The sequence below is a fragment of the Mytilus edulis genome, chromosome 14 (genome assembly GCF_963676685.1).
Source record: "Mytilus edulis chromosome 14, xbMytEdul2.2, whole genome shotgun sequence".
Lineage (NCBI taxonomy): Eukaryota > Metazoa > Mollusca > Bivalvia > Mytilida > Mytilidae > Mytilus > Mytilus edulis.
The window spans coordinates 38,964,748-39,036,836 of record NC_092357.1 but is presented as its reverse complement, the minus strand read 5'-3'; the positions used below and the strand labels follow the sequence as shown (position 1 = coordinate 39,036,836).

General features: G+C 31.5%; 3 protein-coding genes across 8 annotated transcripts; 1 reads left to right on the top strand and 2 right to left on the bottom strand.

Annotated features, from left to right (window-relative positions):
- Positions 1-18,858: 18,858 nt before the first annotated feature.
- Positions 18,859-24,381, top strand: LOC139503481 (histone-binding protein N1/N2-like). The gene is made up of 4 exons (XM_071293273.1): positions 18,859-18,986; positions 21,465-21,621; positions 21,980-22,114; positions 23,449-24,381. Exons 2-4 carry the CDS (start codon positions 21,475-21,477, stop codon positions 23,941-23,943), a joined length of 777 nt encoding a protein of 258 aa, XP_071149374.1. The 5' UTR covers positions 18,859-18,986; positions 21,465-21,474; the 3' UTR covers positions 23,944-24,381.
- Positions 24,382-25,386: 1,005 nt separating this feature from the next.
- On the bottom strand, positions 25,387-34,116 carry LOC139503479 (uncharacterized). The gene is made up of 6 exons (XM_071293271.1): positions 33,840-34,116; positions 30,224-30,388; positions 28,894-29,013; positions 27,504-27,636; positions 26,662-26,861; positions 25,387-25,766 (listed from the first exon to the last, which is right to left on the bottom strand). The coding sequence occupies exons 1-6, from the start codon at positions 33,942-33,944 to the stop codon at positions 25,503-25,505; spliced, it is 987 nt and encodes a 328-aa protein (XP_071149372.1). The 5' UTR covers positions 33,945-34,116; the 3' UTR covers positions 25,387-25,502.
- A 1,996-nt stretch (positions 34,117-36,112) lies between these two features.
- Positions 36,113-59,879, bottom strand: LOC139503478 (uncharacterized). Of its 6 annotated transcripts, XM_071293264.1 has the most exons (8): positions 59,787-59,879; positions 57,254-57,392; positions 48,476-48,640; positions 45,401-45,520; positions 44,239-44,268; positions 41,950-42,082; positions 40,425-40,624; positions 36,113-39,550 (listed from the first exon to the last, which is right to left on the bottom strand). In XM_071293264.1, exons 2-8 carry the CDS (start codon positions 57,374-57,376, stop codon positions 39,272-39,274), a joined length of 1,050 nt encoding a protein of 349 aa, XP_071149365.1. In that variant the 5' UTR covers positions 57,377-57,392; positions 59,787-59,879; the 3' UTR covers positions 36,113-39,271. The 6 variants fall into 6 exon arrangements, with proteins under 6 accessions (XP_071149365.1, XP_071149369.1, XP_071149368.1 ...); XM_071293268.1 differs by lacking the exon at positions 44,239-44,268 and having other exon boundaries at positions 59,787-59,870; XM_071293267.1 differs by lacking the exons at positions 57,254-57,392; positions 59,787-59,879 and adding an exon at positions 55,292-55,466.
- Positions 59,880-72,089: the final 12,210 nt, after the last annotated feature.

Sequence of the window (72,089 nt, the reverse complement as noted above, 5' to 3'; positions counted from 1 at the left end):
ATTCAAAAATGATACCTTAAAGGTAGGATTCAAGATAAAAATCAAATCAGAAATATAAAATCAAATTAAACCTTTTACTATGTACGAGAATTTTTTCTTGAATCAGTAAATTGTAGTCTTTTTTTTCTTGAATTATATATTTTATAAATATCTGACGTTTGCATAGAATATCAAACTCCAATTTGCACAACAATTCATGGACAGACCGAATTATATATAACACAAAATCTATACATGTATGGGTATTGAAAATAGTATTCGTAATTGCTGGTTTCCGTAGTACTTGAAACTTAATCAGGATATTGTCATTACCATTCAGGTTTCTCATACACTGATACACATAATGCACAACTATGTACAAAGTATCATATGAAATCAATTATTTACAAAAAACTCCTAGGTAAATTCGACAATGGGAAGTCCATCAAAACTGACGTAAACAGACTAAAAAAATACTGTCATATCACTTACTTGGTACAGGAATCAAATAAAAATATGGTTAGTTAAAAAAAACCTGGCTTTATAGGTAGCTAAAAGGACTAGTTTAAAAATGGTTCAAAATGTTTTGGTATACAATGTGTTTATCTTCACTTGAAACTTATTTTTTGCTATCTTCAGTAATTGTAATAAATATGTTCGTGTTTTGTCCATAATCCAGTTGATACTTCGACTGTGCCATTGCCCAATATTTAGTAACTACTGATGAAGTATTAGAACCCTCAACAATTATCATACGGTATTGGTATTGCTAATTGTACAAACCGTACGAAGACGGGGATAGTGGTGATTAATATCCTCGTGAATAGTTTTTAAGTGAAGTCATTGCATTCTTCATGACCGACAGATGGAGCATTTTTCACTAGTGGAATACTAAGAAATAACACTAGAGTTAACATGATAATAAATATTTTAAAGATATTAATCATCTATTATTTTAAGTTTTATGAGGTCCTTGCGAAGTCGTCAACTTTTCGTTCCTCTAGTGATAAGGAAACAAAATATAATATAAACTTATTGACTGTTAAATGTTGTCATTTTTATAGGTTTTTATTACATGTATTATATTATATTGCAATAACCAAATAACTTGCACTCAATATTATCAATTCATTACACTGAATATGAATAGCATGCTATATTCCTTTTTCAATTGATGTGAATTTTCAATTTATCGGGGTTTTTGTTAGATTTCGAGACGACTCAAGCCAGTTAATATGCATATTACGCATTTAATAACATGTTTTGTGATACATTTCAATCAGTTTACCTTTCATAAATTATAAAGGTTAAATTAAAGGATCATCAAATAACGTCTTGACTATTTTGATAAATGTTCAAAATACAAGTGATTTTGGTAAAACAAAATACAAATTTAGGTTCGAGTCGATATTTCAAAATATAAAAGAAATGAAGAATATAGTATATCACTGACGAAATATGCTCTAATATATTCATTGTTCTTAATACGTCAAAATTGGTATTAGCCATAAGTAAAATACACATTCGTTCAAACATGATTCGTCATGGATGCAACAAACCATCAACATCATGTATGTATTTTGATAAGTTAATTATCAATTTTTGTTGTATTTAAAATTGCTGTTTTCAGAAACTGGGTCATTGTTGTTTTAAAGGGAATAATTCAACTTTAACTTGATCATGCAGCTGATTAACTGTTTGTGTTCTCATACATTCTTGGCTTTTAAATATTCGGATTTTATATTTCCTGGTGAGATGAATTTAAAAATCCATTTTTCATATTACAGCAATGGGTTGATGCCGCTTTGATGAATTATAAGTCCCCAAAGGAGAAGGTCCGGTAAAGACTAATTTCGGCCTAAAATACGAAGTACATCTGTTTGAAGACTTTCGACATTTTTGAAACCGACTTAAAATTAGCAAAATATTTTACATTGTGAAGATATCAGTTATTTTGCACGCAATAATGAAGCAAGTACCTTAGCATGCCCATATTTATGCTTTTTTCCAATAAATAACTTAAAGTTAACAATTGAACAACTTTGTAAAACCCTATATGTTGGGTTCAAAAACGGGATTAACTACTCCTTTACAGTGCCAAAATCCGTCATTTTTTATGATGTTCCCTGCCGCTAGAAAGATAGTTCTACTGATTAAAAAACCTTAAAACTAGATAACGGGTTTGACATCAAAGGATGCATTTTATTTGAGAAAAAGTTAACTAACAATCTTTATCAACGGTCAATGGTTAAAAGTGAAAGATCTCATTTGAATCATGTTAGGTAGCACAATACAGAGATTAATTCACTCCCAATCAGACAACTTTAAACTGATGTAATTCATTTCATCCTTCTTTATATTTTATAAATAGATGAGTGGTATTACATCAGTTTAAAGATGTCTGATTGGGGATGAAAAATCTTTGTATTGTGCTACCTTAAGTGAAATTTAAGCTAGATATATGACATCTCGATTTTCAAACCTTGAGTAGAAAAAAAGATTATAGATTTCAAACGATAAAAAATTCAGCTTGTATTGGGAGGAACAATCCTTTCGGCGGTGCTTTGTTAACGTTTTAACATATTGTCTTGACCTGTGGTTGATAATTGTGTTCCATTGACAATCATACTACATCTCCTTATCTGCATATTCAGGATACTTATTGGAAGACAAACTGTTTTCCCTGATTATCGATTGAAAAATATGCTTTACTCTTCAAGCCTTTCCAAATGCTTCATTGAAAACGTACTTTGACTAAATTTAAGCAAATGCTGAGCTTACTTAAAAGTGTTAACTTCACCTAATTTGTCGAAAAGTCAGATAATCTTATCTACGAGTTGACCAAACACAATATGGGGGCATGGTTTTATTTTTATGTTGGAGATTACAATTTACTTTTTAAATAGTTAACAAGTTGATTTATCAAAGGTTACTTTAAAGGTCAAGCTGTACTCGAAATGAAATTTATGGCTATGGTATATAAATATGATAACTAGTTGATTTCACAATTTTGGTCCAAGAGTTACTACAATTAGGTGAGTGTGATAAATGGTGAAATTTTAAACAAAAATGAAGTTCGATCAGGGAGATGATTTTGACATACTGATCATTCTGATGAATTATTACTTAAAATATCTAGTTTTATATCTTTTACAATTTCTCGATAACACAATGCATTTACTTTTGCAATGTTTTTTAATCCGAGTACAGTGGGATCTTGATATTATTGGCGTTGCTGATGAAAGTGGATCCCGAATACTAGTAACGCATATCATATTTTAACGTGCTGTTTTAAATTTGTAAAAACACTGGGTCGCGATTGATATCTCTATTTGCTAATTGACTTTCAAGGTTATCATCAGATCAGTTATATTCGGGCCTGGCATGATTTATAATGAGCCTCACTAAACTTGTCCGTTTATAAAGTTTGTATTAATCTGAGGTCTCAACTCCCACAGACAAAATTAACCTTGAGTGGATTTTGATAATGTTTATGATCCTTTTCGGTTGGATAGCTCTTCAGCTGTTTCGATTCTTATATAACCTTAGCTTTCAGATTTTCAGTTTTTAACGTTTTTGACTTCCTCTATTAATATTTTGAATAGTATTAATAATAGACAATGTAATAATAACGGCATAATACAATGTTGCCAAGCACATCAACCAAAATCAACGAATTAAACATCTAATGAAACACACACGTTACGATATCCTAACTATATTCCAAACAAATGGCACGCATCAATTACTATGAACACTTGGTAAAATACAAATAAGTAAATTAAATGATATACGAAGTGTGACATTATCTTATATGTGCTGCCATTTTTATGAATCTACGAGTATGACTAAAGCGTTTTGTCAACACCTGTAATATTTAAATATAGGCTGTTTAATCGTACTGATCAACCCGAACCTCATAATCGGCATTTTCTGAAGATAAAATATTTTCTCTAATTCTTCGTCAATTTATCCCTTTCTGCACCCATTGTATAAAAAAAATCTAATCAACGTATTGTTCGTTTGATCTCAGTAATTTATTGGTCAAATTTTCTTGCTTTCCTCTAAAATTCCTATTGTGATGGCATGAGAAAAGGCGATCATGTCTGATGACGTCACATAGAAAGAACACATCTTAACTGTCATTAAAGTGAGAGGGTTAGCGCTATAGAACCAGGTTTAATCAACCATTTTCTACATTTGAAAATGCCTGTACCAAGTCAGGAATATGACAGTCCTTGTCCATTCGTTTTTGATGCGTTTTGTTATTTGATTTTGCCATGTGATTATGGACTTTCCGAATTGATTTTCCTATAAGTTCAGTATTTTTGTGATTTTACTTTTTGCAGATCATTCGAAAAGAAGGAATTAGTTTGCCTGCATAATGTTAGAAAATCATTAGAGAAACAGATTCCACCACCAAATCTCGTGTAATACGATATTTATCCACTCTTAAATTTAAAAAAACGCTCGGACAAGCTTCGCGTTTTAAATTTGAAAACTTACTGTCTCGAGTGGATAAATATCGTACTACACTCGAAGCAGTGGTAGAATCTTTTTATAACAGAGTTGTTGATTTTATCAACTTATTTAGTCGTGAGGTCCAGATATATATATGTTGTAAACAGAAAAAATCTCTGGGTTCTTATTCCAATAATTTATGACTATGATGAACAATTAATGTTGTAAGCATCCTGAAAATGATTTGGAAATAAGCCATAGTCTTCACAAAGGTCTATTTCTAGAATAAAACAAACAAACCGGAAATTTCTTCAAAAATGTGTTTGTAACGACGGACGAAGTTGCCAATACTATGAGAGTGGTATGGTGTGAATACTACTAGAAATGTATTCTTCTGAATGCATGTCCGTTCGACGTTATTCGGATAAGGACTGTATTTCTAAAGGTTCATTATTAACAACATGTATGTTAGCAAACATAGAGTAGACTCTTTATATTTTTAAAGGAAACAATATGGGAATCTGTTTCTGTTCGCACAGGAAAGTGTATCCTCCTTCAAGAGAAGATACACAAAATCCACCTCCTTCAAGAGAAGACTGTCATCCACAAAATCCACCTCCTTCAATAGAAGACTGTCATCCACAAAATCCACCTCCTTCAAGACTTAAAAAAGAAATATATTACGACTTGGTTACTCATCTTCGTGAAAGCTATGACAACGCTGACATCCTCCAGTTGAATTTCGTAAGTATGAATGGCTTTAAATTCTTACATCATTATTATGTAAAAACCAATATGTTTTCCTTTATTCATAGAACCCACTTTTATACGTTCCATACCGTATTTCTATTTTGATACTGAACAAAGATTTTATAACACATTGTCATCTTGCTAAAGTGTAAGATGTGTAAAGATATGCACTTTTTAACGGAATTTCATGCGACTGTCAACAAAGTGAAAGGTTTAGCGCTATTAAACCAGGTAAAATCCACATTTTCTACATTTGAAAACGCCTGTACCAAGTCAGGAATATGATAGTTATTTTTCATTTGGATTTTGCCATGTCATTATAAACTTTCCGATTAGATTTTCCTCCTCTTTTTTATTTTACCTTTTAGTATTCTTATTTAATCAGTTTTCAAAACTCTTGACGTTAAAACCCTTTAGATTGAGTTTAATGCATATGTCTCTTTCCATTATTACCATATACAAGTATTAATAGAGATCTGATACGAAACATTAATGGAAGAGTGTGTCAAACCTCTTCTTTAAAAAAAGTTGCGGATACCAAGGCGACATTGAAACCTCCTCAGTCGGAACACAACTGACAAGTCTTGTTGGAAATATATAAATAAAAAATACAAAAAGGCATAGACAATTACATTGGTATAAACGGAAGAAATATAATTATTCCCATATAAATAAATGTCTTACTATTGTTAACATTGGTATATATTATTAAGTTTACAATCTAGAAATTGATAAGAAAATTAATACACATTGTCTAAGATTAAAAACAGAATTTAAATACTCATAATACGTTAAATATTTGTTTTGCCGATAAGGCATTCTTCAATGTGTAATTACACGTCAGCACTACACGAAAGTCTTTTAAAGGGAAATTATACAATCATCTACAGGCAATGCCGTGCGCTCTATATAAAATCAAATAGTAAATCATATCGTCATAACCAAAGTTCAGTTTAAGTTTCCTCTGAAAATGAAAAAGTCCCTATAAGCCTTCTTCAAGTAAGGAATATGACAGTTGTTATCTATTTTTTTTTATTAGTTTGAGCTTTTGATTTTGCCATTTGACAAGGGACGTTCCCTTTTTTTCCTTTGAATTTTGATTTATATTGATTCTACTTTATACATGTATTATGTATCAGATTCCTAAACTACCTAGGTTCAAATATCGTAAAATCTTAGTTTCTAGTAAGTTTTCTACAACGAATTAATATGTGGTGTTTATTGATTCCATTACTTCTATTAAATATAAGTATTACATAAAATTTTGATTAACTGCTTATGACATGTTCGACTTGTGGACCACACAACAAAATCAAAAAGTCTAAAAAGACCAAATTTACCTGAGGTTGCAACAGTTTTTACTCGACATTATCTCTTTGATATATTTTTAGACATTTCTTGATAAAGTTGAGGTTGTCTCAAATAAGCCCTTGATTATTCTTGACAAGCATGTATTTCTTTACAAAATTAAAATTTCTCCACAGTTTCTTTATCATCTCATGTTTTGATAAGTCTCGATCAATTCTCGGCTGTATTGATTTTGCTCGATCAGTTTTGCATTTTTGACATATTCTTGATTGACATGCCCAACATTTTTTTTGTATTACGAGTATCAAAATTAAAATCCCAGTATATTATATGAATAAAAATAAAAATAAAGATATATTATGTTTTTTGGTCATGAATTGTTCAGCGCAGAATTGTCAAGTTAGATGAAGATACAACTCAAATTGGTCAGAATACATGTATGTCAAACATACTGAGAAAAAAGGAATGTCGAGACCATGTCGCGAAAGACAATATTAAAATGTAGGGAATTTGTCAAGAAATCTTAAGACCATATTCAGATCTATAATTTCGTGACTTTGTCAGGTATAGTTCATACAAATTTAATATTAATCAGAAATTGTCAAGAAAAATTAAGACACAAGTTTGAACTTTAGGAGAATGTCAAGTAATTATATGCAAATTGAGACAAACAGTTGTCTATTCAGATTTTTGGACATTCGTAATAATAGGTACTTTGAAGCATTTGAAGGTTTTATCAGCTTTGCAGCTGCATGATATTGCTAAAATCAATGGTTTTATAGAAATACTTTGGAGCGTATTCTTTAATATTTTTCTCTCAATATTTTCGTGTTTGTCTTTAAAATTTTATCATCATCGACAGTTGTTTCAATACTTTGGATTATGTTACTTGCTTTTAAAATAAATGTAAAAAGAACAGTTATACTCTCTTATCCGCATTTGTGGTTCAGATTACGTAGTGTTGCAAACATGTTTAAAATCATAATATGTAAACTTTTTTAGGCAACAGTCGTAATACAAACTCCATCTACTGTAGAAATAGCAAAATCAGAAGTTGATAAAAACCTAGGACAGACAGCTCTAACAAATAATGAGGTTGAGGAAATTGTCAATGATATACAACAGGTACGTCAGCGTTTAAGTCTCTTGTCAGTTTCTGATTAGATCGTATTTCGTTGATGCATTTAACTTTTTTATACACAATATAGATATGTTCTGCCTAAAGGGTAGCTTATTGAATGAAAACAAGTTAATATCGTCAATAAAAATATAAGCATGCAAATTATATCTAACATAAGAGTAAGCGTAAATTTGACAGTTCGAAATTTCTATGAATTCGAAAACTTAGCATTATATAGAACTAGTATATACATTTAATATTACATTTTAATACATTACAATAATTGCAAAAATAAAACAGGGTATGTCAATTGTATTTTATCATAAGCAAATAGAATGCCGTGTAGAAAATCTTGCTTCAAAATATTTATTTACCGGTTCGTTATGTTATATTCATAATGCAAAGTTTCCATTGAATAAATTCCAGCAAAGTTGTAAAATCAATATGTGAAACATCTATCAATTAAAATCCCACCACTATAAACAAAAATGTAAGATTAAGGTAGATCATAAGTAAATGTTTTTTGAGACAGAATTTTCTTATAATTTGCCAAAATGAAGATTTTACTATGCTTTTTTGAAAAATATAATAAAAAGTATGGGTCACCGTGCTATTTTTCAAGCTATGAGTCGTTGAAAATTGCCTAAATTTGGTTACTTTGTTCATGAAAAAACACATAAGAGTGCATAAAAAAAATTCTATGAGATAGAATTTTGAAATAAATTGTGAGAAGATAGGTTTCATAACATGCTTTAAGAAAATAAAAAGAAAACATGGTGTCACCGAACTTGTTTTCTTGCCACAAGTAAAAATAAAAAATTTCCCTATTAGCCCAGTATAAATTTTGTACTAAAAGAGTTATCTCCCCTTAAATGGCTCATTTGAAAAAAATGAATTTAAAAACCAAAAATGTTGATATTTGTTAAAATATTTTAAATAATACAATAAATCAACAAGTTTTCTTTATATAAATAAACAGTCTAACCTTTAAATTGCAATCTGTTTCCAAATTTGCTGATTTGGAAAAATAGCTAGACCGATTTTGTACTGTGATTGTACAATCCAAGATGGCGGTATACCATGAATCTACCTTAAAAACAAAACAAATCATACATGAACTTCAATTTATTAATTCAAATAATATTGTAAACTTTGGAAGAAACGAATATAGGAGATAGGAGTAAGTAGGCGATTTGTGAAAATTAGCCACAAATCTACGGATCAAAGCTCCGTAATTCTGGAATGAGGAAGACCTTATTTTCCACCGAAATGGAGCTTTCCTTAACCATATGGTCGTACATTTTGTATATCTACTATAACAAATATTTTATTGTCGATTACGTCGAAGAGTTGGTGAAATATTTATTTTTATAAAAATCAGTAATAATACCGTGTCAGTAACAATAATATTCAAGTTGTTTGCGATTTATCGCCTAGTTTGAAGTACAAAAATACAGAAAAAGTCTTCTTCATACTTTTTAGACGCAGAATTCATTCTAATTTTGGTATATTTTTCTTGTTTGATTACTATCGTTTTTAGGAAAACAATTGGCTGGATAAATCTAAGGAGAAAATCACTAATGAACTCAGCACCCTAAATGACGTCTATAGACAGGAACATTCGTTTCTAGATAAACAACCCTATCAAGTTTATTACAACAGACTTATTGACAAACTAAAAACAGACTTTCTAACGTTGCTTGATTATAGACTTAACCAAAATACAGAATATTCGAGTTGTGTATTGAAAGACGGTCAAAGTTCGGATGACAGCGACACAGACAGGCACAGTGAGAAAAGTGACAAGGAGTCGTGTAACAGTTTAGAACAAGTTAGTGATAATGAATCAAATTCTTGTGCGGAAAATGGTGACGATGGTGATATTCACGACGACCGGGTGCGCAATTTTAAGCTCCTTTATACATGCTCGTTACTATTGAAGACAATAGTAGCCGATTTTACAAAAATATATAATAAAATACCGAGTACACATGTATAATATCTATTGTAAAAATAATAAGTGTTGCCAATGAGAAAAACAAAGATTTGTTTCATGTATGTAATGGTGTCGAATTACTAGAAAGATTCTAAGCTTCCTTGGTCCGTATCTGCGAACTGTAAATGATAAGAGTAGATTAGAAATGTTCGCTACTGAGCAACAAATGCAACATTAAACATATCAGATTTGGCCCCCTTTTTATTGCTAGATTTATAGACTTTGCCTTAATAATATGAATAAATGCACATGACTTACAAGATCATGTACTAATTTCTGTTCATTAGAAAAAATAAATGTTTTTTCTCACCAACATCATGAACATAGTGTTTTAAACTATGCATTTTCTGTTTTGATTGTTGTAATGGATTGCATGTTATATTTTTTTTTTTAAACATACCGCTTGCTACACATTTGTATTAATAGATATAGGAAGATGTGGTATGAGTGCCAATGAGACAACTCTCCATTCAATTCACAATTGATAAAAGTTAACCATTATAAGTCAAGGTATGGCCTTTAACACGGAGCCTTGACTCACACCGAACATCAAGCTAGAAAGGTCCCCAAAAATTACTAGTGTAAAACCAGTAACTAGTGTCAAACCGTTTAACAAACGGTCTAATCTATATATAAAACCGAGAAACGAGAAAAACTTATGAACCACATAAACAGACGACAACCGCTGATCATCAGGTTCCTGACTTAGGATAATACCTGTTGTTTTTTTTTTTTTGGGGGGGGGGGGGTTATTTGCTTTAATCTTTAAAAAAAAAGAAGAACAATCCTTGCACTTCATTGACAAAACAACGACTGATCAAATATACAGTCATGCACATCTTATTGCGGATTCCCATACCAAACCATGAACATTTAAGTTTGCCATTTTTATTTTCCGAAGATGGAGGACATATGTTTTCCGTGAACGACTTCATCATTTGCAAAAAAGTTATTCTGGTTTACAAAATTTAGGTTGTATCAAAATTAGACCAGAATTTGCATAGAATATTGCTTGATACCGTGTCACTTAAAAAAAAACATAGGAGTAACGCGGCGGGCGACCAGGATACAGAGCATCTAAGACTTGCCTTCACTGATTTATTCTGGAATTCGTTTTTATCAGTCGGTTTGTATCTGATGTTTTGTAAATTCTTAATATTGCGAATGCATGGCTACTTTATGCTTTTGATTTGCATCACATGATTTCTTTTCTAATGAATGCGAGAACAGACTCAATATTCTTTTTTTATATATTGTTGTAATAACTTGCATTGAATTAGTAATGTATTATTGTGAATGTTATATATAAAACTATTGAAAGTCTTATGCTGAACAATATTTTGATTATGGGTAGTTATTTTTTTTCCAAACGTTGTTGTTGTTTGATTGATCAGGGTTTTTTTTATGAATTCGTCCCAGTAAATAATTGTGTCTCTTATATCAAGTTTAAATATTTACGTTTGGACTATGAAAAGTAAAATAAAAAAAAAATTACTTCGAGGAAAATTCCGTGCCTAATGAAATGGGAAAAATTAAACTCTCAAACACATCAAACAAGTGGGAATCAACTGTAGAAAATGGTGGATTAAACCTGGTTTTATAGCTAACTAAACCCCTCCTTTTAAGACAATTGCATAACATTCCAGTGTATTAACAACGATGTGTAAACAAAATCGACAGACATTACAGGTAAAATGTCAAAATTATGGGTTTACTCACAATGAACGCTCGACAGAAACACGTATAAATATAGCATTTAATGACAAAGGTTTAAAGCATTGATACTGATGAGTTTTAGACATGTAAAACATGTTTGAGTATACAAAAACACAGTTACAATCGAGACTAAAATATATATAGATGATATAACATCATTGATAAGTATTGGAGACTTTTTGATTCGTTCTAACGAAACACGTTTGTAAATCTCCTGTGTGTATTAAACAATTACATTCGAAATTTGTTTCAACGGAATGGGAATAATATCTTTTGAAGTGGATGGTTTTATGATTATCAAGAAGTATTATGTTATTTTTTTAAGGAATGATTCCAACGCTATATCATTTAGAAGAATACTTCTAACTTATTACTTGTAGAAATATAGGGTCTAGAGCATTGTATCCTTACATTTATACTGAAAGACAAATTTCGTTCTCATAAGTTTGGAGCATACAATGTAACTTCCTTCGCCATCGATACGTGTATGTTTGCATTTGTTTTATAATAATTAAAATAAATATTCACTCAGAAAAAAAATTCTGACTATACAGTGAGTGTATATGTTTTTTTTTTTTTTTTTTGTATTATTTTTTTTTCAAAAACTGCCTTCAGACACATACAGTTATATGTGAATTTTTTTACAGGTGCACTGTAATTATAAAATATTGTAGAAATAATATCTCAAGTGAGCAATATTGGTAAATCCATATGAGAAATCAATTCACATATTTACAATTAATTTATGGAGTGTACGTTCATAACAGAGCGATTGCTGATTTAAAAAAAGAATAAACTCGACATTATATTTATTTACTAAAAGAATCAATATCAATAGATCGAATTATAAACTTATACTTTAAAAGAGTGGATTTATTATTCGAATCAAATTATTTAAATCAACTATCAAAGAAATATGCGCACATTTAAATTGATTTCATTAACAAACATATGCTGGTGTCATTAAATATAAGTTTTCTTTAATTTGTTTTTATCAATCTATTCAATTGTTCCCCACAAAAAAGTTATCTGAACTAATTAATAACGACAAATATCATAAATATCAAACGTTTCCATTAAATTGTACTGAAATTTTCTCTTTAACTTTCCGTTCTACATGTACATGGTGGGTTATATCTAACGAATAGCTATAATTATTTATGCAATCATGTAAACGTAAATGGAGTGCTTTGTGTCACAATCTCAATTAGAACAAAAACAAACAAATATCTAACAAAGAAGCACAAAAAGCAACTATCATATATATTTAACAACCACATTCATAGCTTATTTATATAATAATGTATTTTACATCAACCCATAAACACATACTAGTTGTTCTTTGAGAACCATATCGCTGGTGTCTAGTAAGACAAAAGTAGATATAGAATCATAGTACTCAGACATTCTACGAATATTAAAATTGGGGATCATCAGTTGATATTCCCTCTGATATTTTGTTATTGTCCTCCCCAAATGTAGATTGCATCATCCTTTTTTGAAGAAAATAATAAAGTGTAAAGGTTACTGTGCTTTTCTCGATCTACAAGTCGTACAACGTTTAAATTTAGCATAGATCTTTTAAAATCAGAAGGAGAAAGAACTAGACCGATTGTGTACTGCGATTTTACAATCCAATCTGTGGTAAAGAGCGAATCTACCTCGAACGTTTGAAGAACTGTTTGCATTCTCATTTTGAATTAGACCACAGTATCTGCAAATGCGATGTTCATGTTTCAGGAAATCGTTATGTTACTAAAATATAACCACGAGGATGTCAGTAAAATAACAAAAAAACTCCAAGGAAAATTCAAATCGGAAAAACACTTATCAAGTTACAAAATCACAAGCTCAAAATCTACAAAAGAATGGAAAACAACCGTCATATTACTTGGTACAGACATTGCATGTTGATTTTACCTGTTTTTATAGCTACCTAAACCTCTCACTCATCCCAATGTATGACAGTTGCATTGATTTTTAGATTTTACTGACAACAATGTGTGAGCTTAAACAATATGATATAATAGATTAAATGTTAGAAATTGGGTTACTAAGTAATTTGCACATTTTCTTACAAACCCGTTCATACGTTTAAAGATATATGAAAGTTGTAGTTTCCTTCATACTAAAACAATTGTGACGTCGAAGGTTTAGAAGATGCTAAAACATTGAGGCCAAAAAGGGAAACATTTTTCTTTTAGTGTTAATTGATGTTATGCTAACATGACAAAATCCAAATTTATTTACATGATTATGTACACTAGTAGCACGATTTCAGTCTGAAACGGTCATTTTGGTCTCATCATATCTTAATTGACTGGATTTACTGCTAGAGAAAAACGTTAAGATTTTTAAGACCGTTAAGGCGCCGTTCCGATCGATAGTCTCTTAGGTAAATTAGTCCGTTAAGGCATTTCAAGATTGTTAAGACTGAATCTTCTAGCGAGCTGTTTAGACCCGTGAAGACCGTGTCAGACCAAAACAGATCAAATCTCAAAATTAACTTTCAAAAGTGTCAGACCATGTTTAGATCCGTTCAGTATGCCGGTATGATACCACGAGTTACGCCCCTTCTGCTTGATTAGTGCATTTTAGATTAATTATATATTTATGTGATGTTAAAGTATTATATCTCTCGAATAAATAATAATAATAAAAGAAATTAAAGATTAAATCCTCTGTTGATTCTTTATTTCTGTTGTTGTTTGTTGAGGAACTAATAAATTATTCGTCTATATATGTTGCTTATTTTTTGATAAATATTAGTTTATTTATTTATATTAACTATAAAATGCAAGGACGTGTGGTAATTATATACACACAAACATGTTTGCCATACATTTAACCTTAAAATGTTGTGAAACCTTTGTGAACATATTTTTCGTATTTGAAAATCAAAAACGTAAAAATCTTAAACATAACCTAAAATAGGCGATGGTGTATAATTGCCAACGAGACAATCCATAAAAATGAAGCGAAAGCAAAAATTAACACATGCGTATTTCTGTTTAAATTTGTATTCTGTTGATATGTCCTACTTTACTATTACCGTTGGAGCTGTTTTTTTATATTATTATTTTCGTCCTAGTTACTCTGTTAAACTCGGAATCGCTTCTATTACCATAGCTTTGTACTGTACAACATATCATTAACAATTAAATTCATTTTACACAATGGTGCGTCTAAAGACCACCAAGGTCGCCAACGTACATAAAGCTGATCATGATACTGCATTCAGTCTGTGTCGAGACAGTGTTATAACTATAAATAAAGTACTACCGTATAAAGATTTTCATTCAAACCATTAGTGGGTCCTTATGTTTATGTTCTAACCCATGTGATATTTATATATATAGCACCAGTGGCAGATTAACCGACCGGGGGCACAGCCCCCCCCCCCTTCACTTCTTATCTAGAGCGGAAATTAATCACAGCTTGGTTTGACGTCTTAAACTGGCCGTTAATTAATACAAACGTCCACATACGTGATTTATGACAACTTATCGGTGGGTGTGTAAATATTGACACCTGTGTGTAATGTCTCTACAAAAGTTTTAATGTAAAATACATTTACATGCATGTTGATTTGAATAGTACGAATTTATATTGGTAGATAATACAATACAGACTTAAATTAATTTTTAGGTGAAACTTCTGATCTGTGTTTTTAAAGAATCGGTACAAATATATGTTTAATGTCGATAATGGTAGTCACATCTATATTTGGATATCTCTTCATTTCAAAATTTAATACTCACAAAAACATTATTGGATGTTTTTTTTTATTTTTCTTCGAAAACGTCTTTTTTGTGAATTTATTCAGCAACACATTAAACTGGCTAATTTTTTTTGAATACCATACATGTACAATATTTGGTTTTTTTTAAACGGAATGTCTTATTTCCTTCCCCTCTTATTCCCTCCGGTCCAGGAAAATTAATTAACAATAATAAAATGCAATTTTTTTTCAAAAGATCTACTTTGGAGCAGAATCTCGGACTAATACATTTCTCTAAAAGCATGCAGTTCTAAAATTTGTGAATTTTCTTGTCTCAATTACCATGTACATGTATGAGGATAAGAATAGGTCACCATTTATGAAGTAGAAAGAATATATAGATGACGAAACATAAAGAACATATGATTGATTGTTTCGTTGTTTAACATCCAGTGGCAAATATTTGATGCATTTAAGGCAGGCAAATATTCAATATAAAGATAAATGGTAAAACAAATAAAAGATATAGAAATATAGAAATGATGATCTGATCTCCCCTCTCCTATGTTTCTTTCTTACTTCATTAAGTTTCACTGTTTAAGTTTATTTTGTTTCACCGTGTTACTCACGTGTCGTTATATTGCTAGTCAATTAGTAGGACCATTTTTTTTTATTGTATACTGTGAAGCAAACGGATTTACAGGTACATGCATGCGGTCATCAATTTTTGACGATTTAATCCTTGATAAATTTAACAACTGCAGCGTATCCATTTTATAATTAAAAACTATAAACAATTAATATTCTAACTTTTAAACATAATGAAATCATTTTAATTTTTATTTTTTAAGCTAGCCATTTCAATACCTGAAATATTGCACGTTATGATGATTCCGTGCGACCATTGTAGTTATATTGTGGTTGAATTTCTTTCAAGTTTTAATGTGAATTTAATGAAAAAAATAATCCCAGTAATAAAGTCATTTTATTTTATATTTTTTTATCAATTAATTTGGAGCTTGATTGCTTGAACATAAATCAAGCCATATATCATAGTGTCGTTAGACAATTGAACAGATAAAATCTTTATTTCGTATGGTTGGTGTTGCTTCCGGTAAAAGATATAACATACCTTTTCATTTTGAAAAGTTTAACGTAATCTGCAATGAATCTTGATTCATGGTTGTATGATCATAAAATGTAAGTGTAATCTATTTCGCTGTCATTTTAAAATCTTCTTTTCCATTTGATATAATCTCAACATCGGATTGATATATTATCATACGGCATTTCAAGCCTAATTGTTTGGTACTTTGCTTTATCTTATTATTTCAATACCATTAATATTCACTGTATTGCTAATTTAATTGACACAAACTTTTTAGTGATACATTTATAATTATATCTTAAATAAATCGAAGGAAGTTTCTGGTATTTTATATCCGTTTTGAAATTATCCGTGACCTTAAGCTAATTCTACACATTATATTAAATTGTATTCCTATTTGTTTATAACTTTCTTATATAAAGCAACTAAACATAAGCGACTGGTAATTTTGCGTTGGTTTTGAAATTCCCCTTTAATTTCGGCAATTAAGTGCAATTAACTCTATGAAAAGCTAGTTTGAATTGTTGACATATATTAGATATATGTAGTATGTCGACGTTTAAAAATCTATTAGATATAAAAAAAAAAAAAAAAAAAAAAAAAAAAAAAAAAAAGATTTTAACATCTTAATGTACGTATTGTGTACATTCTCACAATTGTTGACATATATATATATAATGTATGTAGTACATGTATGTCGACGTTCAGAAACCTATTAGATATAAAAAAAGAAATATATTTTAACATCTTAATGTACGTTTTGTGTACATTTTCACAATTGTTGACATATATTAGATATATGTAGTATGTCGACGTTTAAAAATCTATTAGATATAAAATAAAAAAAAAAATAAAAAAAAAAATAACATCTTAATGTACGTATTGTTTATATTCTCACAAATGTTGACATAGATCAAAATATATGTACATGTAGCATAAAATTAAAAATGGTTAAACTATATAAAGGTTGCATTGTTCTAATGACGTACTTTTTTATTCCTATTTACAAATACTTTGTGAGAGAATCCAACAAATTTATCAATTTGAAGAATATCTATTTATTTTCCCGACATGATTAATTTTAATGTCAATTTTCCCGTGTGATTCTTTGTATATCATAAGATATAACACTTATCCAAGATCGTGACATGTGATTGGATATACTTTAATTTTTATCTTATTTCGTCTACATTATAATTGATGAAAAGAGAATTTCCTTTTGCAAAAATATAGTCGGTAAACCGGTACAAACAATTTTTCCACTATTCATTTTAGGTTTTCCCTGTAATAATAATGATAGAACAAGGAAAACAAAATGTTACTTTATTAACAAACAAGTCCAAAATGTGCTCTTTTTTTCGGTTCTTTTCGTGACGAAGAAACAATAATTTTCGACTTGCACATCCGAAAAATAAATAAAAATAGAACCGTTCATAGCTATCATATGTTCAAAAAACCCAGATGCATACGAAGATAACAAATCTATGACAACATATAGATTGTAACAAAATGGGTCTTCAAGGAAAACATCCTTTACATTTAATTAGTATCTCTGCGACTGTTGTCTGAACAACATTTCTATCAAATATAATAGTTTATGAATGGTTGCCCACTTGAACTACTTGATCCTAAATGAAAATATAAATATTATTCACATTTTATCAAGTTAGTGGTTTGTACAGAATTAACATTTGTTATAGGTTCACAATTATTATTAATATTATGCTTGTATTCAGGGAAAACAGTCTACAGACAATGCACATTATTAGATCTGAAAAAACAAGAAAACAAAACATAATCATGGTTCAATAACACAATGGCGTGATGACTCAGAGGCGGATTTAGGGGGGGCAGGGGCCCCGGGCCCCCCTTTTTGAGAAAGAATTTGGATGCTTATATAGGGAATCACTGAAGCGTGACTGGAGCGGGCCTCCTCTTAGGTCAGTCAGTGGGCCCCCACTTATGAAAATTTCTGGATCCGCCACTGGATGTATAAATACCAAGCCACGACTAGGGGATACTATCAAACAATAAAACATATACAAAGGCAAATAAAAAGAATGGTATAACACGTTATTTAGAAGATAATTAATATTAATATATATATATAATCTTTAATTCAAGACCATCATGAATTATTTGTTTATTTTATAATTAAGATTATTATAATCATAGACAGGCAGGAAGATAAAATAAAATCATGAAAGCAGTCAAAATAATTGTAGTCTGGTCAATATAAGAATCAACATGATGAAATACATGTCCATATGTTTATTAAAAACAATATCCGTGCACTTTACCATACTATGTAATATAAATTGTGTCAAGTGAATTGTTTCCTATACCGATTGTATTGAATTCGATGTCACACGTGATATATGAGGGTAAGTAAGGGGCTATCAGAATAGAAAAATAATAAGTAAAATGTTCAGAATAAAGAATAAAACAAATAAGGAATAGAGAAATATATGCAAAATAAATAAAAAATAGAGAAATAAGATATAAATTATAGACAATAACAGTACTACGATAGAAAGAAAAGAGAAAAACAGCAAACACAAATAGGAAAAGAGAAAAAAAGGCCTAAAAATTTGAAAACAAAAATGAAGATCTTTATTTAGGCCCTCTTATGTAATCGATCAGCAGTATGGGAAATAAAATTCCAGAATTATAAAAATATGAAAAACCACATGTTAAATAAGACTCCTTATCCGTATTAGTAATCTGGTCTGATATTAGGAAAATCCGTTTGGAACTTTCATTTACTATATAAATACTGAAACACGAACATATACGTATTATATAATATTGGACATAACCTAATCTTGTAAGTAAAGCATACGATAATCTGTATGGGACTTGTTTAAAAAAGAAAATCAAATCATTTAATTAACATCTATTTTAGAAAAATAAATATTACAACACATACCTATTACATGTGCCTGTACATGAATTACAACAAAAGTTTCTTAAATTGTTGGTTTATACATTTAGATATTAAGAAATCATTAAGATTCTAAGTTAAGAAATCATTAAGATTCTAAGTTAAGAAATCATTAAGATTCTAAGTTAAGAAATCATTAAGATTCTAAGTTAAGAAATCATTAAGATTCTAAGTTAAGAAATCATTAAGATTTTAAGTTAAGAAATCATTAAGATTCTAAGGTTATAAATCTCTCAGGAAAAGTGTCTCTTTTTGTCGTATGGTTCCTAACTTTCACATAAAGTGTGTTGCGTCATCCTGATTGAGAAATCCAAGTAAATAATTTAACCTGTAGTTCATAAATAATTGTCAATATGATTTATGGACAGTGTATTATTTATTGATTTTCTTAAGTGAAAACTATTGATACTTTTAAACATAATCTTAATTACCCGCGTGCAAATAATCTTAACACAGTTATTTTACCTCAGATAATAAATATTATTGAAGGAACTTGATTGGGTAAATACATTCGAATAGAGTCACAATTCAAAATATTAAAGAGTACATCAATGAAAAGCTACTAACGCTGACCAATTTGATCGTTTACAATGTAAGTAACCTTTGGAAGTTTCCGTGCATAAACCATTTTCCAGATATTTTATGTCTATTCCTTAACATGGCACTTTCATCATAAACTTTATAAAAGTAAAATTACAAAAATACTGAGCTCCGAGGGAAAAAAAAGGAAAGTCCCTTATCCCCAAAACCCTATAAATAGTCCCCTGCACGTTGTAGTTTATATGATATAAGAATATGAAAACAAGATTTTGATAATAGAATATGTTCTGAAATAATAGTAAAAATGTAGTTCGCTAGGAAGCGTTTGGACATTGAATGTCATACTTAAGGGGGCTCGCGGGTCTAAATCATTTTTATTTATTTAATATAAGATTTCGCTAATCTTTTCTATAAATAAATTTTATCTTATATCTAATAGAAAAATAAAATAAAAAAGAGGGGTCACCGATCATTTACGCTCACAATCTGTCTTCGAAAGAAGCATACATTTTTGTAAAGGTACTTTTTTTCTGTTGAACTAATAGGAGAAAAAGAGGTAATATCGAAATAAAAAAAGAACCTAATTACAGAAATCACTTAAATTTTACAATTATTTAGTTTATGTATAGCTTATTTGAAAACAATGATAAAAAATATAGGTCACCGATGAGTAAAAAAAGATATTTTAATTTTAATGCCATAATAGCATTTTTTCACCAAAGGCAGATAATTTGGAGCTTTTTCAATGATACAATCATTTTAAAAGTCATCTGGGGCCGAACAGAATCGATTTGTTGGGTAAACTTTTGTATCATATCATAGAGTAATAACTAAGAGTGTAATGAATAGAATTTGTTATGAAAAAAACAAACGTTTAATTTTTTGCCGAAATTTTTGTACCCGTGAGCCTCCTTAAGTATTAACGGCTACTTGTAAGTAACAGACAATTTTATTTCTTTAGTCAAGGTTTATTGTAGGACAGATACACTTAAATGTTCCCTTGCTATCTTCTGCATTTTTCTGGAGTATCAACTATAATGAATGTTTTAACTTGTTGTATACCTCTGTGGAACATGTCAATTATCCGACTATGCATGCATCCAGAGTCCAGAGAGAAATATTAATAGAACTGGTTGATTTGTAGCAATGACTTATAATTCAATTCAAATAGTTATAAAGAAAATTCAAACGAATGGTATCCTGACATAAACATTGAATTTAAATGCATCTAGTAGAACGTAAACACATGTAGTTTACCTCCCCCCTAAAAAAAATGATAAAAATGTTATATTTATATATTTTTTTACTTTCTTTCTTTAAATTCTTAGAATTGTCTCAATAGATAATAAGAATTAAACAGTATGTCGTTGCTTGTATATTCCTTAGATAATTTTAAAAATATATACTTTCTTGAATATGTACTTTTGATGTTGAAAAATAATTGTCGATCAGTTTCGTCAGTCACATCGGTTTCCTGTTAATGTTGTTGACTTTTATATCAGAAGAATAACTCTCTGTATTTGGCAAAACTTTTAGGCATATTTGATCTACAATGTTCTTCAACTTCGTTCTTTATTTTACCTTTTTATTTTTATTTTATTTGAGCGTCAATGATGAGTGTTTTGCAAACAAAACACGCGCTTGGCGCAAATATAAAATTTATATCCTGGTATCTATTATGAGTTTATTAATTTGGCGTCATCGGGTTTGTCATTGTATTTATCAAATTTACCTATTTTTGAAGGTTACAGTACAATAACTGGCTTATGACATGTACTATATAGTTAAGTCAGCTATAACAGGTATTATATATTTTTACAGGGAAGACATAATGGGAATTTGTTTTGGTTGGCTTAGTAGAGGGAACCTTCTTTCTCATCAAAACCCTCCCCCACTAGATCGTGAAGAAACATATAAAGATTGTAAAATATATTTTCATGAAAGCCATGAAAAGGCTGATCAACTACAGCAGAAGTTTGTAAGCATGTTTTTTATTAGCTTTAAATGTTTTACATCTGATTAATTTAAGTGTTTTTTCATTGCTTTTAATTTGTGAGTTTTCCCTTTCGAAATAAATGTTAGCACTATCAGTCTTGGTGCTAAATTTGCGCAAATCATTAGTTTAAAATAATTGTTAAACGCGTTTCCTATGTGACTTTTCATTATAAATATTTGTCCATAAATTGTTCGTGTTTTATTTCTCTCGATAGCCATTTCGGTAATTTGTTAAGAAGAACTTAAATTAATTAAAGTTTTTAATCAACATTTTGTAAGATTATGAAAGATTTGACAAGTCTGGCAATAATTTTTAAGATAACATTGTGTATATCTATAAGGCAAACAAAGTAATACAGAGTATAAGGAATATTGAAAAAGCAAAAAAGAAAGCTGAAGAAGAATTAAGAAAGTCAAAAAAGACAAAACCGCTGAAAGATAAGGAAGCGGAGGAAATAGTCAAAAATATACAAAAGGTATGTACATTTTTAAGAGGGGTTACCCAACACTTTGACTGTTATACATTTGGTTTGTTTAATTTTCGTAAATCTTGATACAATAGTTACTATGATCTGTTGATAAACATACAAGAATTGCATGAAATTTGAACCATACAATTTACAGGACTACTTTTATTGGATACACGTACAAAGTAGTTTGACAAACACTCGTTTTAACACCGGTATACTACTGTTGCCTAGAATTATTGAGAAGCTAGCCTCTCTTTACAAATAGAATGTGATCACAATTTCAGCTGATTTTTTATATAGTTACCCTCTTTGTGTTTTTTGTACCCCTTAAGTATCCTGTCAAATAGTTATGGAAAAGGTTTCTCGATGATGAACACATTAAAATTAATACAGGTAATAAGAATATTTTCTTTCAAAAGAGATAGAACAAGTTTTTTTCTATAATAAAAAAAACGACATCGTCAAAAACTCTTAGAGTTTGTTTATAACAAATAAATATTCGTATGGTTGATAATCCGAAAATGGTTCATCATCGGCGGCAAACAAAAATATAAAATATACTTAAAATTCCTTTACCGCAAATCGGTGACGTTAAAAGTTACGTTGTACAATTTTACTTCTGTCGCTTTGGATTGTACAAAAAAATGAATCTTTGTTTTTTCATGTTCCTTTTTTGATCTATCTTTTGACTCCTATGCATAGTGTGTTTTAGTTAATAAATATTTGTCGCTCCAAATCATGGTCTGTTGACCATGGTTATTGTTGGTCTCTCTGTATATTTTAAGCTATGGTAATTGTATGTCGTTCTATTATAGGATGTTTTTGCATTTGTTTTTTTCAAAAATAAATAGATCTGTTTTGATAAGCAGGATAGTTCTAAGATTGCAACAGAAAATCAAAATAATCAAAACGACATTAAGAGTTCGACATATTGACTGCAACTTTATTCAAGTGTGTTTATAGCATATCGTTACATACATTGTTCTTAGTTTAGCTGAGCAAGTAGCGATCGCAACAGTGAAAAAACTAACAACGATTTTCGAGAAAAAAACGAGAAGGTCAAATCGAAAAAAATATCATCCAAAACATATAAATTACTGTAAATATTGGTCCATTGATCAAGTTAATAAGACGAAATACATCTATTAAGAATAACATTTTGTAACAGAAATAAAATTGCGATATTTGAATGTAAGCTGTAAGCAATTCGTCTCCTAGTTTGATGGTGGAAGACATCGCATTTGTCGTTTGCGTAACATATTTTTTACATGCATTTTAAATTAAAGCGAACATCATAAATATTAATTTTGTATTAGGTTTTGACTTCTTTTACTTTTTAGGAAAACGATTGGTTAAAAAGATCTCGCAATACAATCACAGATGTACTTTCCAAGCTAAATGACGTCAATGAACATGAATCTCGTTTTATGGGTGAACAACCAAATCAAACAAATTACGACACATTGATTGGTAAACTAAAAACCGATGTTATGACTTTGATAAATCTTAGAATAAAACAAATAACAACCTCACCAAGTTGTACATCCTTAGACGCACCAAGTATTGACAGCGAAACAGATGAGCCAAGTGAGAAAAGTAGTAATAGTTCTGGTATCAGTTCAAAACACGTTAGTGAAATCGAGGCAAATCACGGTGTTGGATCTGATGACACATGTGATATTGATGAACGTCAAGGCAGACCCGATCGTCATAAACGCCAGATGCAAGATTTTATATTGCTTTATGAGTGTGCATTGATATTGAAAACTGTACAAGACGACTTTTCAAAAATATACTTGTTGATAAAGGGGAAAATGTGCAAAGTAAAAATATAAGAATTGTCATAGAGGATATCATTAGTATGTATCATGTATATATGATTGTATCGTCAAAAAACTAATTAAAATGAATGCTTCCTTAGTCAATATTCACGAACCCTAGAAATTTATAGAAAGTCATGAGATGTATCCGCTAATGAGAATTAGCAACACAGATAGGATTTTTCCCTGGGTCAATTTTATTTTTCGCCAACTGTTTCGCTCAAACACTATTTTTCTTCATTTTCAATTCTTATTCAGCCAACTTATTAACTTAAATAGTACACTTATCACTTAACATTTTAAAATAATATCAGTTCGAAGAATTGTTGACTTTTATGATTCTTCAAATCTATTTTGTTTAAATTACGTAGTTATAAATAGACTCTCAATGAAAAAAAAAACAAACATTTACTGTTTAGAAGATACTGTAAAATTGCAAAAAAATATAGATCAGGAAATCATCATTTGTTTACTTTTTGGAACATGGAAGTGATCTTCTAGAAGTTTATTGGATACTTCGTGTCTAGTTGAAGGATAGAGACTAAAGTCCGATTTCTTTTTTTTTTAACTATTTGAATATTTTTCTTCATAACAAATTTATTTTCATCATAAACCACCATTAAAAGAAAAAGTTGAGACTTAAATAAATGTTTTGAACACGTTGTCATGTGTACTTTTGTTTGTCTGTTTGTCTTTTTCATTTTTAGCTATGGCGTTGTCAATTTATTACCGATTTATGAGTTTGGCTGTGCCTCTTGTATCTTTCGTCCCTCTTTTTTTATACTGTTCAATTGGATTTTATACATAAAACAAAATAAGGGAGGAAGATGGTCTCCATCTGCATGATTTGAATACGCGTATGTGTTTGTCGGTTATACCATTTAATTAGCAGTGGCTGTATGGGTCGACCTGTGTATCTTATCAGCATTTAATCCTTGTTAAGTGTTGGTTTCAATTTATATGAGTGTTTTTAAGTATTTTTAATCATGATTTACATATAGTCTTTGTAAGTGTATTTTATGCGACGCAATACAAATTAATCACGAAGCTTGATTTCACTATTTGATTGATTGGTTAGTAAAATGTGCATTATGGGAATGTTTTAATGCTGTTGAAAAATGAGGGTCATTATCCATTAAAGAATTTGAAACCAGACTGGACTTATTTTGACCAGACAGAAGCAAAGTGTATTATATAGAACTGAACTTTTCTTCAGTAAATTTATTACTCGATTGAATCTTTAATTTTGTGGTAGCTATGACAGTTTATTTTAATAATTATCCACTAGGGTTCAAATAAAGTTGCTGCAAGCAATTATAGGCAACTGTACGGCCTTTCAAAAATTGAAAAAAAAACATATCATACCGTGCAGTTGGGTATAAAAAGCCCCGACATGAAATGTGCAACAATTTAAAGGTTTTTATAAAAACGAATAATGCCACTTATATATCGCAATAATTAAACTCTAAATTTCATCTATTCAACAAAATTCGCAATAATGAAGGCGTGCAATAATTTCTGGGTTTACAATATATAATCGTATTCAATAATGCTATGGTCAGGTGGTCTGTTTGTTAGCCTAGGTTTCCAGCAATTCTCTGCTGGTAGTCAACAGTCAGATGGAGTTTATCTAATCCACGAATCGTCCTCAGGTAATCAAAGCTATTCTTCTTATCTTGCTGAATTATATTTAAACTCGAGAATACTAGTTTCAGTCCCTCTGACCTAGCCGTCTCCAATAAAGCTGTATAATTAGCTCGAGCAATCGATTGTACCAAGGCTGCTTGTGCTGTTGCATTCTGACTTATTTCTTTGGCTTCATTTTCTATTTCCGCTACCTTAAAAGAGATTTAAAGTATTTGTTAGTTATTTTTATTCTGTTGGAGATAGATCACTTCATTTTAAACCAGGAGATATTTTTAAAACCCTCCTTCAAATTATAGATTTCAATTTAGATATAACGCAAGTATATCTTAAAATTCCTTTTCCAATTCTTCGTACGTTATCCCTGGACTAGAAACTCGTTTCATAAAGAAAGATGTTTTAAACAAATTTTTAATACTGGTATCTATGATAGGCGTATTTCCATTGTCAAGCGAACTGTATTTAAGATTTCAAATAAAGGAGAAGATATTATTTGATGAAATAACATACATTTTTAGTTCATGTATAGCCTCTAGCTAATTATAATGCCCACACTGATGATGTCATACTAAAATGACACTAGGGTAATACTTTTGTACGCCACCCCCATGTTTCGTTAGGCAAGACTCGTCTGTGACCGTGCAGTTGGAAAAGTTTTAAAAATCATATCAGTCACGAAGCTGCAAAGCACATTTTTTTGCTGTTCATAACAGAATAAACCCCGTTGGGAAAAGGTGATGACATGTGTTCAATGATGCACACGACTAGTCAAAACAGCATGTGTAACTGTCTCGACTAACGTTTTATAATGCTTCCTGAGTGACATGTATACTGTAAACCAACTTATTTTCGCTGAAACTTTATTTCGCGTTTAGCCCTTTCTAGCCCATTTCGCGGCAATTTAAATTCGCGATTCTCAATTTTACTGTATATACATGATGTATTTTAAAGTAAGGAAAAATCCAAGTTTTCATATTCGCAACGATTTATATTCGCGATATTTTTTATTCGCGAAAATCGCGAAAATGAATCGCTCGCAAAAATAAATTGATTTACAGTATATATTATCGTGTATGAGATTGACTTCACCTTTTGGTTAGTTTCCTTCCTTACGATAACAGCTTTCTGTTTTAACTTCTCCTCATCATTTTGTTCCTTTAGAGTAGATGCTCGTATAAACTGGTTCTCAACTTCGGAAGGAATCTTAATTTTCCCCAACTGGAAATATTTAACTTCAACATTCAGTCCTCTGTGAGATCGTGAACAAACTGTCACACAATTTGTACATACTGGAATAAAATATAACTTCATGTTAAAGAGATGCCATAGATGTCAAAGGGACATTTAACCTCCATATATTCTCCCAAACTGGAAATATTTTACCTAAGCATTCAGTCCTCTCTGTGATAGTGTAAAAACTGTCAAACAAGTTGTAAATACTCGAATAAAAATAATAGCATGTATTAAAAGATCTAGAGAGGTGAGAAATGCATTTAAAATCATAAGTCTGAAAAAAAATTGAAAACGCAATTGTTAAAAAATGCAACGAATAAAACGACAAACAACTGTGCAACATAGAAACGAAGCACTGAACAATATATATCCCATCAATATTTTGATGGTGGTCTAGGAGGCTCCGGAAGTATCAGCATATCCTCCTCCGCATTTGGCCTCTGCGTTAACATTTGAAGAAATTAAGCATGTAAATAGAAACCTTGTTTATTAATGGAACACTTTGCAGAAAAACAGAAAATTAATTAATACTTAGTATGACTATTTTTCTGATAATATTCCTTGCAATTGTCATATCAGCACGGTGTATCTAGCTAAACGCTATCTAAAACCGAAATAAAAAGAACATACATTAACGGTCATGTCTAGATATGCTATGCATGTACTTAATTTTGTATGTACATCTTTTTTATGCTTACATGGGTTGGTTTGGTCACAATAACTGTTACAGCATGTACCTCCTAGTCTCTCCCGAACAGATTTCCAAACTGTTTGTTCAATTTCTGACCTGTTGTTAATCAATTCTCTAACATTGTATACAGTTATTGCACCCTAAAAAAAACATGATATGTTCTAAGAGCAAGAAGACGTGGTACATGTGTGATTACCAATGAAACAGTTATCCGACAAAGTTTTAATTGATCTAAGTAAATATAGACAACCACAAGCCCTTTAATGATGAGTAAAACTCATACCGTATACCTTGATGGTTGACAAAATTAGGGACGCATAGTTTCCTAGTAAAATTGGTTATCATGAGAGGTACATGTAGTGAATACCACGAATTCCTATCACAGTGCAGACAAGCTTAAGTCAACTTCTATAAACAGGTAATAAGGACTTTTTGTTAGACCTTTAAACGGTTGTATAAAAAAGAAGATGTGGTATGATTGCCAATGAGACAACTATCCAAACTAGGCCAAAATGACACAGACATTAACAACTAAAGGTCACTGTACGGCCTTCAACAATGAGCAAAGCCCTATTTTCTGCTAAACAAACATTGCAACAAACGGTTATATGCAATCTAAACGCAAAATAAAATCCCTAATAGAAGTTTTTGTTTTGCCCTCAAGGAACATTAGTCGTCGTCAACTTGAGTTATTTTGATTTTGGTAATAACGGCAATTGAAAAGACGATAATGACACTTTTGACATACACAGTCATAAGCATGATAAAGGAACTTTTGTAAATGAAGATAATTGTTGATGCATTAGGAATTAATAACAACACAAATTGCATCAAACGATTATGTTCAGACGTACGATTATGTTCAGACGTGAAATGAAATTTTCGAACGGCTCATGATAACAATGTGAATGATACCATTCGCCATGAAAATCTATGACCATTTCAGTCGTCGGAAAACTAGTGTCGATTACGGGTGGCGACCTTGTTACTTAGTCCTTAGTTTTCTATGTTGTGCTATGTGTAGTATTATGTGTCTGTTTGTCTCTTTTCCTTTTTATCCATGGCGTTGTCAGTTTATTTTCGATCTATGAGTTTGACTTTCCCTCTGGTATCTTTCTGCTCTCTTTTGATTCACCAATTACATGTAGTATCATTTTTCTTACCGATTTAACATCTAAATGTTGTGCATGAATTTGTAACATCTAAATGTTGTGCATGAATTTGTAACATCTAGATGTTGTGCATGAATTTGTAACATCTAAATGTTGTACATGAATTTGTAACATCTAAATGTTGTGCATGAATTTGTAACATCTAAATGTTGTGCATGAATTTGTAACATCTAAATGTTGTGCATGAATTTGTAACATTATTTCTTAATCTGATATATCACCTACTTTTACTGCATCTAATGCACTGGACTTCATAACTTCTTTATAGCCTAGATCGTACGCATCATGAAGACTAACCAATTCATTCTTCCTTATAACATACTGGAAGTGAGCTGAGAACTGAACCTATAAAATAGTTAATTAGGCCATAAAAAAAATAGGTTTGTTTGCCCAAACCCTACCTAACCAGAAAAAACCTGCCTACTCAAATTCTTTTTTTGTCCTCATTTGAAAAAGTTTTTTTTTAATCAGATAGACATGAAGACTAATGAACATCCAATACTTCAATTTCTTTTTAAAAAAAAAAGAAAATGCCTACCTACCTACCCACTGCCTCAACCTTGGATAGGGTTTGGGCAAACCAAAATATTTTTAATTGTGGCCTTAAATTATATTATTTGAACACAAACGAAGCTTGCTGTCTGAATGGATTGGTGAATTGTCAGTTTTGATACTACGATTACAGCACTATTGGTCTTTGTATGGCGGTTTCATTTTTTTTTTAACTAATTGCGAAGTATCTTGAAAAGCCATAGCCTTCGATAGAAACACTAACAATATTAGTTAATGAATATTAGATATTATAAAAAAAGAAGATGTGGTATGATTGCCAATGAGACAACTATCCACAAAAGACCAAAATGACACAGACATCAACAACTGTATAGCACCGTACGGCCTTCAACAATAAGCAAAGCCATTAGAGTCGATTACACCTTCAATGTGCAATGATCGAACTCAAAACCTACGTGTTGACAGGCAAGTAACATAGTTGTCATCTACATTTATTTGTATAATACTTTAAAGATTCAAAAATGTATGCCAGAAGGCTGGTAAACTGCTATGGTCACTTGTCCACCGAGTCACTCAAAAGCAACTGAGTAAGTAAGATCACCAACATTACCAAATAGAAGTAATTTACAATGCGTATACACAGATCAATCTGAAAAAATATCGTTCGAAAATGACATTAATTTTAATCAAAGGAAAGAGACCGATTAGTAAAGACGACTGAAATAAAAATTGGTTGACAAGACATTTAACAAAAATGATGAATTTATAAGGTTATTTTCAGTATTATCATTATTAATATACCAAACTTATTGTCTCAGGCTGGTTTAAGCTAAAACATGTGGTAATGTTAGTGCATGTATGTGTTTTTGTTTAATTCCTTAAATTATTCTTGTATACAAAAGATGCATCACGCTACTTACCAAGTTAACTGAGTGATCAAGTGCACAGGACATAGAACATAGGCTAACGTAATTGCAGCAAAATCGTCAAAAAAACATTTCTTTAAACTAAAAATAAACAATCTATTTCTGAAACAACTTACCTCCAATTTGTCAGAAGAAAATACTTTTGCGTTGTCTATATCAACTTCATGGAGATCTGCTGGAAATATTTTAAATTCAAAATCTGGACCAATAAAGTATCTCCCGCCATCGTATACTTCTGTTTTGTCAACACTTCCTGTGGATTTCTGCCGTCTCAAACCATACTGGAATAGATTCAATTAAAAACATATCACCCTTTTGGAGCACGTGAGAGCATAATAGTTTTTCGTTTTGTTCAGTCTTTATTTTTGTGTGTTGTGTTTTGTGTACTGTTGCTTATCTGGTTTTTTTTTCCTTTTTTAACCATGGCATTGTTAGTTTATTTTCGAATTATGAATTTGAATGCCCCATTTGTGTATTTCGTCGCTCTCTTTCTTAATCAATATTTTAACATATTACTGTATTAGGTATTTTTTTTAATTATTGGTCATGATACAAGCAGATATAACAATACTATGCTAACCTATCTTTGTGACTTTTACAGGAACCCTGTTTTAGTGAATATTTTGTTTTGAAGCCTAGATATTCCAATATATCTAACAATGAGTTTTCACACTAGTTACACCAGCAGAGGCTTAAGATGCCTAACTTATAATTAGACCTACCGAATTCGACTATTTACCGGATTTGTTATTACATAAGCAACACGACGGGTGCCACATGTGGAGCAGGATCTGTTTACCCTTCCGGAGCACCTGAGATAACCCTTAGTTTTTGGTGGGGTTCGTGTTGCTTATTCTTAAGTTGTCTATGTTGTGTAATGTGTACTATTGTTCGTTTGTTTGTCTTTTTCATTATTAACCATGGCGTTGTCAGTTTATTTTCGATATATGAGTTTGACTGTCCTTCTGGTATCTTTCGTCCCTCTCTTTTATAAGTAAACTCGTGAGTCGAGACTAAACTGGTAACGCCATAGCAAAAAAAACGTAAAACGACAAAACGAGATACAACAGTAAACGACACACTACATAGTAAATAAATAACTGATCAATACGAACCCACCCAAAAGAAAACAAATAGGGGCGACCTCAGATAATCCGGTTGGTTAAATAGATCTTGCTCTTAAAACATTACTCACCTTTCATTGGTCTAAGGTAGACAATCCAACGATTTAAACGTCGCTTCCCCGATTTCAAATTCATTTCGCTTTATCGGTTAATGGCATACTTAAAAATAATTATTTTGAATCGCTTCCTTATAATTCTCTAGTTTTACTTTAAATGCTTTCACCAAGGAGTTATACTACATGTATCTCCGATACTTTATCATTTATAACCTCGGACCACTTGTCATGCTTCTAAATTCTCTTATGTTTTTTTTTTCTTTTATTCTCTTAGTGAATTAAATTTTCGACATACACGGTGTCACTGACACTGAATTTGATTGATTATTTACAGTAATTTGGAACTCCAAGGTAAATTTAAAAAGGGGGAAATTCATAAAGCCTGACAATTAAAATACGCTATACAACATTAATCATCAGAACAAAGGGAAAGCAACTGTTATATTCCTGACAACGTACATGGAATTTCCGAAGAAATATATCATGTATATGTTAAGTATGGTTGGAATGAGGTCGAACAAATCTTTTGTTTATTAGCGTTATATACTGCTGTTATTATCGTTTGCATTTGTATCAAAATTAACATAATAAGCTTATACTTTGTCATAATGTTAAAACAGGTTAACTCGGGTATAAAAATAGACGAACAGGCAAATAACATTCAACCAAACACAACACTATTCTATATTCTAAATTTGTTTGAAAATTATTATCTACTGTTTGCCCATTACTCTCTATTCTGTAAACCCCACCCCGGAACTCATCAATACATGGATACATATAATTTCTTTCATTTAACATTTTTCAGAAAACATGTTGTTGAGCGTGTACTTGTTTGTTTCCTAAGGCTTCCGCTATGAAAATAAAAACGTAGAAAAATAAACCCTTGATCAGCTGTTTTAGTGATATCTCATATTCGATATTCGACCGTGTAAATAGATATTCTTTTATACATCTGTACTTTGCAATTATGAATATGAATTGGTCGGAGTTTTTTTTTTTCATTTTGTAAAATATTATCTAAGATGGTGACCCATAGTTGTTTATATCTACGTCATTCACACGTCAGTTGATAGTTATCTCATTGGAAATCAAACCATATTCATTATTGTTTTTGTTTAAATAGAAACCTAAATAACGTAATGAGAAGTTATTTTTACATTCCACTTTATTTCAACATAAAGGTTATTTGTCATATTTTTATAAAACGCAAAGGAAATGTTCAGTAAACTACAGTTTAGCTGGAGACGACATGTATAGAGATACAAATGTATAGGGGGTGAGGTATGAGTGCCAATGAGACAACTCTCGATCCACGTAAAATCAATATAAAAAATGGTCTATATGTTTTACATATAAAATTATTGAAGCAGAAAAAACTATTGCAGTTTTACTGCGGTAACAAAGATATTGTGAAATTTGCAAATCCTGTAAACTTTTATGTTATCAAAACAATTGTGTACGGTCTTTTTGCTCTCTAGCATTTGTCTAGTGGAAAAAAGTAAAATCACAAAAATACTGAACTTAGAGGAAAATCAATTTAGTAATCCTATTGACAATCATATCACATCTTTTTCATTTGTAATTTAAATTGACTTTCAAGAATAATTTTGAATCGAACAGCTCTTAAAAGACTGAACAATAAAATATGCAGTAATTTTGAGTGTTTTGTCATTCCATAAGACTTCCAGTAAAATTAGTACTGTCTAGTTTATTTGACTTCAGTCAATTAAGATATGTTCTGTCAATGTGCAGACAGTTACTCAAACAGCGTAATAACAGAACTTTACTGAATTCAACCGAATTGTCGAGACGGTATGGACAGTACGGAATAAAAAAAAATTACCAAAAAATGAACTCTGAATTAAATTCAAAACGGAAAGTCCCAAATCAAATGACAGAATCAAAAGCTCAAGCAATCAAACGATTGGATAACAATTGTAATATTCCTGACTTGGTACAGGCATTTTCTTATGTAGAATATACTCAATCGATTTTTCTGGAAACTGAATGAGAGACTATACATGACTTGATTTTCCATTATATTGAATTTTCGCTTTCGTTTCCGTTCATATCAATGGTTAAAAAATAACCTGATAATTCAATTCGGTTGTTGGATTAATAAGTGTTTGCCGTTCAGCACAAACAAAATTTTTCACAGAAAGGGTAATGTGATATTATTTCAAGGTTATTCGATATTATGTATCGTCCTGTGAAGGTGGTACCTAACACTACAGGGAGATAACTGTGTAAAGTCAGCTGAACATTTTAATTACGTTGCGTTGTTAAAGGAATATTAAGCTTCTCAATGATCAAAATTAGTGTTTGTCAAACTGCTATATAACCAGTGTAATTTGTCTGATAAAATGGTTTGTTCAATTTTTTTTTATTTTTTATATTTTTGTTAAAGGGTCAAAGTAAATACTTTGTCAAAATTTTATAAAAATTAAACGAGCCAAATTAATTTTAGGGAAGGTGTTGGGTACCACCTTAAGCTTGATTTATAAACCTAATATAATAGGAGGATCATTAAACTATAAAATAAATCTCACCTCGTAATAGTCCAAATAACTATACGATGCAATTATGAGAATACTAATTAATCCAAGAATAGCAGCTACAATTGATACAATCACTTTAATTACGCCCGACGACATAATTAGCTCGTGTAAAGATCAAACTTTTACATCTACTTTACATTTATTTGTATCCGGTGTGTCAATAAACTATATGAGGTTAATTATTATGATGCGTAATTGTATATTATTCGTTAATCACAGTAAATTATAATATACATAGTTGTCTGCATATACAAGCTTTTTAATGACTGTTTGAGACTGTAACTATGCTTATTTATAAGCGATATTTCCTGATTGTAACGCCCAAATATGTACCTTATCGGAATGAAATTAATATATTTTGAGATTAACTTTTATTAAGATTAGGTTATTTATTTATTATCTAATACAATAGAGATCCAAATAGAGGCATCACATATTGACCATTATCCTTTAGAAGCACCCAAATTAACCAACCGTTTTTGATCGGGTTCATTTTGTTGAGGATTTATTTGTTGTGTTAATGTTTAATCGTTTTTTTGTAATTTTGTCAATAAATTGTCAGTTTGTTTCGACGTATAAGTTTGAATATCCATTTAGTATCGTTCTTCTCACTTTCTCAGACAATATTTCACTATCCACCGAAAGGTAAAAATCTGTGACTCAAATTGGGATCACTGCACATGCGTAAAATTGAAACTGTTTTACAATGCGTTAACCCGACCAGAAATTCATTTTTGTACCTTTATCAAACTGTTAAATCAACACATAACAGCACTGGTCTTAATGTGGGAGTGTTCTATAATTACTGTCCTCCTGTAACAGTGAAGACAATGAAAAAACACAACAGCAGTCCTCCTGGTTCGACAGTGTTCTATAAAAACTGTTATCTAGCAGCAGTATAAATTATCACAGAAGTCAACCAATATATCATGCTTATCATTCTGTTTGTCATTCTCAACAGTTTGACTATTGCAACTAAAAAGATAAGAGGCCAAATTGTGTTTGAAATTTCAAAAACATATTGGGTCAATTTAGACTTTACATGTATATGTTATGGGATTACCATCTTTGAAAACGTTGGTTTTACCTAAACATTAAGTCCGTCAAGTCAAATATGATTGGACAAACAAAATTGTTAGAATAGCAGATGTAACAAGACGTAACAGGAACTGTCAGAATTCGCACCTTCCAAGTAATTCGTAGTGAAATGTAGTGTTCCTTTTTTTTTTATATTAAAACTGTTCCAGACAAAATATGGTCTTACAAGTGGAGTAAAGTGTATGGTTAGTGTTGTACGGTACAAGTGTTGTTAGCAAGAATTAAAGTTGTTATCAAGTATGCCTTCCTGCATTCGACGAAGAAACAACACTATTAATCATTTCGTAATTTCATAGTGACGGTAACGATATTAATGTCAAGCAAACCATCAGAACTCCTTTTTATGGACTTCCAAGTATTATGGACCGCTGAACCAAACCCTTGTCTAATTTGTTTAGGGATAAACGGTTGAAATCAGTATTTCTGTGTTCAAATGAATTGTCATTGATATGGTTATATTTTAAATGAATTGTTTAAAAAAACTTGATCGAATTTTCTATCCCAGAAATTGTTTACCTTAGCTGTATTCGGTAAAACCTTTCTTATTTTTTTAGACGATACGCGCATCTCCCGTTCAAAATGTTAATCCTGTTATATATGACGAGTTTGTTGAAATCCTCTTTTACTACCCTTATTGAAACATGCTATTGATCATTGTAATGAATAAAGCAAGGATCATGTGCACATGGTGCAGTTAGACTATGAAAATGTCTACTAAAAGGAGCATAACTATTACCTAAATTGTGTCACTCGAAATCTATCTACTGTGTTGATAACAACATACCAATGTTTTGAAATTGCAGTCCAAATTTCTAGCCCTTTATCTATGTAAACCCCCTTAAAGGATCATACCTATTATATAAATTATTTTATTTTTCTTCCAAAATATGCATAAAAATCCCAGTGGACGGAAAAAGCAATCAAATCAAAAAGTAATATCACAAAACTACTGAACTCAGAGGAAAATCAAATCGGAAAGTCCATAATCACATGACAAAATGACAAAACACATCAAAATCTAATGGACAAGAACTGTCATATTCCTGACTATGTACAGGCATTTTCAAATGTAGAACATGGTGGATTAAACCTGGTTTTATAGCGTTAAACCTCTCACAATATACCGTTAGAATACAAGTGTAAAGAATTTTAAAACAAATCTGAAAAATGCTTTGATAAAAATATAATATAAAAATATGGTTTACATTTTATATTATACAATAAACAAGGAAATACGGATAAGGTGTTAAGTGTCTATAAGGTACCATAACCACTAATAATCACATGTGTTACCATTCATAAATAACGTATATCCATACACTGATAGACCAGGCAAAGCTCTTCAAAATGATTGTTACAACTTCGAAAAGCTATGTTCTGTATTGCAAACGTATATAAGGCCGTGTTCACACCAAACGCCGTGTACAGTAAACATGTTTACATTTGGTTTAATGTAATGTACACTAGTTTCACATTAAATTTGTTCACATCAATACACCTTGTTTAGATACCTGTACATAAGATTTGTTCACACTTGTAAACTATTATCATATGTCAATTAAATGTTCATTACGTAGAACCGAATTCAAATTTTCGAACAACTGTTCTAGCAGTAGGGAACGACCATTTGATTTTAAAAAAAAGGGGGGTGTATTTTTTCACAATTTGATTAAAAAAACATCGGGTCATTCAGATGATTAGAATGAATAAATAGTCTGAATCCAAAGTTTCCCCATACATTATAGTGTTAAATATTGAATTGGTATCATCGAAAAAAACTAATTATGAACTTTCGCACGAGAAAAACAATCTGACTCAGAAACACCCCCTTTTGTTTAAGTAAAGTGGTTACTCCTTTACGAAAGTCATTTTGGATGATTTACAGTAGTTTAAAGATGTCTCGATTACGCATTAAAAACGTAGTCTCGACATCAGCGTGCTTACAGACGAAGAAAAAATGCGATGTTAAGGATCACTACATTTCTATCTTTTCTGTTTGTTTCAAATGGTATTTTTTCTTCAAGGAGTATTTGGCAAAGGGAGGGGGTAATTTTTTTTTTTAATTTCTAATTGTTTTTAACGGATCTGAGATACTACAAAAACAACAAATTAACCTCACCCTTTTTTCAGTAATGCATTTATGAGTGAATCGTTGTTTGAGTATAAAGACCAGTGGCAAATATTTCTGTCAGTGTGTACGTACAATCGATTCGGGAAGACCTTTTCAAATGAATTATGTGTTCGGCAATGATGATTGGTGAGTCTAGATAAGGGGTTAATAAGGCTACGTACAGTGTTTTATAACAAATAAATATATCAAGTTTAGACAAATATTTCTGTAAAGAACTTTATTAATAGTGTTATAAGTATCAATTTTATATAAAAAAAAAATTTAAATATACATGGGAAAATTAAAGTTTTGAATGCCTAGTTTTGTGTACACTTAACCTACACAAGGCCTACATCGTCTATCGACTGCATGTAGACAAAACATGATTTAAACTACACGTAAACATTGAGTTTTATCAATGGAAACGCGTAATTATGTTTAGTTTATGTGTGAGTTACACTAACACAATACCGAGTTTAGGTCAATGTGAACACGGCCTTATATCATGTATTTCATGTATATCATTGTATAAAAGTGAACTGTTTTCAGTACTATTTTTTTCCTGTGCGACATGTATTACTCAAACATTTTGAAACCTACATTGACGAAATAAAGTGCACAAGTGCAATGTGTGCATCGTATAAGGAAAAAAAATATATGAAGTGTTTAAAATAATGTTAATAAAGTATCCATGCGGACATTTTCAGCAAATAAAACCAAATACGTGGCGACTTGAGAGTAGTTTTTTGTATTTGAATAATTTATCACTGTTTGAGTGGAATTAACAAGTCCTTTTTTGCCAACCATCTAATAAATCATGTATTGATATGAATTTGACTTCTGTACCAACCTTAGGTCTTAAAAATAATATAAGATCAGAGCATGCACGTATACTTCTTAAAGTTTAAGTGACAATAATAAGTTACATAATAAAAATACAAATTGAACACTCAAACATGAGTTGTGTATTTTTTTGACACGCTATATAATAATGTTTCAAGACCTTATATGCAAATGAATATAAAATACTAAAACTGGCAAAACTAAACTCCTGAGATTATAACTTGATTGACTTCACAACACAGAAATTTGTAAAATAAACATTTAAAACTTAAGATTTGATTTGATGAATTCACAAATAAAGGGAACAGTAGTATACCGCTGTTCAAAAATCATAAATCCATGGACAAAAAACAAAATCGAGGTAAAAAACTAAAACTGAGGAAAACGCATTAAATATTGACACAACAATGACCATTAAAATTGTATTTCAAATACTTTTCTTTTATACAGGTGTTAAGAAAAACACACTAAATATTTGAAAACATGTTATAACAAACATCAAGGACTCTCTTTTGTTCGAATATAATAAATTTTTAAACGAGTCATAGGATAAGTGCTCCAAAATAATTTCAATCGTGTGATTTTCCAAAAAATCCTTAAAATTAATATAACACATTTCAGCAAAGCCAAACAATGATGAATGTGCATGTACATTAATGTGTACATTTTCCAAAGTAGAAATTTTCGAAAGTGATCATTCCAACTTGAAAACTATTTTTACATTATTATTATGAATATTACTCTTCATAATAGGATTTTGTAATAAAAGTTTTCTTTGACCCTATTTAAAATGAATCCAAAATAGTATTTCAGAGATTCACTATAAATCTACAAAAAAATGTGTATCACGTGGTTAAAAGTATATATCAAGTCGTTTGTAGGTTTTAAAAGAACATATTTGTAGTTGAATAAAAAAATATCATAATATTAGTGACATAATAATAAATGTTTATTATATGATAAATTTTTTGATCAAGATAAGTCATGCATAATGAAACCCTGAGTATTCTTTTTTAAGAAAGCTCAATATGAACAGGTATACTCAGTTTTAAATTAAGTAACCACAACTTCGTGGTAAATTTTCTTTAACCATCACTTTAAAGGAAACATTTTACTGTGAAATCTACTAGAAAACCTTAGTTTTGGTATATAGGTAAAAAAAATGATATCAAATAAACATATACATGTATGTACTAAATATCAAGATGACGTCACCACAACTTCGTAGTTAACTACCTCAAAAACCATCAAGATACATTGTGTATTTCACTTATTCAAAAACAAATGTCCAGGCACAGGACAAACAGACAGACGTGAAAACATAGTGCCACTATTTTTGCAAGGCCGCCAATAATTTTTTTAAATCAATAATCTAATTTTTAGTTTGAGCCGCGAGGTTTCCTGCAATTCTTTGTTGGAAGTTTACTGTCAGATGAGTATTTTCTTGTCCCCTTATTGTCCGAAGATAATCGAAACTATTTTTATGCTCTTGAAGGTTGAAATTTAATTCTACGAATGCTCGTTTTAATCCATCTGAACGAGCGGACTCCAAGATGGCGGTATAATTAGCCTGGGCAATCGATCCTATCAATGTTGCCTGGGCAGTTGCATTCTGACTTATTTCTTTGGCATCATTCTCTATCACAAGAACCTAAAAAGAAAAAGCTTATTCATTTTTAGAAGAACATGAATTGCTATAACAGACGTGTCTTAAAGTTTTAAATTGAATTGCAAAGACAATGGTATGATCAAGGTCATTGTTTTGGTCCCTCGAATTCGAAAATCCAAAGATATTATACATAATATATCAAATAATCTCCTTAAATGCTAACATCAGAATGAGCAAATTGTTAAAACAGTCTCATGTTGGTATTGTTATTTAATAAGTTATAGTTTAAATATATTTATATTTATTGGATTGGGAAAAAGGTTATTGCAACTTATATTAATCCCTTTCAGCGAGTGCTGCCTTGTAACGTCATTATCCTGCTTTTTTTCGAAATCTTCAAGGTTGTCTTTTACGTGCAAAAGATATGGCTCTCTTTTGACACGGGTCAACCATTTATCATCCCCTTCCGACGGATATTCATCGTTTCGCAAGACTATATACTCGCAAATGGTGTTACAGGAGAGCCGAAAATTCAGTCCCTGAATTTTTTTTCACCAGAACAAGGTCGAACCAGGAACCTTTGTGTTAGTAGTCCGATGCGCTTACCACTACACCATGGCACTCCTGTTGTTTGCATTAAAATGTTAAGATAATTTAGGTATGATAATTTTCTATGTACCCTTCAGTGAGACAAATTATGTTAACAACGCAAAAATTATGAAAAAAAATATGCATAGCTTGCTCGTCATTGTTAGGAGCTATTTTAGCTCCGGGACAGAACTATCTATGTTTTATGTCCTTTTAAAATATGCTTGGGGCCATTTAAGTTTCACAAAAAGACGGCCGCGTACATCCAATCGAATTTTCATTAAAATATTAAGGGTTACACAACTTGATATTGAAATATGCCCTTTACCTTTTGACTTGTTTCTTTCCTAACAACAACAGCGTCTTGCTTGAGCTTTTCTTCTTCGTTTTGTTCCTGCAATACCAATGCCTGTATAAATTGTTTCTCAACATCTCTAGGAATCCTAATTCTCCTTAACTGGAAATATTTCACTTCAACGTTCAATCCTTTATCCGAAGCTGTACAAACAACTTTACATGTAGAACATACTGAAAAACAAATGAGAATGTAATTACATATAGCTTTATGTCCTTCAATATTGAAGAGCTCTCGTAAGATAGATAGCTCAAGTGAAGTCACAATATACGTGTATGACAGACTGAGTATATTCACGTGCAAAATTTAAACAATAACTTTTACAGAATGAACATAAAGCTTAAAGAATCTATTAAAGAAAAGGTTGCTAAGGAAAGAGAAATTTATAAAAGAAAACGTTTTAAAAATAAGTACAAAGTTATATAAGAGAAAAACGTTTCTCAGGAAGTAGCAATTTCTTAAAGAACACGTTTCGAATGAATTTCACAAGTACACGTTTCTAAGGTAGTAGCAATTTATTGAACTAAACGGTTTTAAGGAAGTAGCAATTTATTGAAGAAAGCGTTTCTACGGAAGTAGCAATTTATTGAAGAAAGTGTTTCTAAGGAAGTAGCAATTTATTGAAAAAGCTGTTTCTAAGGAAATAGCAATTTATCTAAGTTAACGTTTCCAAGGAATTTGTAACTTATTTAGTAAACGTTTCTAAGGAAGTCGAAATTTTTTGAAGAAAACGTTTCTAAGGAAGCAACAATGTATTGAAGAAGCTGTTTATAAGGAAGCAGCAGTTATCAAAGTAAACGTGTCTAAGGAAGTTGTAATTCATTTAGTAAACGTTCAATTTCTAAGGAAGTAGAAATATTTTGAAGAAAACCTTCCTAAGGAAGTAGCATTTTATTTAAGTAAACGATTCTAAGGAAACAACAATTAAGTTGATTAAACATTTCTCAGGAAGTAGTTTTTATCATAGAAAACTTTTCTAAGGAAGTAGCAATGTCCACATCATAAATTCTACTTTACACAGAATTGTTAAATATGATGACACCTAACCCAAAGAAACCTTCAAGGATGTTTGTCCCTCTGTTAAGAATTAACAAGCTTTTCAAAATACTGCTATCGGTTGATAATTTATAAATTATGGAAATTAAAACATGTAAAAAGCAGAATAAAATTAAAAGTCCGTGTTCTTGTTTTTTGAAATATAAGCATTAGAGTTGGCGATATATGATTTTCTCTAGACTTTTCATACAATTCATTGGCACCTTTTTTTCTTTCAAAGCTATGAAAAATAACAAGTTTTACTTGTGATTTTGAAAATATTTTTTTACTATATGATAAAAATTATGAAAAGAAACGTTGGGGTGAGTGGGCTAAAGTTTTAAAGGAACTACATTGATAAAACTAGAGGATTCCGAATATCTAACAAAAAATCAAAAACAAGGGTAGCAACTTTCTTAACGGCAAATTTAACTTGTTTTTCGGATGCCATCAATTAACTTACACGGATTTGAGCGTCCACAGTAACTGTTGCAACAAGTGCCACCAAGTCTTTCCCTAACGGATTTCCAAACTGTTTGTTCTATGACGGCTCTGTTGTTGATAAGTTCTCTAGTCGTGTACACCGTTATAGCACCCTAAAAAATAAACACAACTTTTAATAAACCGTTATTTAGAATTTATTGAGAAATACCAGAAATATCAACAATAAAAAGTCTTACCAAACTTTAAATGAAACTGTACAGTTCTAGTATAACTTTCTGTCCTTTTTCGAACAAAACAAATGTAAAGGATTTGGGGGAACCCTCTATCTAGGTTATGATGGCTCCTCTCAGTGTAAATGTCCAATGTTAAGTCCCTAAAACTAAGTCCATTTTACAGTAAAATATTATGCAAATATCGTAATATTTTGAAGAAAAAAATAATCACACAACAGTCAACAAATCTTTAAAAAAAAAATGTTTGTTGCTGTATCTTATTTGTTTTTCGTTTATTGATTTGTATATAAATCAGCCCGTTAGTGTTCGCGTTAGAATAGTTTTACATCTTAAATTTGTAAGATATGTAATTTCATAGATTGCTATGTCGTGTATGTGGTAAGTGTTTCACTGATTGGTTAAGGCCGTACGGTGACATTCAGTTGCTTATGTCGCGTTATCACTGGTGGATATGTTTCTCAACATCTCTTTACTTTTATCGACTATCGTGTGCCATTCATTCGAATCAAATTTGATTCTAGCTATTTTTCCTGGTGAAAACAAAAAAATCAACTTTGTAAACAAAGAGTTGAGCCGAGTTTCGTGCAATAACATAACTTATTTATAATTTCTTTGCATGGATTCTGTTAGTAAACAAGTTCTATTTTTAAAACTGTGCATCAGACATGCAAGTGTAATGTTTCCATGTTTTATAATTGAGATTTAATCTGGGAAACAGAAGATAATCCAGTATAAACCTTCTTCCATCTTTCATAACAAACAACTGATTGATTGTTGATGTATAACGCCATGTTCAGCACAATTATATCGCCATATCGAGGTGTAGAGTTTTTTACTTATAAAGAAAGACAGACGGATTGCACAAAGATTATAATCAACGACCTTTGGCCGGAAAACTTACAATCCCAATTACAAACCTTCTTCCATCTTTTATAACAAACAACTCAGTGATTGATTGTTGATGTATAACGCCATGTTCAGCACAATTATATCGCCATATCGAGGTGTAGCGTTTTTTACTGATAAAGAAAGCCGGACGGATTGCAGAGATTATAATCAACGACCTTTAGACGGAAAACTTACAATCCCCATTACAAGTACGTAAGATGTCTGATACTTGTGTTTAGGAAGTAAAATAATTTGGCTGTGTCGGATAGAAATCTTACCTATGCAAATACATATTATCAGATATTACGAGTTGAAAAAAGATCTCAATAAAAGTCTCTATCTGTTAGAAATATACTACAAAACAGACCAAAAATCATCTTCTATAGAGAGATCTATAGCTATAAAATCATATTCAAAACAGTGTAGCTGTGGCCATTGATTGACAACCTTAAAGTATCCCATTGACTGGGGCAGATTATGTGAACGTGTGTCTGTAACGACAACTGCTCACTACTTACTTATTATAGAATTTAAACTGTGGGGTCACCAAAGGTTCTTAACGCCTTTACTATTAAAATAATTCGAAAAGCTAATCAGGAATAACTTTATGTTTTGATTTATATTATTGATATAAATCAAAACATTGTGTTATTCCTGATTAGTTTTTCTAATTTCTTTATTTAGGTGTTGAGAACCTTTTGTGACCCCACAGTTTTAGTGCCTTTAACAAGTACATAGTGAGCAGCGGTTGTTACAGACAAACGTTCACCTAATCTGCCTCAGTCAATGGGATAATTTAAGGTTGTCATCAATGGCCACAGCTACACTATTTTGAATATGATTCTAAGTGCGCGTGTTTACGTGTGTTCTTGCATGAGGTCGATTTCTATCCGACTTAGTTCATATATTATAGTTAAAGTTGACGTTTGTGTGTTTTTCTCTAATAATAAATGTAGACCTCCTTAACAAAAATATCACTATGAATTCAACATGCATATATTTCTGAAAGTCGACATTGACCATTCCAAGTATAAGTTATTGTTTGTTATGATATTTGTGCTTTCTAAACATATAGTTTGAAAGAGGGAACTTAGTCTGGCTGTGAAGTACGTATTTGTGCTTTTCCATCTATATATGTAATACAGTTTGAGAGAGGGGACTAACTGTGATCTACGGGTGCTACTCACCGATGCATTAACAGGATTACTGAAAACGGACTAACAGTCCAAATGGATAAGATAATAAGGTATATCAAGATTTCAAGACTGATCAGTGGCGGATCCAGCCATTTTAAAAAGGGGGGTTCCAAACCCAGAGTAAAGGGGGGTTCCAACTATATGCTCGCATTCAAATGCATTGATCGGCCAAAAAAAAGGGGGGTTCCAACCCCCGGAACCCCAACCCCCTGGATCCGCCACTGCTGATTATTGTGTTACAAATCTCAGAGCTACTAGAATGATCTCAGATCTACTTTTGAAACACCAGATTGTACTAAAATTGTTGATTTTATACATCTTATTCTTTCTTCACATAGCAGAGATTGGCAATTCCATTAAATTGACTTTTATATCATTATCTCTTAACATGTAATCATAAGTTCCAGTTATCATTTAAACTTTTTTTTATACAGAAGTATTACTTTAATTTAAAGCATTGTTTATCTTCTCCGTATTCCCGATGGTCGACACGAGATTTTGCCTAGTTGGTAATCTCCGGCCATATTTTTGTCTAATATTCATAACACATTAAAGCCCTAGGAAGAAAATCTGATAAATATAATGAATTTATTTGATATCGTGTAGAATGTAGACTAGTGTACTCCTTTATAAGGTAGCCTTTTCATGTGTGTGGGGGTGAGGGGGCTGGGGGTGGCTCGGAGACCGATGGATTTTCAAAAAAGTAAGATATTTGCCTTGTAAGCATGTAAGAGCTTACAATGAAACCACGTGAACCCAATAACCAGAATAGCAGTCCAAACATGGTCAATGAAATCCCTTGAACCCCAAAACTAGAACAGCAGTCCACAAATTGACAATGAAATCACGTGAGCCCCCATACCCAGATTATCAGTCCACAAATTGACAATGAAATCATATATGCATGTGAACCCCATGACCAGAATCGCAGTCCTCAATGGACAATGAAATCACGTGACCCCATAACCAGAATAGCAGTCCACAAATTGACAACCCCATAACCAGAATAGCAGTCCACAAATTGACAATGAAATCATGTGAACCCCATGACCAGAATAGCAGTCCACAAATTGACAATGAAATCACATGCGCGGGTTTTTTTTTAAAGAATGTACTAAATTTCAAAAGAAATTAAATATCTGTCTGTACATACCTTCAAGGCATCTAATGCACTAGATTTCATGATTTCTTTATACTCCAAATCATACGTGTCGTGTAGAGAGATTAATTCGTCTTTCCTGATGACATATTGAAAATTAACTGAAACTTCAACCTGAAAGTATATTAAAATCTATACTATTAAACGAGAAGACCTATTTTTGTGTGTCGCTTCTCTTCTTTCCACAATAAATTAATCAACACGCCTCTGTGTCCTATAGGTACAGTGCATAGTCGCATTTGTCATCCATTTATATGATTATTCAGATTGAGTTATTTTGGGAGAAAAACGAGAAAAAGGCATCCGGATATAGTCCCGTTATTGGACGAAATTTTAAGTCAGATTAGACTTCCGGTTTGCGTTTTTCTGTATACTTTGAACATACATATACTACGAATAAAGTGTATTTTAAATCTGTCTGCTATCATTTTCAAGTTTACTATCCACGGCGGTCACAGAGTTTATTAAATGGAGAGGGTCTGTATACTATATCAATTGACCACCATGGATCGATTAGTAAACTTGGAATTGAAAGTAAATACACTTTATTTATATAGTATGAATGTTCATCATGTTCATAATATACAGATATCCGCTAAAACTATTCATGTGAACTTTTGATACCTTTTCTGAAATTCTCCAGTCATTAAATCTTTTACAAAATTCCTTTATTACAACAACAAAAAAAGATGTGGTATGATTGCCATGTTGAGACAACTCTCCACAAGAGACCAAAATGTCACAGAAATTAACAACTATAGGTCACCGTACGGCCTTCAACAACTAGCAAAGCCCATACCGCATATCAGCTTTAAAAGGCCCCGAAATGACGATGTAAAACAATTCAAACGAGAAAACTAGCGGCCATATTTATGTACAAAAAATGAACGAAAAACAAATATGTAACACATAAACAAACGACAACCACTGAATTACAGGTTCCTTACTTAAATGTTCATAACATACTAAATGTATGTTCATATTGAAATTGATAGAAAACCAAAAATTGGGAATTTTGGAAATGAAGGAGGAGGGATAAAAAAAAACATTTTCCTGTCCCCAATAACCTATGACTTATGATACATTTGCTGAAATTTTCCAGTCATTCAATATTTTACAAAATTCTTCCAACAACACTTTACATACTTTAAACTACGCTCTGAATGCCCGCGATTTCGCGGGGGTGTTCTAGTATACTATATTTATATTATATATTATATATAGCTATTAAACGAGAAGACCTTATTTTGTGTGTCGCTTCTCTTCCTTCCATGATAAATTAATCATCATGCCTCTGTGTTCTATATCGAACATGCATAGTCCCATTTGTCATCCATAATGATTCTTATGATTATTGAGATTGTGTTATCTTTGGAGAAAAACGAAAATAAAGGAGTCCGAATATTGATTCCGTCATCAGACTGACTTTTAGTCATAGATAAACTTCCGGTTTGAAACACGCACAAGAACAACCAATCGTTTGATAGATAACAAAAATGAAAAAATAAATAAGCCAATCAGAGCGTTCTCCATATCATGGTGTTTAGATCGCCAGAACCACAACTATTATACCTCCTTAGAGAGGACAAATGTTTTTCGCGTTTATCTACATGTAAAGTACGATTATAATACTTTAATATAGAGAGACTCTCTGTATTCTGCCTGCAGTTTTCTTTGATATATTACTATTTAAGGGGTCATACCAGTTGAATATATACCAGTTGAATATATATTAAAATAAGTAAAACATGTGGAAACAAGAATGTGTCCATAGTACACGGATGCCACATCGGCACTATATTTACTAAGTTTCGAGTTGATTGGACTTCAACTTCATCAAAAACCTCCTCGACCAAAAACTTTACCCTGAAGCGGGATAGACGGACGGACGAACGGACGGACGAACGGTACCACAGACTAGAAAAAATAATGCCCATAAATGGGTAATAAAAAATTATTGTTGGAAGTGAAAGTAGTGATTTGGCTAAAATGAAAGTAGGGTAGAGATTAGAGGGAGGCAGGACCTTTTTCGGGATGTCAGGGTCGTGTGTTTTTAAGCCCGGGATTTGGGGATTGTTCCTTACGGGATCCGGTAATATATTTTCGATTTCGGGATATGAATTTCTTTAAATTCTGCATCGGGATTTCATGTTTTTAAGCCCGGGATTTCGGGATCAGGACCCCTCTGACCACCCTCAAATTTGCCTTAGTCTATGACGCGGAATTAGGGTCCTAAATATCGAATTTAGCATATGCTTAAATCATTTTAGCATATGCTATATTATAATTCAGCTTATGCTAAAATGATTTTAGCATAAGCTAAATTCATTTTAGCATAAGCTAAATTCATTTTAGCATAAGCTTAATTCATTTTAGCATAAGCTGAATTCATTTTTGCATAAGCTAAATTCATTTTAGCATAAGCTTAATTCATTTTAGCATAAGCTAAATTCAACTTTATGTACTGAGCAAATGCAATTTCGAAAAATATAGAAGAGGATGTATTGTATACCCAGCTCTGAACCCATCTCAATCGCGGATTGATTGATTATGTGTTGGTTGCTTAATGTCCAGTGGAAAATATTTCATACACGTTCAGGACGAACTCTGTTTCGGCGATACAGTTTTGAATATCAAGATTATTTATATACATGTAGTTTAATATGCTTTTGATTCGGCAGTGCATATGAAAAATCGAAATTAGATCCCAAATTAGGATTGGTGTTGCCAAAAATCAAATATAGCAGGCAACCCAACCCTATTTACTTTCTTTCGATATAAATTTTCAAACATCGCTTATTTTAGGCCATTAGACCATGTTCCTGCTTTTAAAAGTACTAAACCCTTTACTTCCAATACAATTTCTGAATATTTGAAATTGAAATCTGCCAATTTATCAAGCTTTTGTCAAGGGAAATATATAAACATTCTGTCTGTGTTTTTCGTGTGGTTTAATTTTTTACCTATAACATTTTTTTTAAACTTATGAAATACTAGTACCCAAATTTACATACACCTCATATTGGTCATGCGCGAGTACAAAAAAAATGTAGGTATATATTGACTTACCTCCAGTTTATCAGAGGTAAATATTTTTGCATCCTCCAATTCAACATAGTGCAGATCCGAAGGAAACACTTTAAATTCAAAATCTGGTCCGACGAAATACCTGCCGCTGTCGTAAATTTCTGTTTTGTCGACACTTCCGGTTGACTTTTGACGTTTTAATCCATACTGTAAAAAATAATGATTGCATTGAAAGAATATATATAATATAAAATCTATGTTACCAGGTAACGGACAGTACAAAGGGGTGGACATGAGTAGGAAACATGAGAATGAATGGGCGGGAATTAGAGGGAAGAAAGTGTAAGTTAGGCGGTTCAAGTCATATCACCAAACAAACTTGATCTGTATTTTGTAGTAAAGTTAGAGAACGGAAACGAAAAAATCAGCATTTTTTTCTTTTTGGTAAAGGAGCATAACTCTAGATCAGTCAAAGTGGCTTCACCAAAATTCAAACTTGATCTGTGTTTGTGGATATAAGCATTGTGTTTAAGTTTTGGTTATAACATTTGGTTGAAGGAAACTGAAGTTAGAGTACAGAAACAAACTTTTAATTTCATAAACATGTTTAATCCCGCCACATGTTTGCGCCTGTCCCAAGTCAGGAGCCTCTGGCCTCTGTTAGTCTTGTATTATTTTTAATTTTAGTATCTTGTGTACAATTTGGAGTTTAGTGTGGCGTTCATTATCACTAAACTAGTATATATATATTTGTTTAGGGGCCAGCTGAAGGACGCCTCCGGGTGCGGGAATTTCTCGCTGCATTGAAGATCTGTTGGTGACCTTCTACTGTTGTCTGTTCTATGGTCGAGTTGTTGTCTCTTTTGGCACATTCCCCATTTCCATTCTCAATTTATTTTGAAAGTACGTACAGTCGGACAACGGTAAAACTTAATTTTCCCTCCATTTCTGCTGGGGCATAAAATTGTATTTACTTTTTACTTTATATGCTTCGTTATCAATACACTTTTTTTATACTGTACGATTCGTTGTGACAATATTATTTTTCTCAAATGGAGTAGTAAAACATGTTTTCATATGTAAATGACAATCTACACCTTAAAAACAATTTAATTTACAAGTACCACTTTAGCAAAAACATGTTTTCTCCGTTGTATAGTCATCACATTTGAAATACATTTGTAGGTATTTACACAAATGTATTTGAGTTCATCATGTTCATTGATTTTGGTAGTTTTTGAAGAGTTATACGGAGATCTTTAAACACATTACAAAACTGTAAACATGTTCATTCAACAACTGTTATCACGGTTATGTTGCATATGTTGTCTTGCAGAGGCGGTTTTAGAGGGAGTAGCACCCCCCTTTTTGAAACAAACAAAATGGTTAATTATATATTGAATTGCTGAAGCATATTGAAGCAGGCCTTTTTTAGGCCGTCAGTTCCCCCACTCCCCTTTTATGAAAATTACTGGATCCGCCACTGACTCGTAGCATGGGACTTAATGTTATTATACTATTCCCAGGTGTATATATCAGGGGCGGATTTAGGCGGGGGCGTAGCGGGCGTGCGCCCTCCCCTAAAATTTGCAAAACATTGGTTGTCTTCTAACTTATTTAAGTATCAGAAGAGACCATTCCATCTTTTTTAACATTGAAAGTATATAAAACAGTCAATTTAACAGAGTCAACGTTATTATCATTTAACTGACCTACGAATTATTTTACTGTAATATATATATATACCTAAAAGGTAGGTGTCAAACACGGAGCTGCGTTTGATGACAAATGAAATAGGGTTTTAGCAGTTAAAGTACAAACAATTGTTACATTGTATTTGAGGTTTTTATAATCAATTTCTTTGATAATCGAATTTCCAAAGCATCCCTAACGGACTTACTCACTTTCACAATTTCATCATAGCACGGGCCAAGAAAACAGTCAAGGTGAGATTCTTTCTTAATGTAGAAATACTGTTTCGAGCGAAAGGTTAGTGTATAATTTTTATCTTTATATATTTTTTACTAATAACCTGAAATTTTTTTCCGAATTATGTACCGCATTATTACATGCATGGGATCCTCAGGAAAAAAAACATAACTACATGTACGTAAATGCATCTCATTCTGATTTTATGTGGTTTGTGCCGAACACAGTATATATAAAGTCTGGCACGACCTCAAAAAATCAAAAAAGTAAAAACAGATATATTATGAGAGGACAATTCAAATTCACGGAGAAAAGTAGAAATTTTCGTTTGCCAAATCTAAAACAAGTATTGGTCAGGTGAGCTGTTTTCATCTTTTATCGTCTCACCTTGCTTCCGTCGGTCCGCCCGTCTATCTGTCAACTCTTCACATTTCCATCGTCTTAACCAAATTTGTCGGGGCTGGTGTTCATGGTTTTATGGAGTGGTAAAATAATTCTAATGTAAACCGATTTCATTTCACATTATTGAAAGCATGTACAATCGGCTTTGACACATTGACCGGCGATGTGCAAACAAGGGTAATTTCTTTTTGTGATGTTTCTGTATTTCTGTTTGTCACAACTACCAGCACCATGTCTTTCAAGGATTAGTTGAGATATGTATTACCTGATATTGCTTTATAGACCATCTTACAAAAAGTGCTGGTGTCTTGATTGTAGATTGGTTTGCATAGGAACACAGAATCAAAATAAAATGTTTGCATGGTTTTCAGATTCTGTTTTTAGGGCTGCAGCTTTATAACTGTAGCTTTATAAACTCATAGTATGCAATATCAATCTCTTAGTGCGTAAGTAAGGGGTGTTAGAAGATTGTTAGAAATTTTTCTAATTTGTAGGAGACCTTGCCATCATAACTTGAAGTTCTACGCGGAAAAGGAACATATATATATACATATATATTGTTTTACTTCTGTCCGTCCATCCGGTAGTCAGTCACTAGTGATTGTATATTGTTGACAGGGTGGATTTAGGCGGTTTCTGCTAGAAACTTTAATTTCTCGCTAAATTTACCTCAGAATAGTTCGCAATACCTACATTGCACCCCTTTAGAAGAATATTTCAATAATTTTACCTCAAATTTTTTTAGCCTCGATCCGCTCGGCGAATATATAATTCGCGCCCCCCCCCCCCCCCCCCCCCCCCCCCCTAATCTGAAATCCTGGATCCGCCCCTGTATATAGCATGGGACGTAATGTTAGTATACTATTCCCAGGTGTATATATCTGACAAAAATCTTTGAATAAAATAATACAATGGTTAAAGGGAGTGAACAAATCCATTCTAATAAAGACACATGTATTACGTCTATTAGACAAACTATAGCCCGTATAAGACTGAAAAGGAAACATATTATTTCATTTTATTTTATTCAATACTTTAATCGGTCTATGATTACTTTGTTACTCTCCAAAAACCGGATAGTTACTGGTCGATTTCTAGTGGTAGCCATTGTCATTTGTGAAACAGGTCATTTCAACATTTTGTTATGACATATACGTCAATAAAATAGATTGTTTAGCGATGCGTGGAATGCGACTATATACAAACAATTTTAAGATAATGCGTATATGGCTGTATTTACTTACCTCCCAATAATTCAAATAACTAAATGAAGTTATGATTAAAATAGCTGTTAATCCAAGGGCAGCTAAGACTGCTATCACAATAACTTTAATTGTACCACCCTCAGCCATCGTTAAAATAATTGCCTATTGATTAGCGTCATAAGACAGGTATATAAAATTCCAAGTTAATATTTTGAAATACACTATGAACACCACATCCGTATCCGGGTAATTAAGACAAGTGTGGTGTTAGATTTAAATATAAACACACACTTTTCCACCCTATACAATATTTATTAATCTTTAAGGTAATCCGATCAAACTACAAACATGGAATTAGGTTACAAATTGAAAACAATGAATAAAGGGAGATAACTCAAACGTATTTCCTTGTTAAATTTATTTACGCTGAGAAAATGCCAATTGAAATTGAAACTACTTGATAAGTTGTTTGCGTCCCGGATTTCAACATGTTTGATATACTAAGGGCCTACCTAGCAAGATAACAGTAGACAAACTGATAATTGTTGGTTAAAATCGACGTTTTTCAATTAAAAAAATAAATGAATTAGTAGATTTTGATTTATACATTTAATTTTCAATTTTATGTATGTTATTTAAAATAGACTTACATTTTATGAAATTGAAATGTAATTTTTCGAAAGATCACAAACCTGTTTGTGTTACGAAAAAATAAAAAAAAATGCATGACAAATACTAGTATTTTCGAGCAAAGATCTAGACATTAAACAAATAACACAGTTCCACTGAGAAACAGGAAACCGTGGTAAACTTGTCAAAGAACGTCCAGTTCTTTGAAAAAACATACATTTCATGTAATCGGAAAATGCTTCGTGTGAATATCATGTAGTAGTCATGATAGTATTGTCATGGGGCTTGATTCCAGAAAACGTAATCTATATTGCTACAAAAAAATTCAGTTGAATTTTATGCAAAACAAAATCATATAAACGCGAAAAATAAGTTATAGTTATTGACCAAGCAAGTCGGTATATGGGATTTAATCTGCACGGCTGTGTGATCCTACTTAACCCGAACGACGTAGGAGTTCGTGTTAAAGGGTCACACGAGCCGTGCAAATTAAATCCAATATACCGATTTGATTGGCCAATAACCAGTCAGGGGTGGTACTTAAACAAGTGATTTCAAAATCACTTATTTGAGTGATTTTGGCTGTGAAATATTTAAAATTTTCGCACAAACTTTTCAAAATCACTGAAATAAGTAATTTGAGAAGTTAAAATTTAATCACTTCAATAAGTGTTTATAACATTTTTTGGATATTTTTCCCACAAGCTTGATTTTTTTATTAATAAAAAGACCAAAATTCCATTTAAAAAACAACTATGTACATGCAGAAATTGTCGTTTGCTTGATAAGCCTGCCAGTTTTTACAGTTTATTTGAATATGCAAAAACTGGAATAATTTGTAGATCAGGACATAACCTTTAAATAAATCATTATAATTCTAAAGAAAACAAGTCAGGTCACCTTATATTGTTGACCTTTGTCTGATAGTAAGAGTAGTGATTGAATATTTGATTTCAGAACAATAAATTATTCCCAAGGGTACTTTTAAAAGCTTTAGCGCACTAACTTACTGCCCAAGCGCACTGGTGAAATTGATATCCAAAGATAAAGGGATAATTGATTTATGTAGGAAAATTATAGAAAAGTTTGTGAAAATATGGAAAATCAATGAAATTAGCATTTGAAGATCAAAGAAAACACCAAAATCACTTAAATAGGTGATAACTGAATATAAAAATTCACTGATATAGGTGATCCTGAAATCACTTGTTTAAGTAGCACCCCTGACTAACTGTGTTAACACATGACGCAATCCATTTACGTGAACGTTTTAGAAATGTGGACGATATTTCGCAATTCAATGATCCTATGAAAGTTTCTTGTAGGGTAAAGGTAGGGGGGAAATACGACTTTAGTAAGTTTTAAATTAATAACTTTTTCATGTTTAGACGTATTCTCAAATTGCGATTTAATGGTACCGCAGATTTTTTTTTATCATTTTTGTTAAATTAATTCCCAATTTTTATCTAATAAGTGACGATTAACTTTGACAAATTGTGTACTTTGAAATCGGTGAAATCATAACGGAAAGGGTTATTGAGTTTGGATTACTCATGATTGCTTGTGAAGTTCGTTCCCCAGCTCAATGATAAAAATTATGCTTAGAGAAAGATGTTATATCATCTGAATTTCAAATGTTAAATAAACAGAAAATACGTTTCTATTTCCAATCTTTTACTCCCCTAACCCCACAAATTTCTTTTTTATCTACTGTATTAATTTTTCAGACACGTCCATCTGAACGAAGTCTGATTTTCCTCCAGCTAATCCCCCTGTTTTGAAACAAACTTAAATATGATCCTCATTAAATTCGACCCAAAAAAAAGTCACTTTATAGGAAGAGATATTCAAAAAGTCGTTATAAATTCCATTGAGTCTAAAACTAGTCCAAATCGGATTTCTGTTATTCGGATATTCTAAGATACATTTCTTTTTTGGCAGAAATTAACAAAAATAATTTTTACTATCTTTCTGACTTTAAAACACCGATTTAAGATTTACGTTTTACACAAAATATGATGAAATATAATATTTTATGTCCTAGCTTAGATATAATTAAAAAAAAAAAGGGAATGAGAAGCCTATTTTGAAACTACGGTTCTACTTTGTCGTAATTTTAAGGCAGATGGCGGATTCGGAGGTTGGGCGAATAGACCGTTCATGATCACCCCTGGATAGGACAAAGGATCAGATTCGTTTTTAGCATAAAATCGTCAATATTGTTTTTATTCAGAATTTAGCACAGTAAGAACAAAGAGATTTTACCCATGTCATGTGTTAAGAGATGTTTGTTTGGCGATCGATATATACTGCTTATAAATAGTATTGCCAGATGTTATTTTCTTCTTATTTGTGTTTAATATATACATCTGTTTGGTTGTTTACATTTTCTGTTAGGAGAGAGGGAACGTTGGTCATTTGATTGCTTGTTGTTATTTGAAAACTGGGATTAGGTACATGTATCTGACAAACACAAGACCTTCTTATCTAAACATTTTGAAATCCGAATTTGTTTTAAATCTGGCTACGGTTAATTTGTCCATTTCAGAAGTGATTGACTTTAGAAAGATAAACTAGAATATCATTATATTAAAAATAAATGGCAAAAATGGAACGAATTTTTATAATAGGAAGAAAGACATGCGATGTTAGAAAAATCTGATTGACTGATTGAAATTGATCTGAAACTTACCTCAAAATAATCAACGTATGCAAAAGACGCAATTACAAGAATAACAGCCACGAATACGAAACAGACAACGCCCAATAGAAAAAACTTGAAGCTTTTCTCCATTATTATCGATTGTAAAGTCACATGTTCAGGTATTGCGCCTTAATTGTGTGAAAGACAACAATCAAACACAGAAAATCTGAAGCATCAAATTGAATTATTTAACATTTAGTTTTAACTATTCAAATGTCGAGAATAGCTGACATTTTGAAATCATCTTTTGTGTATCATGTGTATCGGCACTCGCCGGTTTTTCATTTTCACACTTTCGGATCAAATTATCTTAATGATACACATGTATTTACACACTTAATTTTATTATATCTAGCCATATGATAACAAGATACTATAGTACTCAATTATCTAAAATAATCAATGTATAGAATATACTTGAGATCTCAGATCGGTTATCACGACTAATCAATAAGAAAGATAAAGGTTGTGGAAACATGGTTATTGAATTAATAAATATTTGGTTTCAAAGATAAATTTTTATCTCTACATGTACAGCCACTGCGGTATCTGTTTGTTGGTCGGAGTGCGTTCCGTAGGAACGGGTGGCCATGGGAAAAGTCCAGTTACGTCCAATTTGAAAGCAACCTTGGTGTAGGAGGGGCCACTTTCCCACTTCCCCACTTTCTCAAGATAAAATAATAGTAGACACTTTCAAAAGTTTTTCGTTTTTATTTGGGGGGGGGGGGGTATTATATTGCAGATTGAGGATCGTTGGTTGCTTAACGTCCAGTGGCAAATAGTTCTTGTATGTTCAGGTCGATTTGATTATTTGTAACATACATGTAACATATTAGATATATAAAAACAATGCAACGCAATGCTAGTTAGAACTTCCTCCACCAACAAAAACTGGCCGCCACGAAATAGCCTAAATGCGGTGCTTTAAAGTGGCGTTAAAACACCAAAAAAATCTAAATCAAATCCTAATCAATGGAAAAGGTGAAAGAATTTAGGATCCCTTGTTTTATACATAAGGAAAAAGAATAAACATTTTTGTTACCAAAGGAACAATGACGGTCAAAGAAAGAGCTACCAGCTATAAACAGAGTTTTAAAGAAGACTATACAGGAAATGTGAATTTAAAAAGCAGTTAACTCATCAACAATACCAGGGTTTTTTTTTACACAAAATCTTGAAACTAAAATTGATCGTAATTATACTGGAATGTTCATGTTACGAGTATTTTTTTCTCGTAAGTTTTTTTTTTTTATGTGTTTGAAATAAGCTAATAGTTTGTTTGGACTCGCTTTTTCTCTCTCTCTCACTCTCTCTCTCTATATATATATATATATATATATACAAGACTCGTCGGTTCTTAAATAAAAAATTTAAAAAACATTTCAATATAGAAAGACAAAACTTATTTTTATTCTGTTGTTTAAATTTATAATTTATTATCTTATTATGGGGAGGGTTATAAATTCTGATGTTATTTTTTATATCTTCCTTCTTTTTATTGCATAGATAGAGGTGTATACATTATAGATTTGCCTATTGTATCATTCCTATAAAAACATTTCCTTATTTGATTATTTGATTTTAGTTTTAAATCAAAATGTTTCGTGTCGCTTACAAAATATTGCGTTTCCTTGTAGTATCGATTACATAATGGCAGTGCAGAATTTGCCAATAAGGATGTTTGCTTATATTGTTTTTGTCTTCTCACTTTTTATCAGGTATTTTAAACACTCTGGGTTAATTTTAGTATAGAAAACATTCACAAAATCTTACCCCTGCTTTTCGTTTAATAATTTTGTTCCATATAATTTAACAGCCATTCTTGTGTTTTTTTAAAGAAATTTCTCATTTCCTGCTAAATTTTCAATTTTTTATAATAATAATCTATAAAACATTTTATGATCGCAATACATAGTGTGCACTGGTTACATATTGAAAATTAAGTCTTACTTCGTAGTAATCGAGGTAACTGAATGACACCGGGACCAGTATAAGTATCAGAAGTGCTGCTACTGCGACAGCTCCTACAATAAGTTTACATATCTTGGAATCTACCAGATCATCGAGCGCCATGGTAAATGTCAGAAATCTAAAAAAAAAAAAAAAGATTTTTAAACAAAAAGGTATATTTACGTATACGTTCCTAAATAACATGTTCAAAGCCATGGCGTTGTCACTTTATTTTCGATCTCTGAGTTTGAATGTCTCAGCTTGGGTATCTTTCGCCCCTCTTCAATAGCGTCGGCAGAACAGCCAGTTCCGGGTCCCATTCAACTAACAGTCGCAACGACAATTGTTTGAATGTCTAATTTGGGAACCGGTCAAGAGTGTTGGTTGGTATCATAGTGTTACCCAAACTCCTAATTTGATGGAAAACCATTTTTCCACTATTGTTTTCAATGCTTTACATCTTTTTTGTCTCTCCAGCCTTCCATAGTAGAAGCATTATTTTTTTCAAGTTGGTGCTTCCTTCGGATATTCCGTCCGTACGTCAATTCGTAAATCCCGTACCAAGGTTAAAGTTTTTAACAAATATGTTTACCGTGAAGTTGTGGTTAATTCAACTTGAAAGTTAGTATTATACACATGTCCAGCGTGATGTAAACATTTAAAATTGGATGCCAAATTGCTGGTTTTCTACATCCATGCAGTCATAATATATGGACTTTGATGGAGAGGTCTCATTTGCACTCATATACCACATCTTCTTATATCGCTATAGCTAGATTGCTTTAGTCGTTTTTTGCACAACATTTTGGAATTTCGTTTTTTCATATGCCTCAACTTCGTATTTGATATGACATACCAACTGGTTTGCTTCAAGCGCCACTGACGAGTCTCGAGTAAAACACTCACATATCTGACTTACCAAATTTCGAGACGAGTGTATTTGTTGATTTTTTTAAACCTGACTTCACAGTTCAGTTAAACGGTAATAACGGTGGTGTTTATTTAAAAGATTTGTGATATTCAAATATTTATTACAATATGTAAACATGAGAGAAGTTATATTCATAAAGTTCGTTAAAGGGAACACGTATAATTAGTTTAGGAATAAATAATATAATTTAGATGATGTGTTGGAAATTCGCGCAGTGTTGAAAACCCATTGGTGCCCTCATACTATTTTCTGCTCGTTGGTCGTGTTGTATTTTCATGACATATTCACCGTTTTCATTTTTATTCTAGTAAATTAAAATTGTTTGAAGAAATTGTTACAATTCTAACATCCCAAGTGATACCAAAATTTTGAAAATCAATTATGTATATAAAAAAAAGAAGAAGATATGGTATGATTGCCATGTAGACAACTCTCCATAAGAGACTAAATGACACAGAAATTACCAACTTATAGGTCACCGTATGGCCTTCAACAATGAGCAAAGTCCTTACCACATATTCAGCTATAAAAGACCAACGAAATGTGCATATAAAAAAGACGATGTGGTATGATTGCCAATGAAACAACTCTCCACAAGATACCAAATCACACAGAAATTAACATCTACAGTATAAGTCACCGTACGGCCTGTAACAATGAGCAAAGCCCATACCGCATAGTCAGCTATAATAGGCTCCGAAATGACAATGTAAAACAATTCAAACGAGAAGACTAACGGCCTAATTTATGCACAAAAATTGAACGAGAAACAAATATGTAACGCATAAACAAACGACAATCAAATACATAAGATTTTGTAAATTTATATTTATTCGCATTATACGATTTATACCGTTCTCAAATTCTAACAAATTTCATGTGAATTGTTCAATATTTTTCTGTACACGTTGGTTTTTTTAAATATCAATGTATATAACACTGACATATATTAAATAACTTACAGCGCAATGTTCAGGAGACTATGCCAACTTTTAAAAATTATTAAGTAACCGTTTTCTCATATTTCCCTGATTCATAAAATTGAGAACGGGAAAGGGGAATGTGTTAAAGAGACAACAATTCAACCCGACTAAAGAGCAGAACACAGCCGAAGGTCACCAATGTGTCTTCAATATACAGTCTATGACCAACTTACAATTTCTCTCTTTCCTTTCTGAAATTAGTACCAAATAATAAATGAATTATGTTAGTGCGGTAAACTTCAATCCACATGGGATTCGTTCATTTTTGATAGAAAATCTCGTTTGTATCAAACATTTCAAATACATATTGTATATACATACTGTACAAATTAAATACTTTCCCTTCACTTTTTTTTACAATTGTGATATAAACATTCTTTCCAATATAAGACAAGATTTGACGTACTGGTTTTATAAACATGGACAATATCTTACTTAATTGACATTCTATCGATCCCTCATTATTGAAATTCTATAAACTTTAAAGTTCTATATATATTTAACCTATTTAAAAATTCTCCCCCTAATTAAAAAATGAAAATACTAACCGTATATTATACACACTACTGTTACTAATTAAAAAAAAATAAAAAATAAGAAAAAAATGTAAACGCCTTACTTGCTCCGACAGAATGAATAAATGTCCGCTGAAATTTCTAAACTAATACAATTTCAAAATACCGTAAAAGATATCGTAAATCTTGGTAGTTGCTATCACTTATTGAACTTTAAATTTGACCTGGAAATGATTTAAATGCCACACTAAGATGATCATGAATAGCAGAATATTTACTTTAAATAATCAAACTTTATTCGATATTTGTGTATACGACAAAATAAAGCACAAAAACAAAAATGGAAAAGGTTTTTAAGGCTTATATATATCTGTTAGTAGTTGGTGTATAAATTTTCTAGTTTGATAACATGTTTTATTATATCATGCTGTTGGGTCGAGAAAACTAATTTTCAATTATTTTATTGATTTTAGGACATTATGCTTGTGTAAATATTGGTATAGAAAATATTTGAGCCAGTAGATAATCAAAAGGATTTATTTGTATGTAAACACTCTAGATTTTTCGAAATAAACACATTATTATTCTCGACAAATAAAGAAATGAAAGACGACCTCGAGCCCTTCCTTTCCTTACCATGCTTACAGCCCTTCTTATATACTAGTTTATATGTGACCTACCGAATTATACTATTTACCGGATTTGTTATCACATAAGCAACACGACGGGTGCCACATGTGGAGCAGGATCTGCTTACCCTTCCGGAGCACCTGAGATCACCCCTAGTTTTTTGGTGGGGTTCGTGTTGTTTATTCTTTAGTTTTCTATGTTGTGTCATGTGTGCTGTTATTTGTTTGTCTTTTTTCATTTTTAGCCATATGGCGTTGTCAGTTTGTTTTAGATTTATGAGTTTGACTGTCTCTTTTGGTATCTTTCGTCCCTCTTTTATATATTTTTCATCCTTTTGATAGTTAAGTATTCTATGGTAGATATTTCGTAGTCTGTTGAATTGGTTATCAATTTTTGGTATTATTTTTGATTTGTAGAACACTGTTACTTAACCATTAGATGTCGTTGAGATTTGTTAGTTGTATGGCTTTTGGCCACTGCCGTTGTATTAGCGTATACACAACGTATCCATTTTCTATTTAATGTATTGCTGGTGTTTCAGTGCCACTTTCAGCGGCATTGGCTATACCAAGGCGACCGACTTGTATTGGCGGAGGCAGCGGGACTTCTCGATTTTTTTTTTACCTTCGGTAGGAAAATAGCAATCACAGTCAATTAAGATTGTAGTCGAACACGCTTACAACGTTGGTGGTTTGTACTTGCCACCCTATTGTTGACAGACTAGTGATTAGCATACCCGTCCACGTGCACTTGTATTTTTATCCATCTGATGAGTTAAGCCTTTTTCTAACTGAATTTTATAGTCCGTTCTTTTGTTGTACTGTTATACCACTGTTCCAGGTTAGGCCGGGGAGGTTTGGAATCCCGCTAACATGTTTAACCATGACACATTCTGTATGTATGTGCCTGTCCCAACTCAGGAGCCTGTAATTTAGTGGTTGTCGTTTATTTATGTGTTACATATTTGTTTTTCGTTCATTTTTTATACATAAATTAGGCCGTTAGTTTTTCTCGTTTGAATTGTTTTACATTGTCATTTCGGGGTCTTTTATAGCTGACTATACGGTAAGGGCTTTGTTCATTGTTGAAGGCTGTACGGTAACCTATAGTTGTTTTAAAATTTCTGTGTTATTTTAGCATCTTGTGGAGAGTTGTCTCATTGGCAATCATACCACATCTTCTTTTTTATACCCCCCCCCCCCCTTTACCCTTTTAATTTTTCAAATTGGAATGTATAATATGTACCCTAACATAATCCTTTTCTCCATGATTACGAATGAGCGTGAATATTTAGGGAGTTCGCTTCTCAATTTCAAAGTAATTAACTTTTCAAAACACTAGTTTATATAGATAGGGGGTTATTAAAGGAATTCAAAGAGCAAAAAAATATATAGGTCGCCCTGCTCGTTTTCGAGATATATGCCATTGAAATTTTGACGGGAAAATATTCTCTCTTGACTTTCATAGCCTTATCATTGACAATTTGAAGTTCTCAAAAACTGTTAAAAAGTAATTAAAATTTTATAAGACTTTAACAGATTGCTTATCATTATACATGTAAAATATTTATAAAAAGAAAAATGGGGGTCACCGGGCAAATTTTTTCCAGGCATTTAAATTGATAAAACCAGAGGATTCCGAAAAAATCCAAAACATGACAAGCCAGCTTCCTTAAGTAAAGTGTGTGACACTTTTTTTTTATAGTTAGAGACTAGATATGTAACTTAGTGATATTTTGTATAATAGCTATTTCTTTGCAATAGGGATTTGATAGACAGTCCTGGACCTTGTTTACCTTTATATTTAATTTTTGAAAGATTTTGATCAAACCGATAGATGTGTTACCCAGCTTCCATTTTTCTTGATTATGTTAAAATTCAATCAGATATAACTGCAAATTAACATATAAAATTTCACCAAAACATTAGTTATTATGTAATAATTGGAGATTTACCAAGATAAATGTTGAATTCTCTTCCATACCACTTGTGATGCCCTTGATATTTATCCGGTCATTGTAGAAAATTTTAGTTATTTGTAGGTCGAGAAGAATTGTTATGAAACATAGTTAAACAAGAATGTGTCCAAAGTACACGGATGCCCCACTTGCACTATCATTTTCCATGTTCAGTGGACCGTGAAATTGGGTAAAAAGTATAATTTGGCATTAAAATTAGAAGAATCATATCATACTAACTTTAAAGTACTAAGTTTCAAGTTGATTGGACTCCAGCTTCATCAAAAACTACCTTGACCAAAAGCTTTAACCTGAAGCGGACGAACAATCGGACGCCCGGACGGACGCACAGACCAGAAAACATAATGCCCCTCTACTTTCGTAGGTGGCACATAAAAAACAAATATCGGTAATAGGGTTTCGTTATTCTGTTGCTTGTGTTACCCTGAAATCAGTTTAAGAATAACATGCAATTGAATTGGAGTTATCTCTCTTTAAACATAATTTTGCATTGTAGGCAATGACATTGGACACTGCACACACCTATATTTTTCTGCCACCTCTTCTTTTCTGTTTCAACATTTTGACAATTTTCTAAGGAAAAGGAAATAAACTATAGAAATGTATAATGATTTGACAAACATCAGATTACATTTATATCATACCTGCCAACTGTCACTATTTGTGGGGGATTTCCCCCATGGAGGCTCCCAAATGGAAATTTTGAAACAGCAATTTTGTCCACATTTTATACAAAACATGGTTATTATCTTGAATATTATTATAGATAGAGATAAACTATAAAGAGCAATAATGTTCAGCAAAGTAACATCTACAAACAAGTCAAATGACCAAAATGTTCAGTTGACCCATTCAGGAGTTATTGCCCTTTATAGTTAATTTTACCAATTTTTCTTAAATTTTTGTAATCTTTTACAAATATCTTCTCCCCTTAAACTGCTTAGACAAAATGTAACCAAACTTGTCCACAATCATCATAAGAGTATCTAGTTTTAAAAAGATGTGTCCGATGACCAAGCCCGCGAACCAAAATGGCGGACATGGCTGAAAATAGTACATAGGTTAACATGCAGTTTTTGGTTTATATCTCTGAAACTGAAGCATTTAGAGCAAATCTGACTAGTGGCAAAAATGTTCATCAAATTAAGATATATATGCCCTGAAATTTTTAGACAAATTCGACAACCAGTTGTTGGGTTGCTGCCCCTGAGTTAGTAATTTAATGGAAATTTTGCAGTTTTTTGCCATTATCTAAGACATTATTATAGTATCTAATGATATCTTATACTGTAAATTAAGATTTTCAAGATCTCTTAAATCTGGTTTCCACCGCGGATAAATGACTATTCACAGTGTTTTGCGTTTACATTCAATCTGAAGAAGTGTATTTAATTTGATGCGACTGTCATACAAGTGAGAGGTTTAGCTAGCCAAATAACCGGGTTAAATCTTCCATTTTCTACATTAGAAGAAACCTGTACCAAGTCATGAATATGACAGTTGCTTACCATTCGTTTGATGTGTTTGAGCTTTTGATTTTGCCATTTGACTAGGTGACTTTCCGTTAATTATTTTCCTCGGGGTTCGGCATTTTTAGGATTTTACTTATTGATGATACGTTGAATGTGACAACAAAACAAAAGCTTCCTCTCTGAATAAAGCCTTCGGTATATAAGAGAAACGTAGAAAAAAACATATTTGCCCACACGCATTACATTCAGACCGCACTGATTCTGCGCCGTGTTACTGCAAAAACTTGGACTACAACCATCTACATAGCTACTAGTGGCTTTAAGAATGTTCATACAGACACTACCACACTGTCGCTCAACCTAATTTTAATTGACGCTAAATGTTGTTTATAACATATGCTATATATAGAAGGAGGAAGGCTTATGGTCTGGTATATATTTGCTGTTCTTTTTTGGTGTGACCATTTTCTTGTGAACATTTTGCCGTTCATTTTTGGTGTGACATTTTTTTTTTTGAACATTTGCTGTTCATGTTTGATGTGACATTTTTCTTTTAAACATTTTGCTGTTCATTTTTGATGTGACAGTTTTCTTTTGAACATTTTGCTGTTCATTTTTGGTGTGACATTTTTCTTTTAAACATTTTGCTGTTCATTTTTGATGTGACATTTTTATTTTGAACATTTTGCTGTTCATTTTTGACGCGACATTTTTTTCTTTTAAACATTTTGCTGTTCATTTTTGATGTGACATTTTTATTTTGAACAGTTTGCTGTTCATTTTTGACGCGACATTTTTTTCTTTTGAACATTTTGCTGTTTATTTTTGGTGTGACAAGTTTCTTTTGGACATTTAGCTGTTCATTTATGTGGTGTGACATTTTCTTTTGAACATTTTGCTGTTAATTTTTTGTTTGACATCTTTCTTTTGAACGTTTTGCTTTTCATTTTTGGTGAGACAATTTTCATTCGAACTTATTACTGTTCATTTTGGTGTGATAATTTTCTTTCGAACATATTACTGTTCATATTGGTGTGACAATTTTCTTTGGAACATATATATGGGTGTTCATTTATTGTGTGACAATTATCTTTTGTTTTTTGGTGTGATGATTTTTTTAGTCGTTTTGATACTTACAATATACTGCAATGAACAACTAATCAAAATCTCGGTTATTTCCCGCTTGTAACAAGCATACATCTATGATAATAATTCTTAAACTATTACGTTATTGTCGAAATACTATTTGATTATCGTTCTCTACCGTTAGGTTTCGTCTCTAATGCATGTTTTTAATTAGTAGTGATACCATTGTAATATATAGGACATTAATTAATTTGAACGAAAAGAACAATTAAAAACTTCGGATTTGAAAATGCCTTGGAATCTGACATTATGGAATGCCGAATTACAATTATAATCCTCTCGTTTTCAAAAATACATAGAACTTCACCAAAATTCAGTAAAGATACCAAGTTTAAAGCATTGCATATCAGACTTCAAGGAATGCTTTGGGAATTATAGTTCAACTTCATGTTTTGCACGTAGAATATTCCTGTTGTTTTTTTTACATAAACGAAATCCAAAATGGGAGCCACAAAAATTTTAATCAATGAATCATTGTATATTATTATCAAGTAAGTGGATTCCAATCTATTCAATTTAGCAGTAGCAGACAAGATAATAGACCGATTTCTTTTAACCAAAAGTGCACGTTGGTGATAAATATCAATCAGACATCAATAATCTATCCTTCTTTACACAGATAAATCATAAAAATGTTAGTAATTAAATACATTTTATTTCTTTATCAGTTTTTTGTATATTAACTTCCAACATTTATGTACAATAACGTCTTTGTGATAAGTTCTGACATTGCCTGGCCGACTTTCGACTGACAGGTTATTATAAGATTAGAACATTTCTTTTAGAGGGTAAGGCGGAAATACCAAGGGTACATTCAAACTTTTAAGTCTAAAATAAACTCAATGTCAAAAAGTGTAAAACGAAGTAAAGACTAACAACACTAGTATATACAAAACACAACACAACATAGCATAACCAAAGACTGAACAACCCGAAACGCCAAAATTAAAAACGAAACAGTGAGATTTCATGGGCATTTGAAAAGTAAACAGATCCTGATAGAGGTTATATTCAGCTGTGGCTAGACCGGTTTATTCATTTTGTTTGGCAAAGCGCGAAAAAAATATTTTAACTTGTGTACACAATGGATGAATACAAATGTGTTATTGTAAATTTCATTCTGTAGCAATTGCCGTCATGTATCACTGGTTTTATTATAGATGGAACATATTATATAATCTTGACTGTAATATGAATGCATCGAGGTATGTAAGCGTCAATGAGACAAAACAAATCACAAATAAAAGTAACCAAAATAAAGTGAATCAATTGATATTTTATATTGTGTCTTTTTTTGTGTCATGTTAGACTGTTGTTTCAAGTTAGAGTGAAGGTTAACGAGATCACCGCCAGTTTTTGGTGGAAGTCGTGTTGCTTAGTCTTTAATTTTCTATGTTGTGTCTTGTGTACTATTATTTGTCTGTTTGTCATTTTATTATTGAGCCATGCTTTTATTTTCGATTTATGAGTTTGATTGTTCCTCTGGTATCTTTCGCCCCTCTTTTAGCGTCTGCTAAAACCTTTGAACTATCTGCATTTGTTTACACCTCTCCTGAGTCAGGAGCCTGGTCAGTGAATGTCGTTTTTTGAAGTGGTTAATAACTGACTCTCGTTTCTCGTTTTTTTTTAGAGATAAAAGATGTAATTGTTGTCTTTTTCTTTTTGATTAATTACAATAGTCATTTTATGGCCTTTTATAGCTTGCTGTTCGATGTGAGTTATACCACATCTTCTTATTTCTATAAATTCCACAGTAGACATATGTAAAACGCGTCAGGTTCTAAGTTATACCAATTCTATTAATTTTAAAAATACGTTTTACAGAGACAATGAAAATTTTAATATGTTTCATTAAAGGTACATTTTCACGATAACAAGCAACATAAACATGATAAAAATAATCATATATATTTTTAATATCTAAAACCGATAATAGCAACATCTTATCAAACAACTAAACAAAAATGATCTAGCAGTCAGCGAATTTTACTCTAAAAATTCCACTGCATACGAAAAAATAAGACTGAGAATAACATTAACTTGAATAAGCAGAATACAATGAACGATGTGCCTGTCTTTCTCGACTAAATCAAATAGATGAATAAATACAAACTAGTTTACTAAGAGATGGCAGAGGGACCAACACGATACATTAAATGACATGCTACCTGTCTTCATGTATTTTGTATATGTTTTTATAACAAGTATGATTGAAAAGTTTATCCAACACTGTCAAAATCTATAACACTATCTAATGTTATTTATAACAAGTATGATTGAAAAATTTATCCAACACTGTCAAAATCTATAACACTATCTAATGTTATTTATAACAAGTATGATTGAAAAGTTTATCCAACACTGTTAAAATCTATAACACTATCTAATGTTATTTATAACAAGTATGATTGAAAAGTTTATCCAACACTGTCAAAATCTATAACACTATCTAATGTTATTTAAAACAAGTATGATTGAAAAGTTTATCCAACACTGTCAAAATCTATAACACTATCTAATGTTATTTATAACAAGTATGATTGAAAAGTTTATCCAACACTGTCAAAATCTATAACACTATCTAATGTTATTTAAAACAAGTATGATTGAAAAGTTTATCCAACACTGTCAAAATCTATAACACTATCTAATGTTATTTATAACAAGTATGATTGAAAAGTTTATCCAACACTGTCAAAATATATAACACTATCTAATGTTATTTATAACAAGTATGATTGAAAAGTTTATCCAACACTGTCAAAATCTATAACACTATCTAATGTTATTTATAACAAGTATGATTGAAAAGTTTATCCAACACTGTCAAAATCTATAACATTATCTATAAGTGGTTTATGTGTTTCTAAATTAAAAGCAACGGACATCACAATTAAAATCCAAATATTTGAAGGACAGTATGTAACTGATAAATTCAACAACCCTTACCGTTATCTTCGAAAAATAATTAAAACGTTTCTTTTTAAGAACTTTTGTCATTAGAGCGTCATTGGATAACTATTAGTCTTGTGTGAACGAAACGCGTGTCTGGCGTATTACATTTTAAATTTTAAACCTGTCACCTTTTGTTAACTATTGTTCGTGTGTTTCTCTGTCCTACATGTTCTCCCATTTATTTGTATTGTAGTCCTAGCATGTAATGTTGTCATTTTAATGTTATATTTAACATTGCCATGAAAGCGGGAGGTTTGGCATGCCACAAAACCAAGTTCAACCCACCATTTTGGTTTTTTTTTTATATTAAAATGTCCTGTAACAAGTCAGGAAAATGGCCATTGTTATGTTATAGTTCGTTGTATTTTAATGTTGTGTTTCTGTTGTCTCGTAGTTCTCCTCTTATAATTTCCCTCAGTTTTAGTTTATAATCCGGATTTGTTTTTTTCTCAATCGATTTATGAATTTTAAACAGCGGTATACTACTGTTGCCTTTATTTATAAATATACTTCCGAAATTTACCCAAATAAACTTACTTTAAATCAAATGTAAACGCTAATAACTGTACTTTCCTAGATTTAGATATGTCAGTTTTAAACGGAAAACTCCACACTATTACGACAAAGGGGACAATCTTTCATTCCCTATCGTTAATGTTCCTTTTTTTTTATGATGAGGTTCCTTCAGACACCATCTTACGATGTTTCTATTTCATAACTCGTTCCCTATGCCCGTGTCTGTTGTGAGGTTTACGATTTTAACGAACGTAATCTGTGTATAACTGGTAAATTGTTTAGTCAGGGATTTGTTTACCACATATTACTTTTAACTTTTACTAAATTCTTACTTATATAGGTATAAGGATCTAGTTTTGAAGTTCGGTTGTTCAAATGTACCTTTAGAAAACTTATTTTAAACGGGGTAGCACATCCTTTTTTACAGAGATGTTGTTTAACGTGACAAGAAAAAATTGAAATGATCCTGGTCAACTTATCGATCCTTTAAATAAACTTATTCTAAAAGATTACCAAATTAACACTGTCATTTGATCTTTGAATATTCTCTTAATTTGTATAATTATTGATTTTGTTATCAGTAAATTAAATGCAATATAAATGCATATGTACTTTTATTGATCTACAATCTGCTGACTCCTGTATTTTGGAATTGCACAAGTGCAAGTTGTCCTCTTTTTGTTTATGACTTCTTTACGCTAAACCCATTTGATGTTTGATGTGCACTGATTGAGTATTTTGTCTTAGACGCATACTTTTTTATTGATTGTTATTGGCTTTGAACTAGCTGTCAGAAACTGCTAGTACTATGAGTAATCTCATATGGGACAATGAAGGGTAATTATATCTTCATACAAGAAATACCGTTTTATTCCGAATATAGATCATTTCTAAACTTCAGCTGTGAAAATGCCTGCCCTGCAATGTGAGTATTTGAAATATCGAATTACAATTCTAAGCCTTTGGTTTTCAATAAGAATTGAATTACAGAAATTCCCAAAAGTCATCAAAAATACTAGGCTAATAACAGTGCACACCACACGTGAATGTATGCTTTGGTAATAGCATTTTAACTACAGAACTAGTGCAAACAAACAAACACTTTATTAGAGTGTCACGTCTTTTAAACTTTTGATATATAACACATTCAATATAATATTAACAGATTAATTTATAAAAGAGAATTCTTAAACAGTTATGATAGACTGTAAACACACACATTAAAAGACGTTTTTGATATTGTTTGACATTTAATTTTGCCATGTGGTTAGGGACTTTCCGATTTGATTTTCCTCTGAGTTCAGTATTTTTGTGATTTTACTTTTTTTTTATAATTACATAATTATACAACATATATAAATATCATTAAAACACCATAACATACACACAAAAATATTACACTTAAATATTCGTTTGTACCATTTTGTTTACTGCAACGTAATTTAAAATGTTAGCCATAACATTTCAGTCAAGGAAATCATTGTATATTCCAAGTAGGTGAATTGCAAACCATTCATTTTAGCAGTTGCAGACAGGATAATTGATTATTTGTTTTAGGTGGATTTTTGTTAAACAGAAATACACGTTAGTGATTTGTTATTATTATATCAGAAAAACTAGAAGTCTTTTTACAGTTAAATAAAAAACATGTCAGTTCATGAATACATATTTTTCCTTAACTGTTTCATTTTTTATTTTTTGTATATTAACCTCTAACATTTATGTTCAATAATGTCTTTGTAATAAGTTCTATTATTGCCTGTCCGATTTTCGATTTATAGCATTAACACATTTCCTAAAGAAATAATCCATGCAATAATCAATGTAAGCAAGTTTTTAAATCTTTATAATATTCATTTTCAATGGTGGCTTCACCGGTTTATTGAATTTGGTTGACAAATACATGAAATAGATATTTTCGCTTTGTACACAATGGTTCCTTGAAGCTTGAGTGTCAGTATATCAATTGACATGATGTCTTGGCAAGATAAATTTGTTGTTCACTCTAAATTTGCAGGTCTGAATATTCCTTCCCAAACAATTATTTTGAAAAATCTAGTTGTCTTCTCCTTAAAAATGTAAACGTAGAAATAAAGACTGAGAATCAAGAAGCACATATATTTAAAGGCGCATAATACGTTGAGCGGTGCGCGCATGCATACACCAGTCTTACACGACTGAAATTCAAATAAATACGTAAAAACGCATCGGCTGATAGATGTAAAAAGGATCAACACGATGCATTATAGTCTTTAATGATCATCTAAAAAGCAAGTCAAGATACATCTGAATTTGGACTTCAGGAATTCTAACAATGGTTTTATATTTTGTATTTCAGTGTCAAACACCAATTTTTGACGATTTAACATTGTCTATTATTCATACAAGAGTCGACCCTATTGTTACCGTATAAAACAAGACTTTACGTTTGTTGTCCTTGTACCATATATTGTAAATGTGAGGTGTATGTGTTAAGTATAATATGATTGGTTCAAGGACTTATGGTTAAGTGCATCAATCATCATTACTGTTAGTTGTCTTATTTTACCAAAGGTTCTTTTTGATAGGGATAAGACAGAAATGCAAATGAGGCAAAGTTACATACTGTACACACTATATAAATAATTAAAAAAAAAACAATAAACTGAAGGCTTGCGAACTTAAACCGAGGTTCAGACGTCAACTAAGAGGAAGGCAACAGAAAAACACCAACACTGAACTGCAACATAAATACACACAAACAAACATATAAAAACAAAATCTGTAACGTGTGTAACGTAGACGGGTATGAAAAACAATCCAGTGCAAAGCACTTTAAGTAAGAGCTTATTATTATAAGCTTGCTATAAATCCAGGCTTAACTCCCTATTTTCTATAAAAAAAATTTACTATACCAAGTCAGGAATATGGCAGTTGCCTTCCTCTCGTTCCGTTGTGAAAAAAAGTCGAGTGTTTGGGTGTTTCTGGTTTACTAGATTTACCTTTTTAGATTTGTTCTCAGAGTTCGTTAATTTTGTTAATACTTTTTCAACCGAAATGCAAAATGCATTAGAAAATTATGTTGATCAAACGCAATGAAATTCACTTAGAGTTTTTCATCTTTAAATAAGTTTGGATATATGCCGTATTTGAAGCATTACCAGTTTTGACTAGTGGGTTGCGCAAAGTCAAAAGATGTGATAAAAGTGTATATAATAACCCTTCCGACGCACCTGATAACACTTAGTAGATTTCTTTCAACTGAAATTGCTATAGATACTTTATTTTCAATAGTGTTGCTGGACAGTCATAGGGCTGTTAGTTGTCTCGTTTGAATTGTTTTACATTGTCTTATCGGGGCCTTTTATAGCTCACTATGCGGTATGGGCTTTGCTCATTGTTAAAGGCTGTACGGTGACCTATAGTTGTTAATGTCTGTGTCATTTTGGTCTTTTGTAGATAGTTGTCTCATTGGCAATCATACCACATCTTCTTTTTTATATATTCTATTTTGCCCTACCTAGGGCATTACGTTATTTGGTCTGTTGTTTGTTCGTCCATCCATCTGTCTCGCTTCAGGTTAAAGGTTTTGGTTACATTTTTGGTCACGGTAGTTTTTATGAAGTTATAGTCCAAACAACTTTAAACTTACTGCACATGTTATATTTTAACATAGTTTTTACCCAAGGTGAACATACCTTACACAATTATAGTGTGAGTTGGACATCCGT

Coding starts and splice junctions, on each gene's coding strand:
- LOC139503481 (XM_071293273.1), top strand. CDS start 21,475: ATGGGAATTTGTTTTGGTTGGCTTAGTAGAGGGAACCTTCTTTCTCAT. Junction 21,622..21,979: donor ATCAACTACAGCAGAAGTTT/GTAAGCATGTTT, acceptor TATATCTATAAG/GCAAACAAAGTAATACAGAG. Junction 22,115..23,448: donor TAGTCAAAAATATACAAAAG/GTATGTACATTT, acceptor TTTACTTTTTAG/GAAAACGATTGGTTAAAAAG.
- LOC139503479 (XM_071293271.1), bottom strand. CDS start 33,944: ATGTCGTCGGGCGTAATTAAAGTGATTGTATCAATTGTAGCTGCTATT. Junction 26,862..27,503: donor TTGTGACCAAACCAACCCAT/GTAAGCATAAAA, acceptor ATTTTATTCCAG/TATGTACAAATTGTGTGACA. Junction 25,767..26,661: donor GGAAGGAAACTAACCAAAAG/GTGAAGTCAATC, acceptor ATCTCTTTTAAG/GTAGCGGAAATAGAAAATGA.
- LOC139503478 (XM_071293264.1), bottom strand. CDS start 57,376: ATGGCGCTCGATGATCTGGTAGATTCCAAGATATGTAAACTTATTGTA. Junction 44,269..45,400: donor GTGCATTAGATGCCTTGAAG/GTATGTACAGAC, acceptor TTGGACTGTTAG/TCCGTTTTCAGTAATCCTGT. Junction 42,083..44,238: donor GTAATCCTGTTAATGCATCG/GTGAGTAGCACC, acceptor TTTATTTTTTAG/GGTGCTATAACGGTGTACAC.